General features: G+C 36.7%; 7 protein-coding genes and 10 non-coding genes across 17 annotated transcripts; 15 read left to right on the plus strand and 2 right to left on the minus strand.

Annotated features, from left to right (window-relative positions):
• The first annotated feature begins 3,342 nt into the window (after positions 1-3,342).
• On the plus strand, positions 3,343-5,597 carry LOC111810065 (F-box protein PP2-A12-like). Its single transcript, XM_023696611.1, has 3 exons — positions 3,343-3,990; positions 4,063-4,181; positions 4,944-5,597. Exons 1-3 carry the CDS (start codon positions 3,664-3,666, stop codon positions 5,362-5,364), a joined length of 867 nt encoding a protein of 288 aa, XP_023552379.1. The 5' UTR covers positions 3,343-3,663; the 3' UTR covers positions 5,365-5,597.
• Positions 5,598-8,901: 3,304 nt separating this feature from the next.
• Positions 8,902-14,022, plus strand: LOC111810064 (lysophospholipid acyltransferase 1-like). The gene is made up of 8 exons (XM_023696610.1): positions 8,902-9,338; positions 11,618-11,673; positions 11,768-11,985; positions 12,080-12,488; positions 13,097-13,182; positions 13,294-13,357; positions 13,452-13,570; positions 13,645-14,022. Exons 1-8 carry the CDS (start codon positions 9,037-9,039, stop codon positions 13,780-13,782), a joined length of 1,392 nt encoding a protein of 463 aa, XP_023552378.1. The 5' UTR covers positions 8,902-9,036; the 3' UTR covers positions 13,783-14,022.
• Positions 14,023-19,523: 5,501 nt separating this feature from the next.
• LOC111810713 (ethylene-responsive transcription factor ERF027-like) lies at positions 19,524-20,235 on the plus strand. The gene has a single exon (XM_023697469.1). It carries the CDS (start codon positions 19,713-19,715, stop codon positions 20,217-20,219), a length of 507 nt encoding a protein of 168 aa, XP_023553237.1. The 5' UTR covers positions 19,524-19,712; the 3' UTR covers positions 20,220-20,235.
• Positions 20,236-27,771: 7,536 nt separating this feature from the next.
• Positions 27,772-27,843, plus strand: TRNAG-UCC. Its single transcript has one exon. It is a non-coding gene; the product is annotated as a tRNA-Gly (tRNA).
• A 1,262-nt stretch (positions 27,844-29,105) lies between these two features.
• Positions 29,106-29,177, plus strand: TRNAG-UCC. Its single transcript has one exon. It is a non-coding gene; the product is annotated as a tRNA-Gly (tRNA).
• Positions 29,178-29,243: 66 nt separating this feature from the next.
• Positions 29,244-29,315, plus strand: TRNAG-UCC. Its single transcript has one exon. It is a non-coding gene; the product is annotated as a tRNA-Gly (tRNA).
• Positions 29,316-29,381: 66 nt separating this feature from the next.
• TRNAG-UCC lies at positions 29,382-29,453 on the plus strand. Its single transcript has one exon. It is a non-coding gene; the product is annotated as a tRNA-Gly (tRNA).
• A 66-nt stretch (positions 29,454-29,519) lies between these two features.
• On the plus strand, positions 29,520-29,591 carry TRNAG-UCC. Its single transcript has one exon. It is a non-coding gene; the product is annotated as a tRNA-Gly (tRNA).
• Positions 29,592-29,647: 56 nt separating this feature from the next.
• Positions 29,648-29,719, plus strand: TRNAG-UCC. The gene has a single exon. It is a non-coding gene; the product is annotated as a tRNA-Gly (tRNA).
• Positions 29,720-29,775: 56 nt separating this feature from the next.
• TRNAG-UCC lies at positions 29,776-29,847 on the plus strand. Its single transcript has one exon. It is a non-coding gene; the product is annotated as a tRNA-Gly (tRNA).
• A 66-nt stretch (positions 29,848-29,913) lies between these two features.
• Positions 29,914-29,985, plus strand: TRNAG-UCC. The gene has a single exon. It is a non-coding gene; the product is annotated as a tRNA-Gly (tRNA).
• Positions 29,986-30,051: 66 nt separating this feature from the next.
• TRNAG-UCC lies at positions 30,052-30,123 on the plus strand. Its single transcript has one exon. It is a non-coding gene; the product is annotated as a tRNA-Gly (tRNA).
• A 66-nt stretch (positions 30,124-30,189) lies between these two features.
• TRNAG-UCC lies at positions 30,190-30,261 on the plus strand. The gene has a single exon. It is a non-coding gene; the product is annotated as a tRNA-Gly (tRNA).
• Positions 30,262-31,780: 1,519 nt separating this feature from the next.
• Positions 31,781-34,964, minus strand: LOC111810716. The gene is made up of 4 exons (XM_023697472.1): positions 34,692-34,964; positions 33,792-34,608; positions 33,312-33,478; positions 31,781-32,209 (listed from the first exon to the last, which is right to left on the minus strand). Exons 1-4 carry the CDS (start codon positions 34,871-34,873, stop codon positions 32,002-32,004), a joined length of 1,374 nt encoding a protein of 457 aa, XP_023553240.1. The 5' UTR covers positions 34,874-34,964; the 3' UTR covers positions 31,781-32,001.
• Positions 34,965-37,720: 2,756 nt separating this feature from the next.
• On the plus strand, positions 37,721-44,401 carry LOC111810174 (probable protein phosphatase 2C 6). The gene is made up of 5 exons (XM_023696776.1): positions 37,721-38,155; positions 40,042-40,428; positions 42,550-42,667; positions 42,794-43,017; positions 43,714-44,401. The coding sequence occupies exons 1-5, from the start codon at positions 37,838-37,840 to the stop codon at positions 44,209-44,211; spliced, it is 1,545 nt and encodes a 514-aa protein (XP_023552544.1). The 5' UTR covers positions 37,721-37,837; the 3' UTR covers positions 44,212-44,401.
• Positions 44,402-49,893: 5,492 nt separating this feature from the next.
• Positions 49,894-52,121, plus strand: LOC111810480 (scarecrow-like protein 18). Its single transcript, XM_023697186.1, has 2 exons — positions 49,894-50,519; positions 51,158-52,121. The coding sequence occupies exons 1-2, from the start codon at positions 49,894-49,896 to the stop codon at positions 51,630-51,632; spliced, it is 1,101 nt and encodes a 366-aa protein (XP_023552954.1). The 3' UTR covers positions 51,633-52,121.
• A 7,597-nt stretch (positions 52,122-59,718) lies between these two features.
• LOC111810240 (peroxisome biogenesis protein 5-like) lies at positions 59,719-69,687 on the minus strand. Its single transcript, XM_023696888.1, has 15 exons — positions 69,257-69,687; positions 69,006-69,128; positions 68,734-68,914; positions 68,144-68,337; positions 67,344-67,595; positions 66,831-66,953; positions 65,929-66,084; positions 65,108-65,292; positions 64,763-65,009; positions 63,852-63,936; positions 62,913-63,022; positions 61,791-62,015; positions 60,483-60,548; positions 60,204-60,298; positions 59,719-60,119 (listed from the first exon to the last, which is right to left on the minus strand). The coding sequence occupies exons 1-15, from the start codon at positions 69,374-69,376 to the stop codon at positions 60,041-60,043; spliced, it is 2,241 nt and encodes a 746-aa protein (XP_023552656.1). The 5' UTR covers positions 69,377-69,687; the 3' UTR covers positions 59,719-60,040.
• Positions 69,688-69,888: the final 201 nt, after the last annotated feature.

A 69,888-nucleotide genomic window follows, 5' to 3' on the forward strand; every position in this document is an offset into this window, starting at 1 on the left:
ACTCCAGCACGATGTTTGAAACACGTAAGTCCGACAGTGTTTTCCAATGTTTTAATGTATTCTGAAATTTTAAATTTTTCCGCTAATAAAGATGAGCATGCTTAGATTTTTATTCTGCATTAGAGATGAGCATGAGACGTTAGTGGTGACTCTAGATATGTGGAAATTTAGGGTCGTTATAGTTACGATTTAAATTAATAAAAATAGCATATTATTAAATCGGGGACCAATTATAAATTGACATGTGTCCTAAATTAAATTTCAAGACGTTTTTATAGTACACCCATTGAGTAAGCCTAGTTTGAGCCAGTTGGGTCATATGATAATTGGGTTCACAATCAAATAAGCCCAACAAAAAATTATTAAATTATTAAATGGCTAACGAAAGAAATGACTAAAAGACGTTTGATTTAAGGTTTTGTTTATTAGGTCGATAAAAAAGGTATATAAATAAAACACCGAATATCAAATAACTGTATTTAGTATTGCATCAAAAATATTATCAGAATTTCGTATAAATCAATTATTATAATTGTGTTTGGAATGAGATATATTTCTAAATTTTATATTATTATAATAATTTATGATATAATAATATGCATTAAATTTTAGGCTTTTAAGTTTTTAGGCATTAAATCTCCAGACCCTTAGAAAAGGTGTTTCCTTCTCCACCCCAAATGTGGGATCTCACAATCCATCCCTTTTAGAGCCCAGCATCCTTTGTGACACTCGTTCCTTTCTCCAATCGATGTGAGACCCCCACCAAATCTACCCCCTCTGGGGCCCAGCGTCCTTACTGGCACACCGCCTTGTGTCTACCTCCTTTGGGGAACAACTTCCTCGCTGGAACATTGCCCGGTGTCTGGCTCTGATACCATTTGTAACGGCCCAAGTCCACCACTAGCAGATATTTTTCTCTTTGGGTTTTCCCTTTCGAGCTTCCTCTCAAGGTTATTAAAACGCGTCCGCTAGGGAGAGGTTTTCACGCCGTTATAAACGGTGTTTCGTTTTCACCTCAACCGATGTAAGATCTCACACTCTAAAAGGTATATTTATTGATCAATGCAAACTTAAAAACAAAAGGCAAGGGACCCCTCAAGGGAGATGCCTAGTGATTCGGCACCCCTCAAAGGACTAGAACTCAAGATTGACTTCATCCTTTAAACATCCATTTTAAACCGTCCAATACATAGGACTAATTCAATCGAGACTAAAGAGAAATAGAGACAAGTGAGTAAACTCATTCCTTAAGAACATATACGTGAAAGTTCGAGTCCATATTTTGTCCAAGTTATTCTTGTGCCTCTTATCGATGTAGATGGTAGTCGGGATTCGAGGACAAATCCTCCTTCAGATGGGCTAAGAAATTATCATACTTCCCCGTCCAATTATAAATATAAAAACTAAAAAGCTACAATAAGCTTTAGTCACTCATATTCAAGTCATGATAAGCTCGTCAAAATTCTAGTAAAATATATATATATATATATATACGTGTCCATTAGGCTGGTATGAACAAGCACACACGTGTAGACTTTTCACACGGTCCATAATCCAGCAAATTCCATATATTTTAATAAATTAATAAAATGGTAATTTTTTATTTATATTGAACCTATTTAAATGGTCCATTATAGTCCAAAAGGGTTTTCTTTTTTATTAATTATAATGGACTAAAATAAAACATAAATTAAAAAAATAAAATAAAAAGTATATATGACGTGTCAAAACATGCATATGTGGCTGTAGTAGGTGGGTATAAACAAGCACACACGTGTACATTTTTCAAACATTCCATAATCGACTGGCCTTGTTGTCAATTCCAGAATTTAATTAATTAATTTATTTATTTATTTATTTTTGACGGTGCAAACCAAGAATGTTATAATAAATGGGCCTTATTGAAAAGTGCTGTTGATGACGACATGTCGTAAGTGGCCTCCTTTTGTCGTTGGCGCATGTCTGTCAAATTTATTATGTTCGACTAATTCCATCTCCCATCAATTAAAATATTCAATTTATTATTAATTTTGGATTTTATTTTTATTTTAATTTATATATCTTTTATAGTTTAAATATCGAGATTAAATTTTAATTAATAAAAACTAATATATTCGTCGGTCGTGGATCTTTAACATGATGACATCACAATCATTGTCACGATCGAAAATGTTTTATCATTGAGAGCATTGCTTTCGGCGTATTTTTTAAATCTATATTAATTAATTCTAAATTAAATTTTTTAAATTAATTTAGAATGTAAATAATATTTTAATTTCTAATAATATTATTTAGTTAGAGTTATTAAAAAAATAATAATAATTGATTCTCGTTATTAAAAAAATATTTTATATTAACGGAATATTGAAATGGAAAAATATTTTTGATAATATAAAATAAAATAAAATAAAATAAAATAACCAAAAGAATCAATCTAGTGCTCCATTAATGAATGGCTTTATCTTTTGGAATATTTATAAATAGTATTTTTTTAAATACTAATTATAAATATAATATTCTCTTTTTATATATATATATTTCTCGATAAATTTAGAATCATGCATTAAAATAATTTCTTTAAAAAAATAAAAAACTGAAAAAATGACGGAGAAAAAAGAACGAAGAGTTCTCGTAGGATTCCCGAGAAATTATTCAATAATAGCCAGGACATTGAGGAATGGATCTTGTAGTATTCGTGAGTGTTGGATGATAAAAGTCCCACGTCGATTAATTTAGGGAATGATCATGAGTTTATAATCAAAGAATACTCTCTCCATTGGTACGAGACATTATGGGAAAGTCTAAAGCAAAGCCATGAGAGCTTATACTCAAAGTGAACAATATCATAGTATTATGGAGAGTCGTGTTCGTAAAACATGGTATCAGAGCCATGCTCTAAACTTAGTCGTGCCAAAGAAAGACTCCAAGAGTAAAGGAGTCGAGCCTCGATTAAGGGGAGACATACTTTGTTCAATCAAAAAATACTATTTTAATTGGTATGAGGTCTTCTGGGGAGACCCAAAGCAAAGGTATGTTCGTATAAGACCAAGAAATTCTACCATTTTTTTCCGAAGCAAATGAAGCCCCAGACATTAAGAAATATCCAGAAAAGTATAACGATCTTGTTCTATCTCTGTTCGTTTAGTTTTAAAAAAGGAAGGAGTCCAAAGAATCTATGTTTCGTTTAGTTATCAAATCTCGAACAATGAAATAAGAGACGGAGATCGAAAGAGGATTGGGGTGAGATGGATCGACCTCATAGATTTTGGAGCAAATTGTTTGTAATTAGAGATTATAGAAATGGAAAATAAAATGAGAGTCTTATCCTAATTAAAGCGGAACCAATGGACGCAAATAGCGGCAAGGAGAAGCAGCCATGGATTTTAGATATATAAATATTTGAGGTTTTGGAGCAAAAAAGATTCGATTCCGCCTTCAAATTCCTCCGCCCACTTCGATTTTTAATCCCCCAAACCCCAAATATCTACAATAATCATCATTCCTCGCTGTTTTCCTCCACTTTCTCACTAAACAAACACCCGCTTGATTCTTGTTTTCTCAAAAAACCGACGAATCCAAGCAACCCATCTCCTTAATCCTCTCTTTTTTTCGTATTCAATCAACCCCTTTTGATTTTTCTCTCATGATCTTCTTCCTTCTCTAATGGGTCTGAATTTCTCTTCGTTTTTTTGCCTCCGTAATGGCTCTCAACCACCGTCGCCGCCGCCGTATCCCGGCCTCGGGGACTTGCCTGAGAATTGCGTGGCGGATGTTTTGGGGCATTTGAGTCCGGTGGAGATTTGTAGACTTGCGAGGCTGAATCGGGCCTTTCGTGGGGCTTCCTGGGCTGATTTCGTTTGGGATTCCAAATTGCCGTCTAATTATAGCGTTCTTGTTCAACGATTGTTTGGGGATTTTGTTCGGATTATGAGTAAAAGAGAGATTTATACGAAGCTTTGTCAACAGAATCCATTGGATGATGGAAATAAGGTAAACTTAATTTCGAAATTAGGGCTTTGATTTCTTTGATCGTTGTTGATTTTGTTTTTGTTCTCGTTTCAGAAAGTTTGGCTGGATAAACATTCAGGCGGTGTTTGTTTATCGATTTCTTCCATGGATTTGAGGATTACTGGGATTGATGATCGGAGGTATTGGAATCGCATCTCCACTGAAGAATCGAGGTCAGTCAGATTCATTGGAATGAATATTTTGAATCAATCTATGCTTGTTCTTATCATTATTGTTTGAGTTTGTTCTTGCTGAATTCATGGAACATGGTTGGATGGATCTTGTTGTTCTATATTAACAGAATTATTCCAAGTTTGGTAAGAACAATGATTTGTTTTGGATATTAGTTCTTACCTTGATTCATGTGGGAAATATCTGTTATTGTGTGATGAGATCCCACCTATAGTTGGGGAGGAGAACCAAACATTCTTTATAAGGGGGTAGAAACCTCCCCGTAGTAGACTTGTTTTAAAAACCTTGAAGGGAAAGCTCAAGAGGGAAAGCCCAAAGAGGACAATATCTGCTAGCGGTGGGCTTGGGCAAGCTGAGCCCTGAAGGAGGGTGGACACGAGGTAGTGTGTCAGCGATGACGTTGGGCCCTGAAGGAGGGTGGATTGTGAGATACCATATTGGTTGGGGAGGAGAATGAAACATTGTTTATAAAAGCGGGGAAACCTCTCCATAGTAGATGCGTTTTAAAAACGTTGAGGGGAAGCTTATCAAAGCGTTTTGCATATAAATTGTGTCGAAAAACAATCTTTTTATGCGTATTGGTATCGTTTTCTGTTGTGTTCTTGATCAATTCATTGATATTTGAAGATCTTTTGAGGCTGATGGAACTGAAAGGATGTATATAAGCAGTGAACTCTGTGATTTTGTCGTATGCGTCGTTGAGAGGGAACGAACTGATATCGATTTTTCATTTTCTTGCTTAGATTCCACACTGTTGCATATCTTCAGCAAGTATGGTGGTTTGAAGTTGGTGGAGAGATCGACTTCCCGTTTCCACCGGGAAGTTACAGTCTATACTTCAGGTTACAATTGGGTCGGACATCGAAAAGGTTTGGGCGTCGAATCTGTAACCTCGAGCACGTTCATGGTTGGAACATAAAGCCTGTGCAATTCCAGCTTTGGACTTCAGATGGTCAGCATGCTAAAACTCGATGCTATTTAGTGGAATCTGGGAAATGGACTCTGTATCGTGCAGGTAACTTCAATGTCGATGCTCGAAACGAATCGACAAGGATCAAATTCTCTATGACTCAGATCGACTGCACGCACACGAAAGGCGGGCTGTGTTTAGATGCAGTGATGATCTGCCCGGTCGAGTACGAACAGATATCCCAGTGTCGTTGACTCGTTCGGTCTGGATTTTGTTGTAGTTAGAAAATGTGTAAAAAAAACATAGGTGAGTGAGAGAGAAGAAGATTATATTTTTGATGATAGCTTCTCAAACGATGATTGGCTTTGTTTTTTGGTAAGCCTATAGTAGTTTGTGTGGGAAATGAGGCAATGTTTATCGTTCTCGTTCGGTAACTGTTTGATATTTTATTTTTTAGATTCGATGATGATTTCACGTCAGTTTCGTTCTTTCGATTTGTCACTATCAGTTTGCTTAGGTAGGCTTAGACATGAGGTTTGTGTTCATTACGAGATTTAACCCAACACCTTGTAGTACGAGCAGTCGATAGCCATGTACCACTTTTGTCACTTTGCGTTGTCACTGATAGTTTGCTTAGGGTTCTAATTTCAACGGTTGGCAATTAAACATGAGGTTTGTGTTCGTCACGAGATTTAACCTAACATCTTATAGTACGAGTTGACGGCAGCCATGTACCACTTTTGTCACTTTGCCTTATCACTAATGGTTTGCTTAGGTTCTAACTTCGACAGTTGGCAACTAAACAAGAAGTTTGTGTTCGTCACGAGATTTAACCTAACATCTTATGGTGCGAGCTGACGGTAGACATGTACCACTTTTGTCACTTTGCCTTGTCACTAATAGTTTGATTAGGGTTCTAACTTCGACGGTTAGCAACTAAACATGAGGTTTGTGTTCGTCACGAGATTTAATCTAACATCTTATGGTACGAGCTTACGGCAGCCATGTACCACTTTTGTCACTTTGTCTAAAATCAAAGTGGAATGTCATTTCCGACATCTTGTAGATGTGAATTGGATGGTCCTCATGGGATCAATAGTGATGTGCATAACTAGTGGCTATGTTGCATCGAACAAAAGTTTTTCATTTTTACCTTTTTCTTTAATTATTCTATTAAAAGAAATATCGTGAAAGAATTTTTTCTTATCCCAATAATCTCGGATCATAACCACATCCAAATGAGAGCAATCCTCAAAATAGTAAAATAGTATGACTAAAAAAAAGTTAAAAAAGAATTAAAAAGTATTATCTATACCGGATGATCTCATGAGAACTTCCTAAAAAAACATTGAGCGAAGACAAAACATGTTACCCTGTCATACGAGGATGTCAGAACCATAACGTATTACGACCCATATAAATATCTAGTTCACATTAAGATAATACGAGGATGTCAGAACCATAACGTATTACGACCCATATAAATATCTAGTTCACATTAAGATATTTAAGATATTTAAGAACTTGTGGTTGATGATGTGTTACCTTTTTTTATTTGTTTATTTATTTATTTATGTTCATAAAAATTGATTCTTTTTTAAAATAATTTTTTTAGTTGAAAATGTAATTGTTGGGTAAGGTTAGGTTGCTTCTTTTAAATTGTTTAGTTTCAAAAAGTAACAAAATCTAAAGAAATTTAAAAAATAAATCACGACTTATATATAGTTTTCGATTTTAAAAGTTTCAATTTTAACGAAGTGTTTGATTCACATGAGATCATATAATAGGGATGTTCATACGGTTCGAGAATTCGCCCAACTCGAGCTTCCTAACCCAAACCAGAAATGTTTGGTTCAGTTATATTTTTACGATTGAGATTGGGTTCAATTTTTGGAATACAAAAAATTTGGGTCGATTTGACATTTTCTTGGTTTAGTTAACTCAACCAACCCGAGAATAGGGTTACAACTCAACCCTATATTACCCTACTTTTAACCGTTATTATGAAGATTAAAAATATTTGACCTACGGCTAAAAAAGAAACACGAGTGGGATTGAAAGTTGATCTTCATTAATATTAAAGTCTTAATAGATTACCGCTCTATAAAATATATTCTATAACTAACTTTATATCTTAATTCAAATTTTATATACTCTATCGAGACGTTGGAGAGTGTATGTAATTTCTGTTAGTAATACACGGTGACCGGTTAATATTTCATATTTGAGATAGGTAATTTGGATTTTTTAAATAATTAAAAAAATAACCTGAAAACCCAACCTAACCCAACCCTATCTTCAAGTTAGTAAAAAATGACAACTCCTGACTTAATCCAAAATTTTCAATTTAAAAAAAGTCAACCCTATCTAAATCGAGAAAAAAAAAAATCTTAAATTTATGTTTATGGTTTGGATCAGATTATTAGGCTATATAAATACCCCTAATTTGGAGAGCTAACTCCAAAAACCCGTCCTCAGTTTGAATTGTAGGCTACAACTCGCCTGCATGAAGAAGGAATCGCTAGTAATCGTCGGTCAGCCATACGACGGTGAATTCGTTTCCGGGCCTTGTACACACCGCCCATCACACTATGGGAGCTGGCCATGCCCGAAGTCGTTACCTTAACCACAAGGAGGGAGATGTCGAAGGCAGGGCTAATGACTGGAATGAAGTCGTAATAAGGTAGTCGTACTAGAAGGTGCGGCTGGATCACCTCGTTTTCAGGAAAAACTAAAACAGTTCGGAACATATTATTTAATATCAAATGGGCTACAAACATTAATATATATATATATATATATATATATATATATATATATATATATATATGTATATATATTTTTTGAGTAAATAATAGACTAATATTATTAATAATGGTCTTTGATCGTTATCCCCTGACCAAAATTTTCGTTATTAAATAATGTATTCTATTCGTATTAAAATATCGTTATCGATAAATTAATGTAGTTCTTCCTTCCAAGTTTTCATTATATTATAATTCACGAATAAATTTAATATTCTATTATATGTTTGACTTAAGTTAATTTATCGTTTATTAATTTAAATAAGCTCTATGGAAGGTTAGATATACTAAATATCGGGAAATCATGAAACCTATAGATCGTGCTAAACCAACAAGTTCGATGCACATAAATGATTGGTTATCACAAGTCAAATCTCAACATAGTGCTACAATCTTCATGCACGCATAGAAATGGTTGCTACAAGCTCGTATCACGAACATGTGGTAAAATCCGCACACTCTTAGGACATATTGGACCAAGTCGACAACTGAGTCGCAGCTTGAGAATCGGCTTTCACACACTCCACACGTGCGCGAAGTGCAGCTAATCGACTCGGGTTGGCACGTGGGTTTTGGGTCGTGGGCCATGCACGATGACGCATTTTGGGCCATTCGTTTTTGGGCTGCTGGATCCAACACTGGTGTGGGGCCATCTTAGATTCGTCTTCTCAACTCGACTCTCTAAACTACGAATCTAGTGTTACAGTGAGGCTCCATTGTTTAAGTCCCTAAATCAACACTTAATGAACTACTCACTCGAGAGAGTAAGGAATCAAAATTATTAAGATCAAGAATGAAGCAATTTGTTTTTAAACTTGATTCGACTAGCCTCGATCAAGTTGACAACTTGATTCGACTAGCCTCGATCAAGTTGACAACTTGAATGACTATAGCATGCAAATCTATATACATATTTGTTGTAATTTCGCAAAAAGAAAAAGAAAAAAAAAAACGAGTTAATTTTTGAAAAGTGGAAACAAAATGGGCACAAAATTCACGGTGATGGAGCCATATGATCGGAAGGCACGTACAAGAAGGCGGCGTAGTTGAGATTCTGCTCTGTAAATCAAACAAAACACTTCGTTAACGCCGAAACAAACCAAATCCAGAGAAACGCCTTCGATGGGCCTGGAGATGGAATCCTTAGCCGCCTCAATCGGCGTCTCGGTCCCAGTTCTCCGGTTCCTTCTCTGTTTCGTCGCCACAATTCCGGTCAGCTTTCTATGGCGGCTTATTCCAGGTCCTTCCACCAAGCACCTCTATTCCGCCCTCTCCGGTGTGCTTCTCTCTTGTCTCTCATTTGGCTTCTCTTCCAACCTCCATTTCTTGGTCCCCATGTTCCTGGGTTATGCTTCGATGCTCCTCTTCCGTCGCCATTGCGGCTTGATTACCTTCTTGCTCGGCTTTGGTTATCTCATTGGATGGTAAGCGATTTATTGGGCGTTTCTTTTGTTATTCGATTCAATTGGGTTTGTTATTCGACTGAGATTGATAGGGTTCTTGAATTCAACAATCTGATTGTAGTTTCTATTGTTTTCCATTCTTCGAATTATTGTTGTGTCACTTTGATTTGTGTTGAATCTGGTGGAAATTGAACTTGGGATAATGTTCTGTTCTTGTAATTCTGTCATGCAGCTCAGTTGTGTTTGTCTTCTGGGCTTTGGTTGACTATGATTTTGACTTGTAGGAAGATGTAACATAAGTTTGAGCTCGGTACTCGGTTTCTTATCGAATGGGCTGTTCGGTGTAAGCAGGAAAATTATAGTCCTTGTAGAATTAATTGTTTGGAAATTAAGAACGTTTGTGCTGGAGATGGCTTGTAACAGCCCAAGCTTACCACTAGTAGATATTGTCCTCTTTAGGCTTTCCCTTTCGGGTTTTCCCTTGAAACCTAGGGAAAGGTTTCCACACTCTTATAAAGGATGTTTCGTTCTCCTTCCCAACCAATGTGAGATCTCACGTGGCTATATCCATGCTAAGTTCCTTTAGTCTTTTAGTTTTCCTGAGCTTAAATTTTAGGTAGGAATTCGTTTGGTCTTTTTGTGTTGGTATAGTTATGGCACTGATAAAGCTAAATTCTTGTCCCTGAATTTGCTTTTGATGTTTGCTGGAGATAATTTGATAGCGAGAATGGTAAGTCGATGCTTATTAAGATAGAGTCGTTACGACGGATTAGGATTGTTGACACTTCGAAGAGATTTGTAAGCATGGAAAGGATTATAAGCAGAAATAGAGTTTATGACTTTGTTGAAAGTCATAGTTAAAACACCATTTTGAAACAATTATGATGTTTCCTTAGCTGAAAAGCTCCTCCTCTTTTCGAAAGTCCGGCTACATTATATGTTTTCGGGATCGATAGAGACATCGCTACTCAATTTCCTTTGAGGGGATGAAATGGACTTCCACCGTTGTTTCTTTGGACGAGGCCTTTGAGGAGGAACCGTGCTTAGAAATGTCGAGTTTTCAATGCTTGAAGTGTTTATACCCAAAGCATCATCCTTTTTGAGTACTCAGAAAAAGATATTGCTTCTAGGGAGGAAAACGACATATTTTTTATAAGGGTGTGGAAACTTCTTCCTAGCAGACATATTTTAAAAATCTTAAGGGGAAGCTTGAAAGGGAAGGCCCAAAGAGAACAATATCTGCTAGCGGTGGGCTTGGGCCGTTACTAATGGTATTAGAGGCCAGACACCGAGCGATGTGTCAGTAAGAACGTTGGGCTCGATAGGGGGGTGGATTGGGGGATCCCACATCAATTGGAGAAGGGAACGAGTGCCAGCGAGGACACTGGTCCCCGAAATGGGGTGGATTGTGAGATCACACATTGGTTGGGGAGGAGAATGGAACATTCTTTATAAGGGTGTGGAAACCTCTTCCTAGCAGACACGTTTTAAAAACTTGAGAGGGAAACCCGAAAGGGAAGGCCCAAAGAGGACAATATCTACTAGCGGTGGGTTTGGGCCGTTACTAATGGTATCAGAGCCAGACACCAAACGATGTGCCAGCAAGGATGTTGGCCCCAAAGGGGGTGGATTGGGGGGTCGCACATCAATTGAAGAAGGCAACGAGTGCCAGCAAGGACACTGGGGTCCGAAGTGGGGTGGATTGTGAGATCATACATCGGTTGGGGAGGAGAACAAAACATTCTTTATAAGGATGTGGAGACCTCTCCCTAGTAGACGCGTTTTAAAAACCTTGAGGAGAAGCCCGAAAAAGAAAACTCAAAGAGGACAATATCTGTTAGTGGTGGGCTTGGACCGTTACGATCAGATTCTTACGAATGTTGCTAATCCATTTAGCATAGCCCTGATCTCCAAATGAAGCTTGAACACCACTGAAAATGAGTAGGAGTTAAACTTAAAAGCTAGTTAGAGGGGAAGAAGGCCATAGGAGGTTAGAGAAAGCAGCGAGAGCCGAATGATTGGCAACGACAGTTGCCGGGCGAGCAGCAGAACATGCACAAAATGCAGGATTGTTGGGTTTTGTATTTGATAAACTTACAATCTAATTTTACAATCACCATTCTGCAAATTTTTTTTGAAGATTTGTCTCGGAATCTGTTAGCACATTTCGTAAAGAAAATGATCTTAGATATCATATCTGATGTTGTGTTATCAAATCCATTTGCATCATAAAGATCTTTCAGATTCTTGAGATTGTGCATTTGATTCCAGAATTCTTGACTATTTGTAAACATGTGTAGCCATGTATATTACATGAGTGGGGATGCTTGGAAGGAAGGAGGTATCGATGCAACTGGTAAGATCACTCGATCGACTCCCACGTCTTCTTTTTCTTTCATTACAATCCAAGCGTGTCGTTACTGTGACATTCTTTCCTCTATATTGTTCAGGGGCCTTGATGGTGTTGACACTGAAAGTCATTTCATGTTCGATAAACTATAACGATGGGTTGTTAAAAGAAGGTTTAAGTGAGGCTCAAAAGAAAAATCGATTGATTAAGTTACCGTCGTTAATCGAGTACGTTGGTTACTGCCTCTGTTGTGGCAGCCATTTTGCTGGTCCTGTTTTTGAAATGAAGGATTATCTTGAGTGGACTGATGGAAATGGGGTGTGTCCATTCTTCTTCTGCTTTGATCGTTTAACCCCCGAACTTTCGGAACGATGTTCTTATGTCGAATTTTGTCATCTTGGTTCTTTTTCAGATTTGGAAGCATGATGAACAAAACCCATCTCCATCACCATATTGTGCAACAATTAGAGCTCTTTTCCAAGCTGCTTTTTGTATGGGCTTGTATTTATACCTCGTACCGCAGTTTCCATTGTCCCGTTTTATCGATCCTGTCTACCATGATTGGCCATTCTGGAAGCGTCTCGGGTACCAATATATGGCAGGATTCACGGCACGCTGGAAATATTACTTCATCTGGTCAATTTCAGAGGCCTCCATCATTATTTCTGGCTTAGGTTTCAGTGGTTGGACGAAATCTTCTCCGCCTAAACCGCGCTGGGACCGTGCAAAGAACGTTGACGTTCTTGGTCTCGAGTTTGTGAAGAGTGCAGTTGAGATTCCTCTTAAATGGAATATTCAAGTCAGCACGTGGCTTCGTCATTGTGAGTTTCTTTCCAGCTCGAGGTTTACAAGTCTGCATTGTTTTCGTTAGCTTTAATGTGAGGTCCCACATCGTTGGGGAGGAGAACGAAACACCCCTTATAAGGGTGTGGAAACCTCTCCCTAGCAGATGCGTTTTAAAAACCTTGAGGGGAATCTCGAAAGAGAAAATCCAAAGAAACAATATCTGCTAGCGGTGGGCTTGAGGCGTTATAAGTAGTATCAGAGTCAAACACCGGGCGATGTGCCAGCGAGGAGGCGGAACCCCGAAGAGGGGCAGACACGAGACAGTGTGCTAGCAAGGACGTTGGGCCCCGAAGGGGGTGGACTGGGTGGTCCCACATCGATTGGAGAAAGGAACGAGTGTCAGTGAGGACGCTGGACCCCGAAGGGGGTAGATTGTGAGATCCCACATCGGTTGAGGAGGAGAACGAAACATTCTTTATAAGGATGTGGAAACCTCTCCCTAACAGACACGTTTTAAAATTTTAAAGGGGAGTCCGAAAGGAAAAGTCCAAAAAGGACAATATCTACTAGCGGTGAGCTTGAGCCGTTACATTTAAACATTTCACTAGTAAAATGATCTCATTGCTGTTTCGTGCTGGTGTAGATGTTTATGAAAGGCTTATTCAAAAGGGGAGGAAACCTGGGTTCTTTCAGCTGCTGGCTACACAGACAGTCAGTGCTGTTTGGCATGTGAGTATCATGAAAGACATTACTGCTTTTACTCTTTTACACATTCAAAATCTCTGGTTATTTTCGCGTTCCGACATCGACTTGCTTTTCTGATCACCCGAAAAAATATAGGGTCTGTATCCTGGATACATCATCTTCTTTGTTCAGTCCGCTCTGATGATTGCTGGTTCGAGAGGTATGCAATGGCCAAACTGTTATTATACTGTCTAGTCTTCAGTTATGTAACTCTTTTCGTTGTTTCCTCGACCTCGGTACGACCGATCGAGCAGTTATCTACAGATGGCAACAAGCTATTCCTCCATCCATGGCTTTCCTCAAAAGTATACTCGGATTTTTGAACTTCGCTTACACAGTTTTGGTTCTGAACTACTCCTGTGTTGGGTTCATGGTACGTCTCTTTCGCTTGTTCGCTTGCTCTCGTCGTGTGCTTATAAGCTTCTGATGCTATAATGTTTTGGGCAGGTCTTGAGCTTGCACGAGACGCTTGCCTCGTATGGAAGCGTGTACTACATTGGAAGCGTCATTCCCATCACGCTGATCGTACTTGGTTCGATTATTAAACCAGCACCGGCTAGATCGAAAGCTAGAAAAGATGAGTAAGGTAAGAGAGCTTGATCCTTTTGATGGGTTTCTGAATAACTTTAGAATGAGTGTGGGAGAACATTTGTTGAATGATTGTGTGATGGATTCTTTTGAGTTGAAGCCATTGAGAAGGATAATGTTGAGTTATTGTGGAAAATTCTTGCCTTGATTCTTAATTCATTAGTAGGGTAAAAAATACATTTAGTTTCTTAGACGAACGACTTAGTCTCGATCTCAATCAAGTTCTTGTTCGTTAAAGGAATGATGTTATGTACGGAATGGGTATGTGTTTCAAGGGATTATAAATGAATCAACGAATTAAGATTCGGTGATTAGACGGATTTGAATTACAAAAATTATTAAAAAAATCTTCATCCCTACAAATTTGGTAATGCGCAATGTTTCGTTTATGATCAAAATTTTCATCGTATCATTATGTTTTATTTAAAAACAAGCATGATAAATAACCTTAATATCTCCAAATATAGTTTATTAACCACCACAATATTTGTTAAATAAGGTAAGGTCGTTGATTATGTTTTAGTTACTAATAGCGGTTTATATGAAATTTTCTTTCGTTCTTATGGACATTTTTGTATGACAAAGTAATAAAGAAACAACTAAAAGGATTACATTGGGAAATAATAAAAAGGTGCACCAGGTGCGCCACCACCATTAGAATACATTCCTGGAATCATTCGTTGCGTTTGATTGAGTTAGTTTTTTTTTTCTTTCTCCCATTTGAATTAGGTCAAATTTTTAGAAAACAGAATTTGTGCTAGTTTAAGGATTGACATTTTTTTGTCGGGTCAACTCGAATAGCTGGAAAATAGGGTTACAGTCTAACCCAACCCTATTTTAAAGATTATTATAAAAATAAAAAATATTTGACGTTTTTAATCACGTTAGTAATGCATTGTGACTCTTGAATATTTGATATTTGAGTTGTATGAAGTTTTAGTTATTAATGTAACATAGATAAATAAGATTTTTTTTAAAAATAATCTTAACTTAACAATCTAATCTAACCTAACCCAACGTGAAAATGGAAAGTTGGGTTGGGTTGTGAAATATATTCATATTTATCGGATTACCAACTCAATAAACTCAAAATTTCGGGTTGATCCAAAAGATATTCCAAATTCAACCGGTGTACATCACTTGTGCTCCCAGTGGTCTTAAACAAACACGTGCATGCATCGCAAGGTATTTTGGGTAATTTCAATGACAGTATCATAGCGTTACCTATAGTTTCTTGGCGTTCTAGCTATCTTTTTCATCCAAATGTGGGGACGCACATTAGAGAAAATATATATATATATATATTCCTTTTATTTCTTTAGCTTTTATTTTATTTTATTATTATTATTATTTTATTTATTTATTTATTTATTATTATTATTATTATTATTTATTTATTTTTTTTTTTTTGTAGGAGTTCAAATTTTTATTGGTACACGTATCTAAACTACATTTTCACGGATTGATATAGTTCTTTAATATTTATATATTTTTTAAAGGAAAGATATCCATGTCGGTTGATGACGATATCACCAGGACCATGACACATATATATAGTAGTTACATTTAATTTCATAAATCATACGTTAACATTGTTATCTTTAATATTTATTCTGGTTTTTTTTTTTTTTTTGTATTGTTTTAATTTTTTTTTTAAATACGCAAGTCCATGACATTATTTTATAATATTTTAAATGATTATTTTGTACAAAAAAAAAAAAAAAGTATTATAACAAATAATATTTGGATCGTATCCAAACCATATGAAATAATATTGACATGTATATTTTTTTAATTTATGTTTTACTACCAAACATAATTTAGAAATAATGTGTAACGGTATATATCTTTGAGAATAAACGTGAAGGACGAGAGTGGAATATTAAGCTTGTATGAAGCATCACATTTGAGAATAAACAGGAAGAATATAATGGATAAGGCTCTAACCTTGACAACTACTAAGCTTAAAGCAATGAGCATGAGTTCTACCTCTCGGTTTGGAGAAGAAGCTAAGTATGCTTTGAAGTGACCGATCTATAAAACTATGCCGAGGTTCATGAATAGGAACAATATCTCTCTCTATCAAAACAATCCATTGAAGAACAATATTTTGCTTAGTTGGATTACAACGCTCTCCAAAAACTTTACCAAAAAGAATTTGTTGATTTTCCAAGGTGAAACCTTTTCATTTTTTTTGAAAAACACATATATCTTTCGAAGGATTCAAAGTAAAGAAATGAAATATATATATATATATATATATAGGTGGTTGAAGGATTTGGCAATTGCGCCGATCAAAACAGCTACAAGAATGATCGAAAAAAATATGTTGATAAACGAATTCCAATTTCAGGTTGTTACCATTTACAGAACATCAAATGCAATATAACGTGGGATCTCCCACCTCTTTTGTCGTTCAAATTTAGTCTCTATACTAAAAAAGCTTAATGATGACCACGAGAAAGACGCGTTTGAAACTCGAGTAGGGCATAGTAAGAAAATAGAAGCTAATTAACCAAGAATACCTTTGCTTGTCTACTTATGAAGATGAAGCAAGTACATAGATGTGGAGGAACAATGGCCATTACTTAGTTTCTTTTCTTTTCACATCCAAAAGTACTTCGACTTCGACTATTCCTCGTGGCAGTGTGAAAACTATTCCAACCACATCAACTCTTTCTCCATTTCAATTTTTTCAGTCAAATCAATGGTCCATGTGTTCTTCTTCATTTACTTCTACTCTCACCTTTTTGTTCGAGAATCTATTTTATTCTTCAACCATAAGGTATTTGTTTAGATTGTTGTCAGTTAGTATCTAATTAAATCTCTAGGAGTTAGATTTAGTTTTTGATTTGATTTAGTTTTGATTTGAATAGATTTTATTTTAATTTGTTTACTGTTTGTTATCAGATTTTCTGAATATCTTTTGTATTCTGTGTATAAATACAGAGCATTCTTGCTCTTCATAATTCAATCTTCTCATCAATCATTCAATCAATCCCTATTTCACTAACACATACTCATATTCGGGAAGGTTTATAGGTTAGATTGGATTGGTTCACATTATTCAAGTCGTTTATGAAAAAAATACCTTTTAAATAATTAAAAATTATTTTTAACCATTTATAAATTTTTTATTTATTTGAACTCGGAGTGGGGAAGGGAGGGAAATAATAGTAGAAAAAGATGGCCCTATTTCATTTATTTATTTTAATTAAACTAAATTTGACTTTGACAAGTCAACTATGGAAACTTTTGATGAAATGTTAAGTTTTATGTTCGTGTGAAAAATCCTATAAGTATTGTAATGTCAAAATGTCAGACTGACAACTGACAATAGACAGGTAAGATTGTATGACTTGGTCTCAAAGAAGAGAGACAAATGTTGGAGCCATCAGATATAAAAAATAATATTGATTTTGAATTCTAGCTTGAATTCTTAGTTTGAAGCGTTACATGCTCTCGGTCTCACCTCCATTGATTTTACGCTCCGTCTCAATTTGTCCCTTGTCTCTTTGAATTATCGTACTTTGAAACTCATACCTCATTGATGTTAAGGATTGTTGGGATGGAGTCCCACGTTAACTAATTTAGAGAATGATCATGGGTTTATAAGTAAAGAAAACATCTCCCATTGGTATGAGACTTTTTGGGAAAACTCAAAACAAAGCCATGAGAGTTTATGCTCAAAGTGGAAAATATCAAATGATTGTGGAGAATCGTGATTCCTAACATGGTATCAGAGTCATGCTCTTACCTTAGCCATGTCAACAGAATTCTCAAATGTCGAACAAAGAAGTTGTAGTCTCGAAAGAGTAGTCAAACAAATGGTGTACTTTGTTCGAGAGTTCCACCATAGGCCTTAGAGGAGGCTCAAAGTGGACAATATCATAGCATCATTGTGGAGAGCCGTGATTCCTAACAATCAACTATTCCTTCTTCATAGATCAAAATTAGAGGATCTGATCGAAGATTCAGCTGTTTGAGGGTTGTCATAAATGTGAGTCGAAGCTCGCTAGGGGTGTTTGGGCATCAAAGAGAAAGATTGGCCCTGCTGTGAAGAGACTTATCGTGTCGGTAACCAGACCCTCACCATGCGCCAAACCAAACCCTTGGCATCAATCTACCGTACAAAACACTTATGTTGAGAAGCTCGTGGTCTTGGCGGAAGTCAAGAGTCGTGGTAGCCATGATTAAATAATAATAATAATAAAAATACTCGTATAAACTTTCAAAAGTTTTATCGATACTCTAAACATTTTAAAAAAGTTCGTAAATACTCTTATCATTAGTATATGAAGGGAATCCTTACATGGGCGTTTTGCCTTTACTTAAAAAAAATGACGTGACATACGACTTGAGTATTTCGAAGAATATTCAATGAGTGATCCCACTATAAGAGCCATACTAATGCAATCACATGCAAATATGCTCTAGAGATCTATCTCTATCTCATCTCATACTATACTATGGGTGGCCTATAGTCTAGACTACTATAGATGTGTAGTACTTCCCTACACACGACCCACTCGTGCAAGTGCGAATCTCTAGGTCGCTCGCACACCTCTTGGACCCTCTCTGGTTAAGCTAGCTGTCTGTAGCAACGTCCGGAGGTTAACGGACCACTAATGTCACGCTCACCATGAAAACCTTTATCATCATATTGTGCGCGTCTGCACTCATCATCTCTCTGTAGCGATATCTACATATTGTGCGAGTCGCCAGAATTTTCACCAGCAGATCTATGTAGACTTTTTTATTCCCGAATCCTTACAATATTAGCCCTGTAAACACATTGACAACTTGAAAACAAAATTTTATGGAAGATGTAAATGGATTGGTTTAAGGTTAATTATAAATAAGGTTTGGGTTGTGTTTAAAAGCTTGGATCCATTAAATATGGTACCATACGTCCTCTACCTCTCTTTATCCTACACAAATAGGACATGCCACCTTGTCTAATTGTTGTGTTTTTTTGTTTTTGGTACTAGATTTTGTGATTGGTTGGGCCCACGAGAATGGGAGGTAAAAGAAAATGAAGAGGTATTGTTTTTAAGAAATGGAAAGCATGTGTGTTTGGTTGGCATGCATGTTATTATAGAGGTGAGGTTTGTGTGATATTAGTAAGCTCACTTATCACTCTCATTGGAATTAATTGGGTGATTGCGTTGGGTGAAGCGTGTGATGTTATGCGGACAAACCCTAAATCCAACTCCTTCATTCCAATCTCCTTGTTTCTTTCCCCCACGAACTCCCCACGCTTTCACTTTTCCTCTTTCGATCATATTCATTTAAATTCTCTCTTTCTCTCTTTATTCTCAACTTCACCTCTCTCTCTCTCTCTCTCTCTCTCTCTTAGTCTCTCTCTCTCTCTCATAAATCTCTCTCTTAGTCTCTCTAGCTCTCTCTCTTAGTCTCTCTCTACCTCTCTCTCTAGCTCTCTCTCTTAGTCTCTCTCTAGCTCTCTCTCTCTAGCTCTCTCTCTCTAGCTCTCTCCCTTAGTCTCTCTCTACCTCTCTCTCTAGCTCTCTCTCTCTAGCTTTCTCTCTCTTAGTCTCTCTCTAGCTTTCTCTCTCTTAGTCTCTCTATCCCTCTCTCTTAGTCTCTCTCTAGCCCTCTCTCTTAGTCTCTCTCTAGCCCTCTCTCTCTTAGTCTCTCTATCCCCCCCTCTCTCTTAGTCTCTCTCTAGCTCTCTCTCTCTCTCTCTCTTAGTCTCTCTCTAGCTCTCTCTCTCTCTCTATCTATAAGTCTATAGGAGGCTGACCCAAATATGCCTATACAAAGTGTAGGCCAATAGACCCAACCCCTTTACTCATCAGTATCTACTACTGCCCACTTAACTCCTACAATCATATCCACCTATCTGGTGCCGGTGCTTTCCTTAATTTTGACCAAATATCATACCTTTTCTCTATTTGACATCTTTCATGGCCTCTACCTCCTCCAATAGACATGGCAACTACAAGGGAGTCCGCTGCCGGAGTGGCAAATGGGTGTCGGAGATTCGTGAGCCACGTAAGACTACTCGAATATGGCTCGGCACGTATCCAACGTCGGAGATGGCCGCTGCTGCCTACGACGTGGCTGCTCTGGCTCTCAAGGGTAGCAATGCTGTTCTCAACTTCCCGGACTCGATTCGCTCCTACCCAATTCCAGCTTCCAAATCCCCAGCTGATATTCGTCTCGCTGCCGCCGCTGCTGCCGCGACGAAAAAGGTTGATCAAGGAGAAAGTAATAACCCTATCTGCCACCAGTCTACTCCGTCCCATGAGTTCGTTGACGAAGAGGCACTGTTCGGAATGCCCAATTTGCTGCACGACATGGCGGAGGGAATGCTGTTGCCGCCGCCGCCACGAATGAGTGACTCGCCGTCATCACACGACTGCTACTCATGGAACTCCACCGGAGATGAAAATCTTTGGAGCTACCATTAGAGGAAAAAAGAAACAAAAATTAACCCTTAAAAAAAAAGTTCTCTATTAATTCGAACATATTTAATCCGATCGTGACAAAAGAAAAAACAAAATTTTGCTCATCAAACGAGAAAACCTTAAAAATTGGAATAATTTTGCTCATGTTTTTGCTTCATTCAGAAGCTGTTTGGAACAATAGAGAGTAAACCTTAAATGAGCTGAGTTGGAAAAGAGAGATTTTGAGTTAGATTCTCCATTTTTTTTCTCTCTCTTTATGATGAGATAAAGAGTAAGAGAGAGAGTGTGTGGCATTGGAGATTTTGATTGGTAGACAAGTTTTTGTGTTAAAATATGTTTTTGTTTGTACTATGGATCTATGAACTGTCAGTTGTCGGTAATAATTCAGTTAGTTGTTATGTCAGAGACCTTTTTATGTTCTTTATTATTAGAATTCAGTGTTGTGTTCCTCATTACCCTTTCTTATACATCAAAGTTTCTATTTTTTCCATTTCTTTTCTAATAAATGGGTTAATTAGTACTTAATTTATACTTACCGTCAATGTATGAACGAGAATTGTTTCAAAATTTACATTAATACCCTTATCTTTTAAAAAAGAAGTTACAAAATTTCATTATCATTAAGTTTATGGATGATGGAACAGTCATAAAACTACCACATTTAGTCAAATTATGTAGTCTATATCACGAAGAAAGGATAAATTCTAACGAACCCGGAACTTAAGGACTTCAATGTTTTAACAAGGTTGAGCATTAATACTTGAGTGCGAGTTAATATGTCGTTTAAATTTAATACACAAAAAGATAGATATGTCATTCATATTAATATAATCTTTTTAGGGTTTACCAATTGTAAAAATATTTAGAAAAAGAATTAGTTCAACGGAATGAGCGAAGTTTTTTAAAATTCATGAACATTTTTTTAAAAAAGTACTCATTATTTCGATAGAAAAATTCATGAGCATCGTAACATAGGACGTGACCCATTGAAAAACGTCCCATACACTTTATAAGAAGAAATGATGCAACCTTTTTGAAATTGAAGGCACGTGAGCTTAGAAAATCTGTTCTTTCTGTTTCTATAGAGTCTTGTATTAAGGGGACACCGAAGGCCCAAAAATACGTAAATGTAAGGTTATATTTTCAAATATATTCGAAATCATATAGTTTAAATAAAACATAAAAAATACAAACCAAATTAAATTTACACTCCATCATTGTCTCTAGATAAAACTCGACAATAGTATAAGTGGTACTTAATTGAACTAAAAACTCATCCCGTTAACAAATTTGCACTACGAGCTTAACAATCTAAGGATGATGAATCAAACTTCTAACCTTTGATCGAAGACAGAAAATTTGATCAGTTGATCTGTGTTCAAATTAGCTTATACCGATTATTATTCAACTTCGGAGTGAGACATTTCAATTGTGTCCGTTTTCGAGCTTTTAGCTGAAAAAAAGACGAAGATTAACATGTGATTTGAAAATTTTGATGACATAAGTGACTTCACTTACATTACCATTCACGTAAATTGACGTGGTAGCTGGTATATAAAAATTGATTATATAAATAATTTTAACCGAAATAAATGGTAAGAAGAAAATGTACATTTTACAAAGAATAAAAAATAAAAATAAATCTATAAATGTATCGACATTGATTAGCGGTGGTTCTTCGACTTATTGCCTGCAATATTTGACTTTTATCTCGAAAAAATATTTAATATTTGTATGACACGTTAGTAAATATATAATAACAACAATATCATAGAATTTAATCTACGTGTAAGTCTATAAATCATAGCTAACATGAATATAATTCATTAATGAGGATATTTAACTAATTCGATTAAATATAATGTTACGCTTAAAATATATTTTTGAAGACCTATATATAACAACATATCGAGTAAAATTATCCCTTTAATATATTCGTTTATTAAACCGATGAAAATTTAATGCGTGTTATTTAACTTTAGCTAAGATTATTGATTGATATCTGAATTTATTTGGTTTTAGTTATTAATGTAATATAGATGGTGGATAAATGATTTTTTTTTAATATTAAAAAAAATGAATAATTTAATAATTTGAGATTTGATTGAGTTGTTCCGATCACTGATCAACCAGAATTGTCAGATTGGTCCAAAAGATTTTTCAGTCTAACCCGACCTAATTAATTAATATTTAATGTATAAAAAAAACAAATTTAAAGAAGTTATGATTTATATAATACCTGATCCAATAACCTAAGACGAGCCAACCCACATACGAGATATAGGCTCAGCTTCTCAATTTCGGTTCATACAACAATCTAAACCGAACCGCTCACTGATATTTTTAACTTTTGAAAATAAGAAAAGTACGAGTCGTTAAAGAACAACGAGTTGAGTTGTCACCAACGAGTCGGGACCATAGTAGGTTGAAGATTTGAAAAAATATGGAATCGTGAAAGAGATTTGTGGTGAGACAAAGTCGGCCATGGAAATGAAAGTTAAGTAAAGAAATGAAATGGAAAGGGATGTTGGTGGTTTATTGTGGGTTAGGTGAGGCCGCCGCAATATCTTTTAGGACTTTTTGAAGCTCCAAAAGTTGAGCTTTGACCAAAACCATGAGGATAATAACTCAAACAATGGCCGACATTGTCTACCATTCATTTTCATCCTCACAATCTCTCCTTTTCTTCCCTTTATTTCCCTAAATGCAACGATGATATAAGGCTTCAAGCACGTGTATAATTTTGTAGCCGACTACATTTTTCGGTACGATAGAAACTGGAAGTAAAATTATGTCGGGTTAAGTTCGAATCGGATGGAGATTTTAGCATTTCGAGAATATAATGAGTTTTTTGCTCGAACAAAGAATATTTAGATTATGTTTCATATGCCAAACTTCTGTGGCGGTAAAATCTTTAGACGTTATAAACAATAGTGTTTATCTCCTGTAGATAGTCATTGTAGATGACGAGCGTTATTTAGAAGTAAGTTTATGAAAATATTGTGTATTAAATGGCTATCTTTCCTCAAGTGACGAAAGATTGTTAAAACTGTCACCAAACGATTAGTCTTTAATTCATTGACAATAAGAAATATTGGTCGAATTTTGTTTTGTAAGAAATGATGCGTAAAGCGAAGAAGAATTGGTCGATAGGTGAGAGGAAACTTTCAATGTTGATGGATGACTATTTGAGAGGATTGGACAACTTCGATTACCCATTAATACTTTATCTCAAATATACTCTTGAATTTTAAAAAATGTTTCAAAAACATCTTTGAACATTAAAAAGTTTCATAACGTCGTTCAACTTTGTAAGAAAATTCAAAACTATCCTTTTAACATTAGTACCATGTTTATCTGCCGAAGATATTCATGAACTTTTAAGAGTAACATTAACACCTTTATGGGTCAGCCTCATTGTTAACACATCGCCTAGTGTCTGGTTCTGATACCAATTGTAATGAGGAGAGTGGACACGAGACTGTGTGTCAGTAAGGATGCTGGCCCCGAGGGGGGTGAAATGAGGGGTCCCACATTGATTGGAGAAGGGAATAAGTGTCAGCGAGGATGCTGGACCCTGAAGGGAGGTGGATTGTAAAAGTGTCAGAATATGTCTTAAGAGTGTGCGGATTTTACCACATGTTCGTGATACATAGAATTGTAAAGAAACTTAACTATTTACTAGAAGAAAGCACAAATGCGTTTTTTTATTACATTTTCTAAGTCTCCTTACAAATACAACGTACATGGATTTATGTAGCCTCAAATGAAACTCTGGACCTTCCATTAGACATTCCAAGAGTTATTCATACTTTATAGACATAATTAACCACTATGTAAATGTAACCTAAAGTAAATAAAAAGTTCAAAATGCATTAATGAAATATCATAACTCTAAATTATGATCCACCCAAAATTTATAACAATGAAACTTGATTCTTCTTCAATGTGGCGTGAATTGAAATATCTTTTGATAATTTTGAAAATATTTTCTTCACATCTTTGTTGAAGTTTTTATTACATGATGGATGTCTTTGTTCGTATCATTTATAATAACCTATGATTAATTGAAAGTTTGTAACTTTCACGGCTATCAATACCATAATGGTCACTAGGTTTGTTTGATTGAGTCAATTCTATTTCACCAACATAGTATCACTTGGATTTTCAGGCACATCAGCACTTAAGCAAATGTGTACAATTTGCTCCCCCATTTTCGGTGGTAGAATTTCTTCAATGTTGTCCAAGTTTGATAATACACCCTTATCTGAGAATCAGCCAAGAAGTAGTTTTACTATCGACTTGATCGGAAGATTTGTTTTATGTATGACGACACGTTTCCAAAGGCCCTTGCACGTGTCATTAATGTTTTATATTATATGATTATGTGACTATATTATATGATGATAAGACTATGATATATGATGACGTGACTATGTTATATGATGATACTATATGATGTTATACAATGATATTATATGATGACGTTATATGATGATGGTATGATGATGATGATGCATGATAACATGACGATGTAAGATGTATAATGATGAGAGGACTTACTATGACGTCATTCTATATTAAGATGATGTGCATGCATTAAATGTCATGATGCATTATGACGAAGATTTTTCTAATACACAATCCTAGTTAATGTTAAAGATGATTAACGTATGAAAGCCAATGCATCTATGATACTTAGAGTAATATGTGAACGGTGTATAGGATTGTGTTTAAAGATGATTTAAACATGAAAACTATAGGAACCTCATGCATTGTGTGTGTACATATACATCGGGTTTCTTTTTCATTTATGATAATGAGTATAGACGTGTACATTATGATAATGATCATCATCATCATCATGTCTCGCATGACACTCATGGGTCTGCTGACCTCCAGACATCGCTACGGACAACTATCTCGACTATGATGGGTCTAGGGGGTGCAAACCGCCTAGAGATCCACGCTTGCACATGTGGGTCATGTGTAGGGAAGTACTACACATCTAATTTTGTTCGAACTGGAGGTCACCCATACGATGGTTTTAATGATAGGTTCCTAACCATGAGTTACATTTGTGTTGCATTCCCTAACCCCAACGGTAGAGTCACTTACTTGCTGAGTCTTTCTTAAAATACTCTAACTATGTGCTACTTCTATTTCAGGTAAAGGAAAAACACCACTATACAATTGCCGACGATATTGCAAGTAGAGACCATGACACATGCATAGGACAATGATATTTTATTTTCTTAGACTTAGGTTATTATATAGTGTTTTTACCTTTAATATTTTATTTGTGTTATTCAGTATTTCCTTCTATTGTTTTATGATAACTGTGTTTTATGATATAACCTCAAATGTTTAATTTAGCATAAGAACATAGGTTATGATGATGGAAACGACTTTAAGTTAGTAGAAATATAGGGTCGTTACAGATGATGTGAACAATGGATCCACATAAAGTTTTAGTTTCATTTTAAACAATTTTAGGTTCTAGTTGTGTTAGAGGCTTAACAATAGATGCATTATTGGATGTATGAAAAGTGATAAAGTAATCGTATAAAGTTGATAGTGATTCTGGGACCCTTATTTAGTAATCATATAAAGTTGATAGTGATTCCCGGACCCTTATTTGTTTTCGTCCTATCTTTTTCATCGTGGTAAGAGATTAAAACCTTGAAAATCACACGTTGTAAGCATCAAATAAGAACTAAATTTGGTTGTACATTCATTTCCTTAAAGAGAGTACTAAGTAGAACATCAAAGAGAGTGAACGAACATCATTATCTCAAATTAAGCGACAAAATTTATAATTCAACCAAACAAAAAAATTAAAACAACAGGAGTTTATAGAAATACATCCAACAAAGAGTAAAGAGTACATAGAAGCACTATGCTATGAACTACTTTCAAATGCATTACTACACTACCATTGCTATATGCATCACACGACAACAAATATATTTGAGATAAAAACATAAAAAAAAAACGATAGTTCGATCATATTGGCATAGGGTCCATAAGCATCATGATAATAAACTTTTTGGTTTCTCCATCAACAAATGTGTAACCATCTATTTCCTTATAAAATAGGTTCGAAATTCGAGCAAAATTCAACACGCAGTCGAGCAAATGGAACATCATTATCATTGCAAATTTGTTGTTGAATGTGTCCATAAAATTCAAGTATAGCTTTGTAAAGTCCTTTCATGTAATTTGGGAGATTCTCAATGCAATTGACATCCCACCTAAAACATAATGCAATTGATTTAAAAGGCATTATTAGAATAGTTTAAACAAAGAGTGGAAGGGCTAAACCTTTGGATTGCATTGGTGAATAGCTCAAGCTCATCCAAGGTAGCATACGCATCATACATATCATCAACAATGGATATCAAACCAATAATTTTGGCTACATATCTTCTAACGTTGGAGTAATTTGGTGCATAATGTACTCCCAATGCCCAAATAAATCACTCTACCACTCTATCTCGAGCAAAAGATAATTTCTCCAACTCCAAATCTTTTGCTAGTGAAAGGTTTCCACATTCTTATAAAAGGTATTTTGTTCTCCCCTCGACTGACGTGGGATCTTAAAATCCACCCGTTCAGGGCCCAGCGCTTCGGTGGCACTTGTTCATTTCTCCAATCGATGTGGGACCCTCACCAAATCCACCCCTTTCAGGACCTCGCATCCTCGTTGGCACTCATTCTTTTCTCCCATCGATGGGGAACCCTCACCATGTACGTGATATAATATTTTTATGCGGAAACATTCGTTTAAAAGTATGATAGAACGATGTCATGGACTTGTATGTTTAAATAAGAGTCTTAAAGTAAAACAAAAGAAAATATTAAAATAGCAGTAATCTATCCTAACCTAGTCTATGAAAATAAATGCAACTACCCTATGCAGTTTTCATGGTTTTTAATGCAATGTCGTCAACCATATAGAAGTGTCTTGTCTTTACCTGAAATATAAAAGTAGAGAGTGCATGAGTAGTTTAAGAGATAGTCAGTAAGTGACCTACTATCGAAGATAAGGAATTCAAACACATACAACATGAATGAGACCTATCATTTAAAATCGTATTCTCTTAAGCGGCTTTCTAGTCCGGGTCATCGGATGTGTATTTACTACTCTACACACAACCCATACGTGCGAATATGGACCCACTAGGCGGTTCGCAAACCTCTTACCGTATTGGTTGGGCTAGCGTACCTGATGTTGTTGTCAGACACTCGAAAGGAATAACGAACATTCGTAGCATCAATTTTAGAACTTAATGTTAAACAACTCTACATTTTTGTCGATGTATGAATTAATTTAATATTAAAGAGAAATGCTTGAATTACATAAACAATGACGATTTTTTATTAATATGTGTGCTTTTTATTTTCATTTTTGTCCATTTTTCTCTACTTATTTGAAAGAATATATATTATAATTTTTCTGAAAATTTTCTTAGAAGAATAATTTAAATTTTATTTGAAAAAATAGTTATAAAGAATAATAGTATAATAAAAGTGACAAATTTGTATACAACAAGCGTTTGTAGTCCAACGGTTAGGATAATTGCCTTCCAAGCAATAGACCCGGGTTCGACTCCCGGCAAACGCATATGCTTTTGCAATTCTACTGATTTCAGTTAAATTTTGTACTTTCTATCTCTAGCCTGTTTGAACTATTTTTTTATTTTTGATAAAAAANTTTTTTTTTTTTTTTTTTTTTTTTTTTTTTTTTTTTTTTTTTTTTTTTTTTTTTTTTTTTTTTTTTTTTTTGTCAATTTCCCTTTTCAATTTCCCTTTTGGTTCTCCCGGAAAAGACGGTTCATTTTTTGAATCCGATTTAATAACAAAAGTCGAAAACATCTCGAAAAATCAGCAATTTCTGCTGGGCTAATTAAATTAGTAGGAATTGGTCCGAGCATATCAAACTCAAATCGAACCAGCCAAAATATCGGTCTGAAGCTGTAGAGAGTGTATTCTCCGACTTGCTTCGAACCATTCGAGTGGGATGATATTTAAATAAATGTGCAAGTCCATGGTTTCATATGCAGGGAGTGATGTCACTAATTTAAGGCAAGAAAATAAAGGGCATTACATTCACGTTTAGTATTTTCCCATGAGCGCATTAGCAAATCATTAACCGAAAAGAATTGGTCCATGTGACGATATATTGAATATCAAAACCTAATCAAGGAAGTGACGAAGAACATATATTTTTTAAGAAATAGAGGTTCCCTTAGTCGAAGGGGAATGTTTCAAAGATTTTATTTTAATTTAACCGGGATGTTATGAGTTACTATGATGTCTCTTAATTCAATAATGTCTCGTAACTTGTGTAATAATAGAGTTTTGATAAGAATGGATGAAATAATACAAATATGCATGTACGTCTTATACCAAATTTATTTCATGATAAATAAGGGAGTATTATTTATATCATCTCATTGCACCATGATTCTTAATGTGAGATCTCATGCATACGGTATGTCAGCGGCACATGGATTAATCAACCATTCTGAATTTCATGTTAAACAACTCTGCGCCCCACTTAAAAAATTTATAAACTCATATTAAATAACTTTGCACAATAAGCACAGATCACACGGACTAAACAACTTAGCACCTTAGACATAAATTATTTAACTCTACAAATGAAATGACTTTAGACTTAATAATAACTCGACTTTGTTCTCTAAATGTATACTTTTCATACGTTTATTAGATTTTTTTTCAATGTATAGNTTTCTCTATTTATTTTTGAAAAAAATTATCTGAAATTTTTTATTATTATTTTAGAAGATTTATTTAAATTCTTTTAGATCATTTTCAATAATTTTAAGTGTATAATAAATATGATAAGATTCTGCACAAAGAGCGTTTGTAGTCCAACGGTTAGGATAATTGCCTTCCAAGCAATAGACCCGGGTTCGACTCCCGGCAAACGCAACTTTTTAATTTTTTTTACGGCTATTATTTTGTTTTTTAGGTAAACCTTTTTTCTTCAAACATCTTGCGTTTGTAGTCCAACGGTTAGGATAATTGCCTTCCAAGCAATAGACCCGGGTTCGACTCCCGGCAAACGCAACTTTTTAATTTTTTTTACGGCTATTATTTTGTTTTTTTGGTAAACCTTTTTTCTTCAAACATCTTGCGTTTGTAGTCCAACGGTTAGGATAATTGCCTTCCAAGCAATAGACCCGGGTTCGACTCCCGGCAAACGCAACTTTTTAATTTTTTTTACGGCTATTATTTTGTTTTTTTGGTAAACCTTTTTTCTTCAAACATCTTGCGTTTGTAGTCCAACGGTTAGGATAATTGCCTTCCAAGCAATAGACCCGGGTTCGACTCCCGGCAAACGCAACTTTTTACAGCTATTATTTTGTTTTTTTGGTAAACCTTTTTTCTTCAAACATCTTGCGTTTGTAGTCCAACGGTTAGGATAATTGCCTTCCAAGCAATAGACCCGGGTTCGACTCCCGGCAAACGCAACTTTTTACAGCTATTATTTTGTTTTTTTGGTAAACCTTTTTTCTTCAAACATCTTGCGTTTGTAGTCCAACGGTTAGGATAATTGTCTTCCAAGCAATAGACCCAGGTTCGACTCCCGGCAAACCCAACTTTTTAATTTTTTTTACGGCTATTATTTTGTTTTTTTGGTAAACCTTTTTTCTTCAAACATCTAGCGTTTGTAGTCCAACGGTTAGGATAATTGCCTTCCAAGCAATAGACCCGGGTTCGACTCCCGGCAAACGCAACTTTTTAATTTTTTTTACGGCTATTATTTTGTTTTTTTGGTAAACCTTTTTTCTTCAAACATCTTGCGTTTGTAGTCCAACCGTTAGGATAATTGCCTTCCAAGCAATAGACCCGGGTTCGACTCCCGGCAAACGCAACTTTTTAATTTTTTTTACGGCTATTATTTTGTTTTTTTGGTAAACCTTTTTTCTTCAAACATCTTGCGTTTGTAGTCCAACGGTTAGGATAATTGCCTTCCAAGCAATAGACCCGGGTTCGACTCCCGGCAAACGCAACTTTTTAATTTTTTTTACGGCTATTATTTTGTTTTTTTGGTAAACCTTTTTTCTTCAAACATCTTGCGTTTGTAGTCCAATGGTTAGGATAATTGCCATCCAAGCAATAGACTCGGGTTTGACTCCCGACAAATATATGTTTTTTCTCCGATTATTGATTTCAGTGAAATTTTGTACTTCCTATCTAGCCTGTCTGGACAACTTTTTGTATCATATTTTAATTTATAATCTGTAAAAAAGAAAATTAATTTATGATTTTTTTTTTTAATTTCCAAAATTTCCCATTTCCACGAACCTTTTTAAATTAATTTTAAAATTTCCATGGTATTTATTTATTAATTTGGTACTCATTATATTCATGATTGTTCCTTTATTTTCCTAAGATAAAAAAGTTGAAATCCTTGTTTTTATAGTTTTTTTTTTCCCTCCATTTTCTTTTTAAAATATCAAATCAAATTTTAGAAACTAAAAAAAGAGTTTTTTAAAGTTTATGTTTTATAATTTGATTAGAATTCAAACATTAAAAAAAAAAAATCATATAAATGAATTTGAGAGGAAACCAGCCTAAATTTCAAAAAGAACAAATTAATAGTCATTCCCCTGTATCTCTACTTTCTTCTCACTCATGAACATAGTTGGATGAACTAATGTGAATGAGTGTAAGTTTCGGGACCCAAACACGATTGGTGCTGGACCATACTAAGGGCTATCGTAATAGTAAGAGAGGCCAGGTAGTGACAATTGAGAGATTGTCATTAAGTGTTCCTAGTCACATGGGAAGAGAGGTCAAATGGCAAGGTTATACGCTCGTTTGAATCCTTGTGAAGTATAATTCACATCCAAGCATCTGATTGTGGAACGGGGCAACACCCATGAAGCTCCAGCGGAAAGGAAAGGTCTGATAAGCTGTATGTCTATGGGTGCAGGATTCTTCAAAAAAGCTCGGGCTAACTCAGAAACCTAGAACCTTAACTTAGCAATGAAGGACGGAGATATTTTATAGGAAAATTTCTATTTTAGGCGAACCCCACAATAATAAGAATAACCTCCAATATTGAAATGACAAACAACCCCAAGAAAGTTTAAAAAGATTTCCTTGGAAAGATGGTCAATTATGAAGAAGAAAGAAGAACGTATTCCCATCTTCAACCAACAACCTTTCAAGCCCATACATGAATCCTTCATACATGCAAGTACATAAATAAAGAGATACATAATGTATTGAAGATGCAAATGAATCTCGATTTTTAGGTTCATTTTGTCTCTTAGATGAATAGGTGCCTTTCAACTCTTCACCTTTGCTAGTAACCTTAGCGTTCTTCTACCAGAACGAGATTTGAAAAAGGATCTTAGAATGCCTGGGATCGAGCACGAGCAAGGAGGGTTTCTTTAATGCCTTTTGTTGCCCAACAAACACTATTATAATGCCACTGGGGATATATATATTATCCTCTTAATCGAAACAAAAAACAGAAACAAACAAACAAATAAATAAATCCTACCGACTACGCTATAAAATAAGACAAACATTGAACAATTTCAATTGAAGATGTGTAAAAGCTAGAAGTTCCAGAAAGAGTTCAAAATAAGTGTCCAACAACTTAGTGACAGAATTTTGGTAGCGATAAAGATATTATATTCCCGACCAAAAGGATAAAGATCTAAATCTCCGTTCTCATATATTGTTGAACTCACCTACTGTCATCAGAGATCGCGTTTTAAACACACGTGTTTATCAACTAATCGCCAGTTAAAGCTCGCGGCCTATGCTCCAAGGTAAGAAGGGACATCCCAGTCTGCGATACTGCTCGAACGAATGACATGTTAGCAGTCAATGTTGAGGCATTCCAGTAGTCGCCAGTACCAAACACGATCTTGTTCTTTAAAGCTAGCTTTCTCGTGGTCGGGAGACACGTCATACGTTTTGATGCCATGTCTGGCACAACCCTGTTTCATTTTTCAGACCAATCAGTGCACTAAAGTGTAATCAAGGACGGAAATATCTATAAATTGGAAGGTTAAACATCAATATTAATCGATATCCTTGACATCACTTATAAATACACATAAAACATAGAAAAATCTCAATAATATATGGATAGGAATACTATCAACAAAATTTATAACCAAGTTTTGGGAGTGTCCAAGCTATAGCTTGTCCACACACCTCAATTATTCTCACACAACAATTACCTGATCCCACTACATTCGACTGTCGAGGTACTTGTATGATGTTAAATTCTAGTAGAAAGCCACCATAACTTGAATTCATTTCTTCTCAGTAACGGTCCAAGCCCACCGCTAGCAAATATTGTCCTCTTTGGGCTTTCCCTTTCGGACTTCCCCTCAAGGTTTTTAAAACGCGTCTACTAGGGAGAGGTTTCTACACCCTTACAAACGGTGTTTCGTTCTCCTCCCCAACTGATGTGGGATCTCACATTCTCGGTCTTTTATTGTTTACAAGACCCTTATAGATATGGTGTTTAGCCACCTAAGTCATTTCTACCTACTTTATGTTTCACTCTCAAATGCACATCAGGATGGCCAAGATTCATGAGAAAGAAATGCAAAAATTCTATTGGGTGTTGAAGGTATTAAGCACTTGGTGGGACGAGATCATGGTGGCATGCTATGTGATGTCCCACATTGGTTGGGGAGGAGAACAAAACACCCTTTATAAGGGGGTGGAAACCTTCCCTTAGCAGACGCGTTTTAAAGCCTTAAGGAAAGCCCGAAAGGGAAAGCCCAAAAAGGACAATATCTGCTAGCGGTGGATCTGGGTTGGGTTGTTACATGCTAGGAGTGGGCAATTGGCATCTAGAGTATTAAAGGAAAACCTATGCTCTTTGCAAACATTGGGAGATTTCCAATTAACTTCATCTATCAGAATACATATTCACTTTCAGCATATAGCAATCCTGGACAGACCCATAATATTGTCTCCATTTTTAGATTTATGAAACTAAAAGTGATAAATCCAAATTATCTACGTATTTCAAATGAATGAGGAAGATTAAGGAACGACAAAACATCGTTTGAATGGACTCACATGATGTGCTTTAGTAAGTAGTTTGCTCTGGACTTCTCGTACGGCCCTCCACACATTGTAACTAGTTCCTTGAACTCAGAGTGAACACTTTGGCATATTATACCTCTTTTTCCAGATAAAAAAGAACTCAGCTCCACAAGAATCGGCTTCTGAATTTCGGACATAACCTAGCAGGGGATCGAGAGAACAAATTACATTGGCTACAACCAAAAATAATAATAATACTAGTAAGAACAAGTTCAGATCATTTAACACGAGCAAGGAAATCAACAAACTAATTGATTGGTAAATCAACCTTAATTTTCAGCTCTAACAATTCAAAAACATGGGGAAGATTATACTGAAAATAAGATCTACTGATGCTTTAAATCAATACTCGATGGTTACGAATTTAGGCCACGCTAAGTTGCGAGTAAAATAGTGGCTAAACAGGAACAGAAAAATAGTACAGGGTAATGCTCATCTGGAAACAAAACTCACCTGATCAATAACAAAATCATAGTTACTCTTGTACTTCTGTTTCAATTCATCCTCTGGAGTAGCCAATAATTTAGCAACACAACCATTACTAATGCCTGATACTAATGCAATCAATGCCGTGGTATCGAAATTTATTAGATCAGTATCACCATCCAACAAATGTTCCAAACTCGTGGATTCGAGATCTTCGATCCCGATCATAGGATTAGGTTTCATTGCCTTAACAACAGAGCAGAAAGGAACCCCAAGATCTCTCTCAACATACTTGTCCAAAATCTCTGGTTCATCCACACCAGTAGAACATAATTTACTGATGCAATTTGAACTCGTAATCCCGCAATTCCTATCATTAACTTTTATTTCAAGAACACAGGCTTCTTTATATCTTCTTGGAAGCACATTAACCCAATCATCATCAATCTCAGAGAAATCAAAATCGATGTCTGAGAAACTGAAATTAAACTCCGTAGCCCTAAATTCATCTCGGAGTCTTTCGAGAATGAACTGATCAAGTCCATGCGAAAAAAACAAGATGATCGAGCAAGGTTCCAAGGCCTGCAAAGAGCGAGCCGCATCGACCACTTCCTCAAGCCGAGATTTCAATCCCTTACTCCTATGGCCCCTGTGCCAAGAAATATACCTAGGTTTTCTATCGGATACAATAATCCACACAGGATTCCTATTCAAAGTGCAGATTATATCAACATAAACAGCTTTTGAACAGGGAGATGGAATCGGCTTACAGACACGTGAAATTCCAGCGACGGAAGGATGTTGAAGAATGTGAACAATGGCCTCGAGGTGCCCAATGTTCAAGCTGTATGGAAATCACGATCAATATCAGGAAAGATACGTAAGATTCGAAACTGTAAACGGTTCGATTTGAGAAAATGGCGGAACCTGAGCGGGGTGGATGACGAAGAGGAGCAGCGAGAGAGGAAATTGAGCTCGCGAAGAGCCAATTTGTGGAGAGTTCGGCTACTTGAAACGGAGATGTTGGTGGAAGAAGGTAGCGCTTCGATCATGTCCATAACCGCTCTGCATCTTTGCTTGGGCAATTCTACTGCATCTGGTTCTGCCATTGTTGGGGTTCATTGGCGATCACGCATCTTCATTGCAAGAAATATCAATGTCCCAAATTTCATCAAAAATGCCCTAATGCCTTGGAAAGAATTAAATATTTAGCATCAATTTTGAAATTTTAAAACCTAGGGAATAAAAATGTTGAATGAGATTTTGTTAATGGAAGTCCTCGTTGCCACAAACCTCGAGTCGTTGTCATTAATGGAAATCATGGTCAAGTACTATTGCCTGTATGAGCCTACGTCTCACTCTCTCAAGTTCTGATTCAAGCATAATGCTATCTAATTGTACGTGCATCCTATCATTAATTTAACATTTCACAGGTACGTCACGAGAGCTAGGATGAGTAGGGCAGTCGTAAGTCAAAATCAGAATAATTTTCGGGGTTGAAGCAGACTTCTTAAGTGGGAAGAGTCTTACCCATCAATGAAGCAAGAAGATGAGAAATGGTTCTGAGAGGAGTGATCATGAGAGAGGCAAGCGATCCCATAGAACTACTCCAAGAAGTGAGTACATATGTATTTCTTGAGTCATCGCTCACGGGAAATGTGAAGAATGAAGTTGCAGCAAGAACAGAAGGGTGTTAGTGCAACAGTTGTCACATGAAGGTGCCCAAGTAAAGACGTTGAAGGGACTATGTTAAAAGCTTCTATACTTTGCTCTAGAAAGGGATGTGGCCACGACGACTCCTCAGAGAATATGCATGTTGAGCCCAAGATGACCACGTTTGAGGTGTGCTCCTCCTAGCTAAGACGATGATATATTAATGCTTGTTTTGCAATAGTTTGTCTAGTGAGTCGCAGATAAAGTCCGAGAGAAGTGCGAGGTAGGTCCCTGATGAGATAGCCCACAACCATAGGATGCTTGTTGTGCTTATGTTGCGAGTCTCAAAGACCGAGAGAAGTGTGAGATAGGTCCCTGATTTTTAGACATTTATTTCATGCAACTCAGTTAGTAGTTAGTCCGCCGTTTGGATCCTCATTGGGATGATGCCGAGATTAAGTGGGAGAGAATGTCATAATCCATGATACGACTGTGTTCTTAAGAAAGTCATTGAGAACGATGACTAGTTTAAGTGGAAGAGAGTATCGCAGACATACTATAAAGGTAGTAGGTTGTGATCCCTATATATAGACAGACAAGATGACAACATAGAAGTGGCAGCCAAGCAAGTAGTCTTAGCAAGACAAGATAAGTGTCATATAGTTGGTGAACAAATCGATTTATTATTCGATGACAAGAACACATCAAAAGATGATACGATTTCACTTGCAAGTAAGTGGAAAAGGTGATGTATTTTAAGATGATAGAGGTTGCATTCAGCAAAATAGTTGGATTGACCGTGAAAGCCAAAACTTAGAGGAAGTGAGTTCAATATAAGGGTGAACACCCTCGTCTCAATAACAAATGGGTAAGGAGACAAAAGATCCATTTGTCTCGAGCCTCGCTTGGGAAATAACCTTTCAAGGAGCTATACGTAGAGATCGAGATTATCGAGGATGTAATACAAGCCTAAACCCTATCAACAAATTAACAAGGTATGCCAATTGTTAGGAGAATCTCAAAGATAAAGAAGCCAATCTTTAATACACGTTGAGATTTCCCCTTATACTGATGATACCTCTTATCGTTCCTACCAAAATATGATATTGTTCACACTGCTTCTTTCCCATATAAAATTCGATTGACTAATACCGATAAAGCACGAGAGCCACTCCCTTAGCCTATTAGCAAGAAGTTCATAATGCAATTATACATGATATTAACACAAAACTAGTCGAAAGTCACCTAGGCCAAACATTCGACTTCTTCCGAACTAATGTGAAGGCTTGTGTAACGGTTCAAGCCCACCACTAACAAATATTGTCTTCTTTGAGTTTTTCCTCTCGACCTTCCCCTCAAGGTTTTTAAAATGCATCTGCTAATGAGAGATTTTCACACCCTTAAAAGAATGCTCGATGTGGGATCTCATAATCCACTCCGGGAGAGCTTTCCACACCCTTATAACGAATGTTTCGTTCTTCTTCTCAACCGATGTGGATCTCACAATCCACTCTGGGAGAGGTTTCCACACCCTTATAAATAATACTCCGTTCTCTTCTTCAACCGATGTGGGATCTCACAGCTTTGGTGCCTCCCACTCTTCGATTTGTGGGGATTTCTAGATTCAGTGAATTTATTACGCAAGATTCTAAATACCTTCCTAATTAAAATATTAGAAGTTATTATTTTAAAACGAATAAATATAAAAATGTAGTATAAATTGTTTAAAAGTTGAAGATTGACTCTTACCTCACATTTGACCTAAAAAAAAAAAAAACATGTCTTTGACTATCTAGAGCTGAACTTTCCAAGTCAAAGTCATGGATATATGAACAGCTCAAGTCATGATGTTTCACTATAAAGGTAACAAACAATCATTCCTATAGAAGATCATACCCATCTCCTAAAAAAGCCCAACTTTTTTTAGATTCTAATTCTTATAATAAAGATTCCAATCCACTCATGTCTTACACGACAAAATGCACCACCATTGTCACTCAGTCCATGTGTCGCATCCTGTCCTGTCCTGTCGTGTCGCTCCGACAGCTCTTTGACTGTCCATTCCCGAGGTTTCAACTCTAACGAGTGGTAAATCCCGGCGGCCCACAAGGCTTGCCGGCCGGAGATAAACAAATGAACAATGGGTACAAAAATTCCACTGAAATGAAAAGAATTAATTGTTTTTTTTTTTTTTGTTTTTTTTTTCCCAATAAAATTTAAGATCCACACACCCGGATAACGATGTTTCATCAACTTCGATTTATTTACCATCTTGTCCTCCATTCCCTTACGGATTCCAACACAATAATTTAATTCCAACCCCAACCACAATCGGAAGAGAAATTCCGCCCAAACCCCCCAAAAAGGGGCAGAGGAAGCTCTTTTGGTGTTGATTTTGATCGATTTAGCCGATTTTGTTGATGGGTTCTTGCCATTCGTCTCTAAAAGGGCGGCAGAGCAGAGGCGGCGCTGATTCTGCCGCGGCGGCGGAATCCCCAATACCTTCTACAATCAACTCATTTTCTTCTGCTTCTTCGTTTTTGTACTCTAAGACCAGTAAGCCGCGTTGGTGGAAGAGCAATTCCACTAAAACTTTTGGCGTTGGGGTTTGTTCAGAGAAGGTTCATGAATTTGAGGTTCCAGGGCGGATTTGTTCAAATGGGTCATCGAGAATCGCTTGTTTGTATACACAACAGGGGAAGAAAGGGGTTAATCAAGATGCCATGGTTGTGCATGAGGTTAGTACCCATTGTTCATACTGTTATATCACTTTTTTCTTCGTTTTGAGCTGATTGATAATGTCCTTTCAGCACTTGATGTCACTTTATGTATGAGCTTTGGAGATCCAACTCATTTTTGGGATGTGCAAGAACTTTTGATTCCATATGATATTCATTTAACATAAAATCTAGGGGGTTTTGTGAATTTGATTACAAATTAGGTACTGTTTCTAGTGGCTACTAAGCTCATTGATTCTTGTCTTTATGACATAGCTTAATCAACCCAACTAGCAGTCTCCGAGGTAATCTAGGATTACTTAGAATGATCCATAAAAGGTTGTATGTCAGTGATATTAATCGTGCCGTTTATCGTGTTAGATCGTTCATGTTCTTGGCAGGACATTAAACAAGTTGTTAGATTTCCATGTTACCCATCTATGCTCCTTCCAGGAGCTTATGAAAATTGATACTATATTGAAGTTGAGATGTACAAATCAGTTCATCAGGTGTTAAGTTTCATCTTTGGCATGTCAGGAACCTTAAGGGGCTGTTGGTTGATGATTGTTGGGAGAAGAGTCCCACGTCGGCTAATTAAGGGGTTGATCATGGGTTTATAATCCATTGGTATGAGGTCTTTTGGAGAAACCAAAAGCAAAGCCATGAGAGCTTATGCTCAAAGTGGACAATAGCATACCGTTGTGGAGGATCTTGGTTCTCAACATGTTATTAGAGCCATGCCCTTATTTAGTCATGTCAATGGAATCCTCAAATGTCGAATAAAAAAGTTGTGAGCCTCGAAGGTGTAGTTAGAAGTGACTCAAGTGTCAAACAAAGGGTGTACTTTGTTCGAGGGCTCTAGAGAAGGAGTCGAGCCTCGATTAAGGGGAGGCTGTTCGAGGGCTCCATAGACCTCAAGGGAGGCTCTATAGTGTACTTTGTTCTAGGGCTCTAGAGAAGGAGTCGAGCCTCGATTAAGGGAAGACTGTTCGAGGGCATCATAGGCCTCAGGGGAGGCTTTATAGTGTACTTTGTTCTAGGCTCTAGAGAAGGAGTCGAGCCTCGACTAAGGGGAGGCTGTTCGAGGGCTTCATAGACCTCAAGAGAGGCTCTATAGTGTACTTTGTTCTAGGGCTCTAGAGAAGGAGTCGAGCCTCGATTAAGGGGAGGCTGTTCGAGGGCTCCATAGGCTTTAGGGGAGGCTCTATAGTGTACCTTGTTCGAGGGGAGAACTGTTGAGGATTTTTAGGAGAGGAGTCCCACATCGACTAATTAAGGGGTTGATCATGGGTTTATAAGTAAGGAATACATCTCCATTGACATGAGGCATTTTGGGGAAACCAAAAGCAAAGCCACGAGAGCTTATGCTCAAAGTAGACAATATCATACCATTGTGGAGGGTCGTGGTTACTAACACTGTTGGGCAACTTGTTTTACAAAATACTCCTAAAAATCTATTGTAAGAAACCGTGATTGGTCGAGTTTTTTCAACGAACTAACTACATTGTTTCATGCTTTACTAGATAAGGTACTCTAAGAGAAAAACCTGTTTGACAACGTTTCGTAAAAAACTTTAGCTTGTCCACAGATCACATACATTAAGTAATAAACAAGAATGTGATGAATTAGATCATTTCTTTTTTAAAATAGTTAACCAAACATATCCTCTCATTATTATCCGAACATACCCAAACCGTTCCTACGAGCTGCCAATGTAGTTATTACTTCTTAGATAATATGGGTTTTTCCTTCTCTGCTTGGAGCAAACGAGCACTGAGGAACCCGTAAATCAGTTCCTTATGTATCGGTACCAGAATGTTGTTTGCTTTTGACAGTCACTAGTGGCACGGATCTTTTACTTTTCACTGCCCTTTGGATTAACTTGGTTCGAACATTTTTTCTTATAGGCTTTCGGTTCGAAAAGAGATACAATATTTTGTGGGGTATTTGATGGACACGGTCCTTTTGGACATATGGTTGCGAAAAAAGTTCAGGATACCCTTCCTCTAATCCTATGTACACAATGGACATCTAAATCAAACGAAGATCAAAGCAGTGTCGTTAAGACGAACCATTCCAGAAGTTCAAATTCTGAAAATTCTGTTGCTCTGGACGGCGATGAAGATTCGTACAAGTCACTGGAGGCCGAGGAAAACGAAAAATTCCCCAAGATGTTTCTGCCACTCAAAGTATCTTTACTGAAGTCCTTCAAATTAATGGATAAGGAGTTGAAACTGCATCCGAAAATTGATTGTTTTTGCAGTGGATCGACGGCTGTGACTCTAATAAAGCAGGTAAAATTGCATCATACTATGGTTTGTTTTTCAGTGTGTTTGTTTGCATAAATGTAGATCTGTTGGAGGCGTTTTATTAGAACGATAAGATATCGTTCAGTTATGTTTTCGAAATTGACTAAATGTGTGTTCTTTAGGAATAGGAAATAAGGATGAATAGATCGGTGGAAGTTGCTTTGTAAATGATGGACATAATCTTAAACGAGTACGCTTCCAAAATAGGTAAGAGAGTCAGTCACATCGGTTGCACGTGTAGATATGTACTTAGGAGCTAAATGAGGTGAAGGCGCGTTGCCTCGGTTGAGTCTAGGTGCCCTCGATAAGGCATGCATTGTGGCATACCTCAATTATTTTTTTGTTAGAAGATGAAACAATACTTTCATTAAAGGAGGGTACGAGGGATGGAGATGAGATATTGCCTTCCAAACCTTGGGGATTACAAAAAAATGTCCCGGTGGCATAGATGAAAGAAAGTTGTAACAGCCCAAGTCCACCGCTAGCAGATATGGTCTTCTTTAGGCTTTTCCTTTCGGGCTTCTCCTCAAGGTTTTTAAAACGCGTCTGTTAGGGAAAGGTTTCCACACCCTTAATGCTTTGTTCTCCTCCCCAATGGAAAGGTTTCCACACCCTTATAAAGAATACCCTTATAAAGAATGCTTTGTTCTCCTCCCCAATCGATGTGGGATCTCACAATCCAGCCCCTTCAGGGCCAGCGTCATCGCTGGCACTTGTTCACTTTTCCAATCGATGTGGGACCCTCCAATACATCCCCCTTCGGGGCCTAGGGTCCTTGGTGGCACACCATCTCGTGTCCACCCCCTCCGGGGCTCAGCCTCCTTGCTGGCACATTGCCCAGTGTCTAGCTCTATACCATTTGTAACAGCCCAAGCCCACCGCGAGCAGATATTGTCCTTTTTGGGCTTTCCGTTTCGGGCTTCCCCTCAAGGTTTTCAAAACGCGTTTACTATGGAAAGATTTCCACTCCCTTATAAAGAATGCTTCGTTCTCCTCCCCAACCGATCGAGATTTGTGCAAAAAAGATATTTTCTTTTCTGAATATGAAGGAATATGTAGCGGGTTTTAGGAACTTCGTGCAAAAAAGATCGAGATTTGTGGTGGTGTATGTTTTTTAGCTTCAATTTTGGTAGGATCATTGGTGGAGCCCCCGGCATTTTGAGTTTTCCTTTCCTAGTTCATCTAAATTGTGCCTTTACAAGGATGCTCATGTTGCTGATTGCTAGAATTGCCAGTCCCTTTCCTCGGTGCTCGTCGAGAAAACGAATTAAACAATCACACACTTCTAAATGGATCTCTCTAAACGATAGTTCGTACCCACCGAAATAAGTTACTCTAAATTATGAACTATTGGTGCTGTAGCTCACCCGTTAAATATCTGTAAAAGGCCTCGTCAGTTTTAGCGTTCGGAGGTTTAAGTACTCTTGACATGGTGCAGCTCTAACCCAGTTCGTAGGGCTTCAAGCCCACGATAACTGAAGTTATTTATGAAATTCTAATGAAAAACACGAATGATCATTTGTTTCTCGAGTCCTTTCTCTTGTATCAGGCATTAGCTCTTGGATGTTTTTAACTAGAACGTGGTCTTCCATTACTTCTTCTCCAATTTTCTTGTCACTATGAGTCTCTTTATATGAGATCCCACGTTTGTTGGGGAGGAGAACGAAACATTCTTTATAAGGGTGTGGAAAGCTCTCCCTAGCATACGCGTTTTAAAACCTTAAGCTACTAACGGTGGGCTTAGGCGGTTACAAATGGTATAAGAGCCAGACACCGGGCGATGTGCCAATAAGGAGGCGGTCCCATGAAGTGGGGTGGATTGGGGAGTCCCACATCGATTGGAGAAGGGAACGAGTGCTAGCGAGGACGCTGGTCCCCGAAAAGGGGTGGATTGTGAGATCCCACATTGGTTGGGGAGGAGAACTAAGCATTCTTTATAAGGGTGTGGAAACCTCTCCCTAGTAGACGTGTTTTGGTTTAGCTCCTTCCGGTCTTGCATAAACTTTTGCCTGTCATGTATGGTTTGAACTGTTATCAATCTCTCTCCGGATGAAATTTTATCTCATTATATGTGGCTAAACAAAAGTGGAAAGTGATGTTTTATAGGGTCAGAACCTTATACTTGGAAATGTCGGTGACTCGAGAGCGGTGCTGGCTACAATCGACGAAGATAACTCTTTGATTCCCGTTCAACTAACGGTGGACTTGAAACCCGACCTTCCTGGTAAATTTATCTACAAATAGGAAATATACACGAGTTTAAGAGTTCCGTTTTCGTTCTTGGGTTCTTCCTAAGTTTTAAATTTAGTCTTTACCTGGACATTACTCCACTTTTCTTTTTGTTATCTAGCTGAAGCTGCTAGGATCCAGCAATGCAAAGGAAGAGTCTTCGCTTTGCAGGATGAGCCCGAAGTGGCACGAGTATGGTTGCCTAATAACGATTCACCTGGTTTGGCAATGGCGAGAGCTTTCGGAGACTTTTGTCTGAAGGATTTCGGTCTAATTTCTGTTCCCGACGTTTATTATCGTCACCTTACGGCGAGAGATCAGTTCGTAATTCTTGCCACTGATGGGGTATCTTTTTCTCCTTTCATCATATATCTGATCAAGCTTTAAAGTGTATTTGTAGTGCTCTAAAGGGTGTGTTTCTTCTTGCTCGGTAAAGTTCGGTGAGATCCCATATCGGTTGGAGAGGAGAACGAAACATCTTTTATAAGGGTGTGGAAACCTCTCCCTAACAGACACATTTTAAAAACCTTGAGGGAAAGTCCGAAAGGGAAAGCCCAAAGAGGATAATATTTGTTAGCGGTGGGCTTGAGCCGTTACAAATGGTATCAAAGTCAGACACTAAGCGATGCGGAGAGTGTTCCCCAAAGGGGGTAGATACGAGGCGGTGTGCCAGTAAGGACGCTGGGCCCTGAAAGGGGGTGGATTTTGGTGGGGTCCCCCATCGATTGGAGAAAGGAACGAGTGCCAGCAAGGACGGTAGGCCCTGAAGGGGGGGTGGATTGTGAGATCTCACATTGGTTGGAGAGGAGAACGAAACACCCTTTATAAGAGTATGGAAACCTCTCCCTAGCAGACGTGTCTTAAAAACCTCGAGGGGAAGCCCGAAAGGGAAAGTCCAAAGAGCACAATATCTGCTAGCTGTGAGCTTGGGCTGTTACAATTCCCTTGAATATTGATTTCCTCGGCGTCGAGCTAATAGATGTTTCGTCATGGTTCCTTCTGATGAACATGTGTTTGATCAAATTAACGTACATGACACAGGTTTGGGACGTTCTTTCGAATAAAGAAGCTATTGAAATTGTTGCTTCAGCCCCATCTCGCGAAACATCAGCCAGGGCTCTTGTCGACTGCGCGGTTCGTGCATGGAGGTTGAAATATCCTACATCCAAGAACGACGATTGTGCTGTTGTATGTCTCTTTCTCGAGTACGAGCCTGAAATAGAAGAAAACACAGCCACTAAACCAGTGGAAGAAGATCTAGCCCCGCCGAGCGAGGACACGAAAGATATTGAAGTCGATTCTAACGATCATGGCACAATTGGAAGCTCTAATGAGATTGTACCTGTCGACGACACAACGGACGAGAAGGTTGGAGGTGGTGGTCGAAACCCGTCGAAGAGAAGCTTAGCGGAGTGCATTTCGAATGAAGAGGAGGAATGGTCAGCATTGGAGGGTGTTACGAGAGTGAATAGTCTCCTAAGCCTTCCGAGGTTCCTGTCGGGTGACAAAAGGTCAGGCAGCTGGAGGAAGTGGCTATGAGGTTTGTCTTTTTCATGTCATTTTTATTGGTCATATTTCTTGTGGATATAAAATTTTCATTTTCAGTGCTCTCTTGCAAATAAAAGAAAATTTGTATTTGGAACAAAAGATCTGTTGTATTGTTTATAATCTCAATTTGGAGGCAGAAAGGTTTGTTTTTCAAATCCAATTTATAATCGATTGTACGTTTTAGCCAAATAACCACTCGTTTTATACGTTTTTTTACATTCCTTCCGAGCTAAAATTTAAAGGATATCGACTTTCAATGCCCCAAAAAGTATAAACACCATTTCTTTTCATTCTTCAGTGCTTTGAGTTAGGTCGTAGTCGATTTACGAGGAGAAAATAAAAAATATTGTAGATCAAAGTTGAGAAGAAAAATGTTCATATGAGAGAGGAAAAAAAGAAGGTAGATACCAGAGAGGAGATAAATTTTGCCTCTACCCATGTGTTAGAGGTTGGTATATGTACCTGCTATCTAATACAAAGTCCGTAAATGACATGACATAGGGATGGGAGGATCCAATACCTTGATAGAACTCAGATGGATGGATATTCGAAATGTCTCGATGATATGAACGACACATGGATCCGTTCTCGATGAGCATGTTTGAGTGAGTTATGATGACATCAAGACGTGGGTTGTATTAATTTGGAACAAAGATCAGAATACGAGATGCAATTTGAGATATCTTGGCCTCGAGTAGAAGTAAGATGGAGCTCGATGACTTGGATGAAATTTCTATGATGTATGTTATTAATGCTTTATGCTCTAATTAAAAGAGGATGAGATATTGTGATTTGTGCTACAGTTGAATGATGAAGGTTATCTCCCCAATGAGTTTGTCTTAATATTTAGACAGTGTATTCCGTGTTTTAGGTGATTGATAGGATTATCTTCCTAGTCAAGCATGTATGCGAACGTAGGATAGCTCTAGGTGGTTGATTGAGTATTCCTCTGTAGAACATAATTACGTACATGGAGTAAAGATTAAGGCTCTTGACCTCGGTCATCATGTAACTGGTCTATGGATTCTGAACGGCAATCAAGCATGTAGACCATAGTGCTTCCACACCAAGAAAATTGAGGAGTTTGCACACAAAAACCTGGAGCAGAGAGTTCGCGTTTTAGGAATTTAGTAGACCTTCATGACACCTATGAACGAATAAGGTAGCTCTCCAAACCGCTAGGTGTGAAAATAAGGAAAATCAGAGGCAATCAGCACTGACGACGAGTTATCGATGAAAAAGCGGGACGAATGGCGATCGAAATCAACAGTCACAAACGAAGATCGATTGTGTGAGTAGATAAGTCAACACAATGAAGAGTCGATGCGATGAAGCTGCTTTCCTAAAACACCCTCGGATGCAAATTGGAAGCCTAAGATGGAGTCGATGATACAACTTTCGGGTCGATGACACAAGGAACACAAACTTCAATTTCTCCTCATCGGATTGTATGTGGCTATAGGTTGTGAGAGGAGGTGAGTGAGCTCGACTCTTATAGTTAACAACTCGAGGATTTCTTAAACGGGTGTTGCAAAAATTTAAATTTCAAACTCAAAGATAAAAGTGTAACATTTTAAAATTTAGTGACCAAAGTCGATTAATGTTTTTTCGGAGCTTCATAACTTCCATCCTTTCACAGCAAAGAAAAAGCACACACCAACTCGCTTGCTGCATGTATGGCCATGCAAAAGCAAAACATAGGCTGTCTGTTTCTCAGACAAGAACCTATGAAGATTCCGACAAAAATGAGCACACTTTCAGCTACTTTCAGCTTTAAAGATGAGATTAAGAGGGTTAAATTTATGGTTGCCGAGTTCTCTAGTCATCTATCTGTCTGGACTATCGAGACAATTCTTCTTCGACTCTGAAGCACGTTACTAATCTAATAGAGTTCTATCGCAGATCTTCATTATAACCATACTTTCGAGGCTCACAATTTCTTTGTTCGACACTTGACGATATTAGAAATGGCCCATGATCCAAACATGTCGAAACAAATAAAAGAAACAGGAAGAACAACTTGAGGGGAGAGATCTTTTGGAACAAAGAACCTTAAACACTTATTTTCAATTCTCTTTATTATTGTATAAATAACATACATCATGAGTATCTATACGGGAGAAAGCACAACCAATCTCTTAAACTTTCTCTTCAAATTAAGCAACTACGGACAAATCTTCCTGACTAACCATTTCCCTCAACCTATTCAAATCAATAATTACTCAACAATTATCCTAAAATTATTCTAGGTTAATAACTTTTTTTTACTAAGTCAAGCTTATTAATTCCGACATGATAAAATTAAGATAAATGAGACAAGGGGACGAACATATACAATAGTATGATATTGATAGACCGAGATTATTCCCTTCCAACAAAAAAAAAAAAAAAAAAAGATGAGAAGCAAAAGAAGAGAGGAAAGGCATTGGGAGGTGTCAGTGTTGAGCAAAGAATCGGGGTTAAGTTTGCTGCAAAATGTACAAAAGTAACAACTTCACATTTCCACTTTGCGTGTGCCTTTTGTACTTTGTACCTAATGAATATTTAGATACATGCATCATACATTTTTTAACCTTCCCTTTGGCTCTCGCTCCATTTGCCTCCTCGAGATCTTAAAATGGTGTATTCACTGTAAGAAATAATAGATACGATAGCTAATACAAAACACTTGTCGGTTTTAGCACCTCTATGTTTTAAAAATGCATCACCTCAGACAATTCAAGCATACACGCCTTTTGCTAGCCTTCCTTTTGTTGCGACGAGCAACTTTGAACGGTTGTCATGATACTCTTTAAATACCTTGCATTTGTATGCCATTTGAGGGGGAGACACTTTTGAGATTTTTAACCTAAACACAAAATGTACATTTGAAGAGGCTTATGGGATGATTTGAAGCTTAGGATTGTTGGGAGAGGAGTCGCACGTTGACTAATTTAGGGGAAGATCATGGGTTTATAAGTAAGGAATACTATCTCCATTGGTATGAGGCCTTTTGGAGAACTAAAAGCAAAGGTACGAGAGCTTATGCTTTTGAACAATATCATACCATGGTGGAGGGTCGTGGTTTCTAACATGGTATCAGAGTCATGCCCTTAACTTAGTAAAAAATGACTGAAGTGTTGAATAAATGGTGTACTTTGTTCGAGGGCTCTAGAGAAGGAGTTGAGCTTCAATTAAGGGGAGGTTGTTTTAGAGCTCCATAGGTCTCAGGGGAGATTCTGCGATATATTTTGTTCGAAGAGAGGATTGTTCGGAGAGGAGTCCCACATTGGCTAATTAAGGGAAAGATCATGGGTTTATAAATAAGGAATGTTATTATTTCGTGGAGCTAAATCTATCATTTATTAGGGAAAACTAAGATTTTGCATCTAGCTCTAGACTCTCAACTATAGGCTAAAAGGAATTCTCGAGATGCCGAACAACGAACAAATTTCAGCTCTCGAAGTTCTTTTAAGGTTTTCCCCCTCCTCACGGTTGTCCTCATCAAATAAAGGGTGCAACTCTTTTTATAGGCATGTATATTTATGACCCGTAAACGTTGAGGATTGTTGGAGTCCTATATGGGCTAATTAAGGAGAAGATCATGAGTATATAAGTGAGCGATACTATCTCCAATAGTATGAGACATCTAGAGAAGGAGACACTCATGTACGAACAAAGGGTGTAGTTTGTTCAAGGGCTCTGTTTTTCATCCCAAGCAAAGTGCAGTAGTTTTAGTCCCTACATCTCATCTCTACACCAAGAACGAGTGTGAGTGTTTCCCACAAAATAGTTGTATTCAACAATCTGGTGTTAGAGCGAGCTTGGTACAGGTTGTTAGGTCTCTAAAATTCTTAGTATGCTCTATGGTTGCAACTCTGTCCGATTTCCTAGTATCAGAACTATGTTGGTATAACTTAATATGTTTTGTGTTTACAACTTTGTCTTATTTTTCATATGGAAACAATTCTTGAGATTATTAGTGAGTGATTTTTTTTTTTTTCATGAATAGTCCACGAGTATGCAAGTTTTGCATTAAAAAAATTTATTTGGTATTACTGATGTATTGCCAACGTGATAGGTGATAACCCAAGTTTTTGAAGGAATAAAAAAACTCAACAACAACTGTAATATGTGGGCAACATGTATGATGTTCTATCTACATGGACAAGATCTCTGGGAGGTCGTTGGTGGAAGTAAAATTACACCGCTAGAAGAGGATTCTAATGGTGTCTTGCACAAATGGAGAATCAAAACAAACAAGACAATGTTTGACTTGAAGACCACACTTGAGAAAAGATGTTGGAACATATTCGGGATGACGAAACATCAAAAGAAGCATGAGACATGTTCCTGATGCTTTTCTCGAAGAAGAACGATACACGATTAAACTTCTGGAGAACGAACTATTATCAATCTCACAACGCGACATGACGATTGCTCAATATTTCCATAGGGTCAATCTATCCGGAGATTAGTGAACTACATATGAAGTTCAACCTTAGAGGAGCTCAAATGAAAAAGATCATTAACCAGAGATTATAACCAGAATATAGAAGTTTCATTATTGTTATTCAAAGACGGTCCGCCCATCATTTGTAGAGTTCAAAAATTTGTTAGTCAGCCAAGAAACCATGGCTAGGTAAATAGGAGTCATCGTGATGAAGAGTGAAAAGGAAATGCTCTACGCAAGTAAAAGTCGGAGTAACAACAAGCAGTGTGGATAAGAAATTGGCAACAAAGTAAAAAGTTACCAAGGAACCACACAACTTGACTCAGAAGAACGACAACAAAAGTTCTCAGCAGAGAAATTTGAAGTAATTTATTACACGGGCAGAAAGAAGGACCACATGTCCAAAAATTTTTAGTCCAAGAAAAAGTTAACCAAAAGTGATGCGACAACCTCCAAAATGGAGATGGAGTATGAATGAGATGCAAATGTACTATATGTCTTAGAAAAAGACGAGCTAGTACTCATATGCAACACCCACTTTATTTACAAAGGATTTACCGAACGAAAAAGGGTTAAATGTAAAAATCCAAGTAAAATTCTAAGGAGCAATTAGTATGACAGGTGTCACTAGAGTCTCCATCCCCTATCTTCTTCGGTACTCTGACAACAATACCAGTGACCTAGGTCAAACTCAATAGCGCCCCTGCCAAGTAGTAGACTCACAAAATCAATTCTATTTTATTTTTTAAATTTAGCTAAAAATTCTCTTAAAAAGATTAAAACTATTTGATATTTGAAAATTATGCTTATTTCCTCACAAATTTATTACGACGGTCGATTTTGTAGCTAACTTTTAAAAAATAAAATAGTTATTAGACGAACATGAAAGAATTGTTCATTTTCTTATGAGCGGAATGCAAAAAAGGGAAGTAATTGACCTCTCATCTTTCCTCCGCTCTAGCTCGAACCAGCTAAACCGACCAAAAGGAGCTAGCTGGTTTTTCTCGGAAGAGTTTGACTTTGAGGATCACAAATCAATGGCGTATGCCTCCATTTTCACCTCCTTATATATAAACAATGAGTTGAAAAGTTATTGAAGAAGAAGAAGAGATGAAAAGAAAGAATAGAAGGGTAAGGAAAGGTAACACCGGTTCTCACTATTAATAACTACAAGTTTCCTATCAAAGAATCCGATGTGGGACTAATCCAACCCTTCAAAACACCATTTTTTTCAGAAGATAATGGCAATGGACCCTTTCCAAATGCGTCAATTACTAATCCGTTGTGCCCATTTCATCTCTCAATCGGACTTCCTCTCAGCTCATCGCTTTCTTTCCATTATCTCTTCAAACTCTTCCCCTTATGGCGATGCCACTCAAAGATTGCTTCATTATTTCTCTTCTTCACTCTCCCATCGCCTCCCTTGTTCTTCTTCTTCTTCTTCTTCGTCGTTACAACAAGATGGGCTTCAATCTTGCTATTTATCATTGAATCAAATCACACCCTTTATTAGATTTTGTCATTTGACTGCAAATCAAGCCATTTTGGAAGCTATTGAGGATTGTGGGATGGTTCATGTTGTGGATTTTGATATCATTCATGGTGTTCAATGGCCTCCTCTTATGCAAGCTTTGGCTGAGCGGTTTGCTTCTCCTATGCTTCGTATTACTGCCATTGGTCTTGATCTTACCTCTCTTCTTAAGACGGGTGATAGGCTTTCCAAATTTGCTCATTCACTTGGCTTGAGGTTTCATTTTCATCCTCTTCTTCTTCTCAATGATCATGACGTTGACCGTCTTGTCCCCGCCGCTCTCACGCTCTTCCCCGATGAAGCGCTCGCCGTCAATTGCGTTCTCTACTTGCACAGGTACTTAACTTACCATTCAACTCATAAGAAAGTATTTAGCTTGTATGTAACCGTTAAGCTCACCGCTAGTAGATATTGTCCTCTTTGAGCTTTCTCTGTTAGGCTTCTTCTCAAGGTTTTTAACACTTGTCTTCTAGCAAGAGGTTTCCATACCCTTGTAAAAATACTTCGTTCTCCCCCTAATCGATGTGGGATGTCACAATCCACCCCCTTCAGAGACCAGCGTTAAAACGTGTCTTCTACTTAGAAATTTTCACACCTTTATAATGAATGTTTTGTTTTCCTCCCCAACCGATTCGAGATGTCACAATCCACCCCTCTTTAGAGACCAGGGTCCTCACTGGCACTTGTTCCCTTCTCCAATCGATGTGAACCTCCCAATCCACCCTCTTTGGAGCCCAGCGTCCTTGTTAGCACACTGTCTCGTGTCCACCTCCTTTAAGGGTCAACCTTCTCGCTGGCACATAGCCTAGTGTCTAGTCTGATATCATTTGTAACAGCACAACTCCACAACTAGCAGATATCAAGGTTTTTAAAACGCGTCTTATCGGAGGAAATTTCCACACCCTTATAAAAAAAAAAAAAATGCTTAATTCTCCCACCTAACTGATGTAGGATCTCATATGGTAAATTTACAGACTTTTGAAGGACGATGTTCGGAGATTGCTTCATAAAATAAAGGCTTTGAATCCCAAAGTGGTGACCATAGCTGAAAAGGAAGCAAATTTCAACCACCCTTTATTCATGCAAAGATTTCTAGAGGCATTGAATCATTACTCCCTAATATTTGACTCATTGGAAGCAACTATGCCTCAAAATAGCAAAGAGAGACTAGAAGTGGAGCAAATTTGGTTTGGTAGGGAAATAGACGACGTCGTTTCTGAGGAAGGGAACAAGAGAAGGCAACGCCATGAAAGGTATGAATCATGGGAAATAATGCTTAAAAGTTTAGGGTTTTCTAATATTCCTTTGAGCCCTTTTGCCCTCTCACAAGCCAAACTCCTTCTAAGGCTTCATTACCCCTCCGGAGGCTACCATCTTCAAACCCTTCATGATTCCCTTTCTCTTGGTTGGCAAAATAGACCCCTTTTTTCAGTCTCTTCATGGCATTGAGAAACAAAACCCAATGAAATGGCTCTCATTTTCAAAACCCACCAAGAAAAATGAAGAAATTTGCAAGAACAATGAAGAAATTGGCAACAACAATGGGAATTTGAGTGATTTCAAGAAACCCCACCAAGAAAAATGAAGGAATTTGCAAGAACAATGAAGAAATTTGCAAGAACAATGGTAATTTGAGTGATTTCAAGAAACCCCACCAACAAAAATGAAGGAATTTGCAAGAACAATGAAGAAATTTGCAAGAACAATGGTAATTTGAGTGATTTCAAGAAACCCCACCAACAAAAATGAAGAAATTTGCAAGAACAATGAAGAAATTTGCAAGAACAATGGTAATTTGAGTGATTTCAAGAAACCCCACCAACAAAATTTGAGTTTTTTTACGGTTTGCATGAAAATTATTAGCCTAAGAAATTTTCCCTATCAATTAATTGTGTAAAGCTAGAATCTTTCAGCTGTTCTTCCAAAGGGAAAGCTGAAACCGACAAATATTGAATATGTAATATTATTATTTTTTTGGGTACTAAATAAAATCTTTGTTTCTTTTTTTAATTTGATTATAATTTGCATACCCATATGATAAATCAAACAAAAAACATCATTTTCATTAACATGGTCGCTTGTCTCCTTATCTTTTCCTTCTTTTAAGGTAATAACAATGACTAATTAAGCTTCTCTTTCTTGTTTTATCCATAATAAATATATAAAATTAGCTTAATTAATGGTTAATTAAGCTAATTGGGTTGATTTGTTCCCTTACATTCCATTGATTCCATCAAGATTAAGGTGAGGCTTCGAGAAGGGAATCCTTTTTTTATAGCCATTATTATATTTGTAAGTATTGATTGCTTTTTTTGGTAGTGCACCAAGTTTGAATTTTTATTTAATTTTTGAACCAGAAATTCTGCCTTATGTCCCCTCAACAAAACCATCAAAGTTCTCAAAATGGAGCTTTTCGTGCTCCCTTTGCCACCCTCTAGGTATCCCTTAACTCTCATGTCCTATGGATGTCGGAGGACCATTTTAGGACACTTGATCCCTTCTTCTTGCCCTTTAAGAGGGTATATCACCTTTGTCTCTTTTGTTTAACCATATATTGAAGTATATTCCTACATGTTCTTTATAAGCTTTTAATATCAACCTAACCCGATCTTTCGAATTTAGTAACGGGTACTCGAGTAAAACATAAAGGGTTCAATCCCGTATCTGGTTCACTTTATAGATCTTTTGAGCTAATTGAATCTAACCCTTTACAAATCTAAACGATTTATGTGCTCCATAGTTTCTTGATTGTTAGTTGTGGTCTCGACACTAATTTTCGAATCCAAGTTATAACGGCCCAGACCCATTGCTAGCAGATATTGTCTTCTTTGGATTTTCCCTTTCGAGCTTCCCCTCAAGGTTTTTAAAACGCGTATGCTAGAGAGAGGTTTTCAAACCCTTATAGAGGGTGTTTCGTTCTCCTCCCCAATCAATGTGGGATCTCACAATCCACCCCCCTTCAGGGTTCAGTGTTCTTGCTGGCACACCGCCTCGTGTCTACCCCCTTCAGGGAATAGCCTCCTCGATGACACATCGTTTGGTGTCTGGTTCTGATACCATTTGTAATAGCCCAGGCCAAGCGCTAGCACATATTGTCCTCTTTAGGTTTTTTTCCTTTGCGGGCTTCTTCTCAAAGTTTTTAGAACGCGTTTGCTAGAGAGAGATTTTACACTCTTATAAAGGGTGTTCGTTCTACTCCTTAACCACCTTAACCAATGTGGGATCTCACATGAGTCGAGCTTCGATTCGCCTCGATTGTGTTTAAAAGGTGGATTACATGAATGGGGTTTGGATAATAATGTTGTGGAAATAGGGAGAAAGTAAGAGAGAGTGATAAGATGGTGAGAAGAAGGGGCATGGCATGACGAAAGAGGCAAAATGGCAAAGGAAAAGAAGGACTAAGGTTGCGTGTGGGAAGACATTATGTGGTGAGGGAAGCTAAGAGTTGGTGCACGCATGGTACTTCTCACACATCCATCCATCTTTCCATATGATTTTGACCTTACCTTTTGCACTCTTTTTCCTTTTTCCTTTTTGCCTTAGTCTTTAACAATAAATATTATAATCAATCTTAGTTTAATTATAGGCGTTTTAAAAAGTAATCTTGAAACCCATTTAGGTTAAGCCTAATCGAGGAGACCTGATGATCTATAGGAGACTCCACGGAAAGAGTCGAGAGCACTGTAATAAGATATTGGTTTTCAGATACCCTTTTAAGCACGGCAAAAGAAAAAGTCCACTCATAGTAGATATTATCCTATTTTGATTTTTTCTTTCGAGTTTTCCCTCAAGGTTTTAAACGTCTGCTAGGGAGAGGTTTTCACACCTTTATAAAGAATGTTTTATTCCCCTCTCTAATCGATGTGGGATCTCACATAGGTAGGGAGGAAGACATTTACGCAAACAATAGAGATCTGCTTTGTAAATAAGTCTTTAATGTTGTTTGAAAAATCAACCTGACTTAACCCTAGAGTATTGATTATCCCTATTTCTCTCCGACTATACTAATAGTCATCGCTCGTTGAATCTCGTGACAACCTTTCGATCTAACCTAACCCTATTAGCTTAAGATTGAGCTGAAAGGGAAGTAGGATTAGAGAAGGAATCTTTTTGCTTCCCAATTTGTTGGTGTCTTTTTCTCTTGGCCCTCAAATGGCAATATCATTACAGAATTATATGGTCATGTTTGACTGTTTGCTATGCATGCACGTGTAGACTTAGTGGTTGAAGAAGAGACCGACCAAAAAAGTGAAATTCCACATCGGCTGGAGAGGAGAACGAAACATCGTTTATATGGGTCTGGAAACCTCTCCTTAGCAAACACGTTTTAAAAACCTTGAGAGAAAGCCCGAAAGAAAAAACCTAGAAAGGTGAATATCTGCTAGCGGTGGACTTGAGTTGTTACATTTCATGTTGCGTGATTATCAAGTCTAGAAACGAGTAATTTTATGTATGTTAGGTCTCTCACGTAATTGAAACGATTAAGAAACTAATTGATATATGTTAGATATGAAATTGAATGTTACGTTTAGACGGTAAACTTTCGATTCAAGGTTTAGTAATCGCATGTTTTGACTACTAAATGCTTAGAGTTTTTAAAATATTTTAGTATAAATATTATTTTGAACTTAAACGTTCACAAAATTAAATTAAAATTAAAAACGTAACATCAATGAGATAAGAAAATTGAAAAACAGGGAAACAACCCGTGTTAACGAGAATTTAAAAGAAACGCATACGCCGTGATCTAACCTAAGGGCTACAACTTAAATGCAAAATATCATTACCATGCCTTTATTTTTATAGCCTCCATAGAGACGTCGTCATCTGTACATGAGTGTTTTACCTTACCTGAAAAAAAAATAGAAAACATGCCTTGAGTATAAAAAAAGACTCGGTAGGTAGCTTTATTGTTGGGGTTGGAAAATGCATTCACAGACAATCATGGTTTAAGTGGGACCTATCTTTTCGTAAACTATCTTTTGGGCACTACTCTTGAATCCAAGCAAGATTAAATGTACAGTACTTCTCTACGCACGGTCCAAGTAGGTGTATATGAAACCACCAAGTGAGCTCGTATACATACTCATGGGCCTGACTACGAGCTAACATATGTTCATGCTGTTGAAAGCTATAGAAGAAAAGAAGCAAGTATCATATCATCGTGTACAAGTTCGTATTAATCATACTGGAGAAGTATCACAATGTTTGTGACATATAACTTCCATTCTTTTCATGACATAATACTCCTACGAGATATGTTACGTATCAGCCCTCCAGCTCAACTAGACCCCAAGACCAAAATAGGCTCATTAACAAGGACGAGTCTTTGTCATGACGTGTCAAGAGGCAAAGAACATGAATGTCATAGTGACAAGTACGTTACCTATTATTGGATACCATACATGGGTATTGTTTGATCGTGGCTCTACGCATTCATTCATATTTGCATCTTATGTTAAATATGCTAAGTAAAAATTAGAGATCTTAAGATGTTTATTATCTCATAGCTACCTAAGATTGCCTATAGTCAAACTATCATCAACCGAGGGTAAGGAAAAACGACATTCCTAAAACAACATTGTGTATCAGGTACATACATTACGAGTTTAGAATACGGTCGTTTAAATTGATCAATGCTTTAAAAAGCTTTATGGATTTGATGAACAGAGTGTTCAATAAGTTTATAGACACTTTCGTGATTGTGTTCATCGATATAATTTGATTTATTCCAAGTTTGAGGAGAAAGACGACGAACACCTCGGAAATGTTATCATAAAGTTGTGATTTTGAATTGGGTGATTACGTGATCTAATCAAATCATCAATCATGCATAACTCCAAGAAAATGGGAAGAAAATGTTTTTCAAATTATCACGCAATTCATGTCACTTAAAGAAGAATCAAACTTCATTTATTCTTAGATGGTTACGAATTTTCGGTCTGATAATTTAAAGTTATAGTATTTATTAATTTATGACTTTTCCGTGACTAATTATGATCCTAAGATATGAAAGTTATAATTTTTAGAACGGCTCATGAAAGGTAAAGGGTTTTCATTTCGAGCCGGTATAAAGTTATAATTTTTTCAATTATTTACTATTATTTACTATTCATTTTTTTAGTACAATTATTTCTTATATTTTATTTTTACACACATTAAAAAGTATACATTTTCATCGTATGTCTGATCGTGATGGACAATGAAAAGAGTACCGCGTCGAGAAAATTGTCGTGTGACGAGTAAAATCACAAGAAAAGGTTAACCTCAAACTCGCTTTTACTCGATACAAACTTTCGATACTAAATTTGTATATAGAAATGAACCCGTTTAGAGTTTGTGTCGAAAAGATCTCTTAACTATAAAAAAATATCTTATAGGTTTTGAATTTTTAATTTTACGTCTAATAGCTTCCTAAACTTAAAAAATGTCCTGTAAGTATCTAAACTTTAATTTAAAATTTTAACTTATAATTCAAAGTTAAACTCTAAATTTTGTGTTTTCGTGTATTTTAAAAAATATAGAATCAATCGAGCTCATATTGAGATACAAAATTCATAATCGAAGGATTTATTAGAAACAAAATTAAAAATCTTGAAGATCGGATAGATATTTTTTAAAGTTTAGGAACTTATTAAACACAAAATTGAAAGTTAATCTATTTAATAAATTTTGAATACGAAAAACCAAATAAGTGCATAAAACTTAAATTATATATAGTTTATTAAATCATTATAAGTCATTAAAAAAAATTTTAAAAAAAATTAAAAAAAAAATATACTAACTAGGAGTATACACGGGTTGAGTTGAAAAAATCTTTTGAACTATCTTAATTTCGGATTGATTGGGTTGGTGACTCGATCAACTTGAATAGAGCTCACAACTTAACCAAACTCAAGCCTCTGTTTTTTTAAGTTTGGTTGGATTGGGTTGTCGAGAATACTACATGTTACATTAATAACTAAAATTTCATAAAATTCAAATATAAAACATTCACACGTCACAATGCGTTACAAATATTGGTTACAAATGTAAGATATTTTTCTTTTCGGGTAATCTTAAAAGTAAAATAATGTTGGACTGTAACTCTATTTTCAGGTTGGTCGGGTTGACCCAATCAAATAAAATGTAGACCTACAAATCAACTCGAGTTTTTTCGGTTTTCAAAAACTCAACCTAACTCCAATAAATAAATAAATAAATAAATCTAACTCAACCAAACTTTTATGATTTCGTTTTCTTCACCGCTTGCACGGGCCCCTATCAATTTCTTTGAGTTTCATTTTTGCGAACGTACTCTCGAGGCGAGTTACCTAACGCGTTAGCTACAGCACTGCACGAATCGATTAAATTTATTTCGTATGATATAAAAACTATTAAATTTACAACTCTCCACATGAAAATGGAATCAAAATTAATTGAGTTTTCAAATTTATTTTGTCCAAAAGATCACGCCAACAATTTTCAAATAATAGTTTCTCAATAATTGGGTACGGAGTTTAAGTCTTCCGTATTAATCATCAATATTCTATAATTCAATTCAATTAACAATTCAAATGTTTATGATGCAATCAATAATATATACTTCGACTCGATTCAACCCGTCTCAAATTATTAATTTCGTAGAAATATTTAAAATATGTTATTAGTTCGAATTTTTTTCATGAATGAGTCATATTTTAGTATGATTCTTAATACAACGAAACAAATTTTCGATCGGAAGAAAGACATCAACATATTTACCAACAAATTACATGTAAATTGATATTAAAAAAAATCGAGTTTGAGAGAAAAAATTCAAACCTATAACTTTTAAGAGATTATCAATAACTTAACCAAAACGTTCTTTGTGTAATGAAGATCCGATAGAAGAAGCAAGAATCTCTCCTTTAAATGCTTTTGACACAAATGAAATAAAAAGCGTTCTTAAACATTATGAATGCCCTCTTTTGAATGAACATGAGAAAATGAGAATGAAAATTATCCTTCCTTTGACGTCATTTACTATAATTATGAAACGATATCAATGAGTAAAAATTTAATAGTAAAAACTGACACAATCGACAAATTTATAGATAAAAATTGATATTATTTCTCGATGTTATTCTACTGACAAATAAGTTCTCCAAGTCAAGATTCTTCAATATTTTATGAGTTTCTCTCGTACTCCCGTACCTTTTGAACGGACCTTGTAAGAGGCAATTTTATATTTTAGTTTGAAAATAAGAAGAGCATGACAACCAAACTTTTGAAAGGCAAATGAATAGAATACAAACACACACATTGAATGGCTTTACACTACAAGATGCATCAAGGATTCACCAATGTAACGAGATTTAGTGCAGCATGTGTCTTAGGGAAAGGAAATCATAGAGGCATTCCATGTAGCCGTCCAAGTCCATTGCTAACAGTTATTGTCCTCTTTGGACTTTCCCTTTTGTGCTTACCCTCAAAGTTTTTAAAACGCGTTCGTTCAAAAAGAGGTTTCTACAACCTTATAAAAAGTGTTTTGTTCTCCTCCCCAACCGATATAGGATCTCACAATCCACTCTCTTAGGGACCCAGCATCTTCACCGGCTCTCGTTCCTTTCTCCAATCGATGGGGAACCCCCGCCAAATCCACCCCTTGAGGGCCAGTGTTTTTGCTGGCACATCGCCTTATGTTCACCCTTTTTGGGGCTTAGCCTCCTCCCTGGTACATCGTCCAATTTCTGGCTTTGATACCATTTGTAATAGCTCAAGCCCAATGCTAGCAAATATTGTCTTCTTTGGGCTTTTCCTTTCAGGCTTATTCTCAAAATTTTTAAAATGCGTATGCTAGAGAGAAGTTTCCACACCTTTATAAATGATGTTTCGTTCTCTTCTCCAACCAATTGGGATCTCGCATTCTAGGAGTAAACGGATAACAACACAAGAACCATCAAGCCATTCTCATTAGCCTAAAACTGAATAGCATGGATATCATGAAATTATTTTAGATTCACAAGAGGGGCAGGAAATGCAAATAAATGTTAAAAGAGTAGAGTAGGGTGCAACTGGGTATTGTAGGGACGTGTGAAAGCTGTAAGGGGGAAGAAACGGGGGCGTGTGCAACAAGTAAAATGGCAGAGACAGAGAGAGCAGAAGCAGATGGGTGTGTGGTTGGTTTATTTAATAAGGTGGGGATCGTACCAATCCTTCTATCAGAGCCACAGCATTATCCTACCTAAATCATTGTGTATGAAGTGTACGAGTGTGTTTCTATTGTGCTACAAAGACAGAAAAAAACAGACACAGAATCAGTGTGGACGGACTACAAATCTTTCCCCTATATTGGACTTACTTACACAAATGACGCCAGAAATCATCAACGTGTAGCTCAGAAAGAGAAGGCCAAAGTTTTTGTATTTACCAGTGTAGAGAAGTAGTCATGGAGGATCACTTCACCATTTCTGCAAGTTTCCAGCTTCTTCCTCAATCCCATAACCAAAGCTCCATCACTTTCACTGCATTTTTAATCAATGCCCAACTAATAAGATAATGAAATAAAAAGAAAGGAAAATTAAACAGCATTATATGATATATTCTGTGTGTTTATTGAAAACTAAGGAACGAGGTTCGTACATGGGCTACATATATTGTTATATACAGTCATTATTGGGTGTGTAGTAATAAACACAATTATTCCTCAAAGAATACATTGATGTGTACAGTAACGGTAATTTCATTTTAACTTCCTCCCCCCCAACCCCCAACAAATTTTTTAAGAAGACTAACAGTCCACGCTGCAGTAAAATTTGACTGTAACCTCTTCGATATAACCGACATGTAACCCTTTCAGTCGAAGTTTATTCATCCAATACTTGCGAAGAATAATATCATAATGGGAACTCCTTCTGAAGAACATCGAGATTGCGGGAATCACAGGCTTCCAGCATGTCATTCCTTGATGCACAGCTGCAATAGAGAAATCTATGATTTCATATTTGCATTAAAGGGTGGGTGGGCGATGCAAGAATAAAATCGCTCTAAATCACATACCTTAGTGAAATTCTTAAGTATTGCCATGCATTGTCTGCCTTTGGATTCATACTAAGTGACCTTACATAGTACTTAATCGATTCCTCATAGAGCCCCTAAAAGTGTAGAGGGAAAGAAAGTCAATTAATGTTTCAGTACAACTTCATTACTTAAACTGAAACTAGAAATGATTGGTGAATAACAACCGGAAAAAAGATTGTTGAAGAAAGAGGGCTTCCCAACTTTTTGATAATTCACTGAAACTGGAAAAGGAGAAATAATTAAGCATAGGACATATACCTGATTAGCATAACTGATTCCCATATTGGCCCAGGCACGAACGTAATTAGGCTTCAAATCAAGTGCCTAAGAGACAATTAAGTCAGTAAACACACTCAGAAGAGTCATTATAAGGCTAAAATAAGTAAAAGTAGACACTGTTGTAAATACATAATTTGCGATAAGACGAGTTGTTCATGGACTTAAGCAGTTTAGTTTTTGGCCAGCACGAACATTTCCAATGAGACCATGACCATACACAAGAAAAATCCTATAAAATGTTTCCACCCATAGACTGAAGCGCATGCATAAATTGAAAAATCAATTCAAATTTGAGGTCAAAGCTTCACCACAGGTTTCTACAAGATCAGATCAGTGTAGAAACATTGCTCTTTCTTTAATTTAATCTCAATGGAAGCTCAGCTTGTTATCGAAAAAGCATTACTCTTTCTTCAAATCTTAACGTTCGGAGATTACTGCACCCTCCATTCTGTGACTACTTGTTTTGTATCCTCCTCAAGTTCAGAAGCAAACTAATTCTTCTCGTGATTATCGTCTATTAAAATACATGTATGTATACACCCCCACCGTAACGAAGAAATTCTCACTCGAAGATGGACAGTGTCCTCCCTTTCCTCTACAGACACGGACAATCTTTCCTCCTCTAACTTGTCTAGATGTTCACTTTTTTCTCAATTTCTTCCTGGTTAATTACCACTCCAACCCAAGAGATTGTGCTTGTTTCAACTTCGTCCCTAGCTACAATTTTAAAAGCTTCCAATGTAATCATGGTGGTTTGGCAAAATCTCCAAAACTTCCCTACCATTACTGAATGCAAATTGCTAACCATAACAGTCATAACCTCTTGTTTGCCTAATGAATCTGCTGTCTTTGGCAGTAACTAGTTGGATACAAATCAATCCCACAATTTTCCCTCTCTTCGCTGCTTTTGCTCTACCTCCTCCAAACACACACCTTAGGAGTATCTAAAGACTTCACACTCCATTTTCATTACCCTAAATGGATACTGCCAGCCTTTTCGTCGTCTCTCTCACCCTCTCTTATGAAATTAAGACCATATCTTTTTAAAATAATAATTGAATGCCNTTTCGTCGTCTCTCTCACCCTCTCTTATGAAATTAAGACCATATCTTTTTAAAATAATAATTGAATGTCTCTTATCAAAAATAATAATAATAATAATAATTAAATGTCAACTATGCCTGATGGAACTTCGTTCTTATCTCACCAATAAAAAAAAAAAAAAAAAAAAAAAAATGGTAAGAGCAAAGATACGTTCTAAAGATGGAGAGAATACAGGGCTGATACCTGTTGATAAGCTAATATGGCATCAGCACTTTGAATGCTGTTAGCTTGCGTAGCACCTAGCTTGTTCCAAAGAGAGTAATCTTGCGGCTTTAGTTTCAAGGCTGTCTCAAAGGATGCAATTGCTTTGTCAAATTCTCTGGACAAATTATAAAGGACACCAAGTACTATGTGCACATCAGCATCATCAGGGAACATTTTTGCAGCTTCGTTAAATAAGCCAGCTACCTGCACATACAAAAAAGAAAATGGTGCATAGTTTTAGACCAAAGAGAGCAATGGATGCATGATGAGAAAGCATCTTAAGTTCCATACTAAAAACTCCTAGATACTAATGATATTCGTTCATCATTATTGTTGCTATTATAAAAAACCGAACATTTGCTCATGAAAGACTACAAGGGCAATAAAAAATACACCCAACATTAAGAAAAAAGGGAGTCAGACTACGAAAAGAAAAGCTCCAATCAAGAGACTTAAAGGATAATTACAAAATAGTCAAGCTAATGAAATCCAAAATCCAAACCAAGGAAAAATTCAGTGAAAATTTCACGTCAAGCAAATTGCTTCTTTGAATCTTTTTTTTTTTTTCCAACCCCTTTAGATTTCCAAAGAGTGACAATCTTGCACCCCAAGGGAAAATAAAAAAAACCACTTAACCCGACCGAAACCAGGGTCGGTTCAATTCAGCGGTTTCAGTTTGCATACAAGAAAAATTGATTAAATCTGGACAGGTTACCCAAGCCAACCAATAATATATATCAATTTAATAATGGCAATGCATTCAAAAATATCAGCAGTTAAAACGTTTCTGGATACTTCGCTATTTGCTACAATATCCAAACCCAGATTCTATTATTGATAGCACTTACTTAGCTCACTGCAGAAACCATGAAAGTGCCAAAAAGTAATGCCCATGGACTTGAAAGTAATTTTAGCACATTAATGTAATCAGATGACTGGATTTAATCGCAAATGTTATACTCCACCTAATTTTTTAAGCCTCCGCTACATGATAAAGCAATGAACTACAGATAGGCACATTTTCCAATAATAAATTTCCCGAGATTTTTGAGTTCGTAACAAAAGCTGAAGAAGAATGAGCAGAAATAACATGGTGCTTACATCTGCATAGTACAACGAATCAGAAAGCTCCGGTTTTGCAAGCATTCCATACTTCGGGTGATGCTGTAACCACCCATACAAGTATCTTAAAGCAGCAGCTTGCTCTAATTCTGCAGTAATCATTTTAGTAATAGATCAATTTATTTTTTTAAGAAACACACCTATTAATTGTGAAACACTTACAAAGGGGGGGTGACTAGGTGGCGAACTAACATGAAGATTACAAAGGTTTCTTATACCCTACAGATAAAGGCCAACTAAAGACGGTCGATTAAATCCAATCTCACACATCACCCCACCGTCTTCATTTCCCTTGGAAAAAATCATCCTAATCCTTTTCAGACCTAACAACAGTTGAGATGTGGAGCCAGGCTGAAGCATTTGGATTAAAATTCCTCTCTTCTTTTTAACACTGCATGCTTTAATTAATTTCATAGGGCAGCAATTTGAACCTATATATTTGATACTACTAGAGAAAAATAATATTCAATATCCTAGGTAGGAAGACACCTTAGTTCGAACCCATAACCCAGGTTATAGTTTGCCAACTGAATCACCTAGCCAAACCATGGGGTTATCGTTTAATAATTGACACCAGAGAACGACATCAAGAAACCTAAAAGGACAATAGTTGATGGTCAACCTGACCCACATCCCCAAAAGGCTATTTTCTGTGGTGTTTACCCTTTTCTGTAATCTCATACATCAATAAAATTGTTCCTTAGAAAAAGGGAAAAAAAAAATCTCATCTTCTGACCACTAGCAAACCCATAATTAAATTAAAATCTTTAACAGAGCTATATATAATTTATATACAAACTCACTACAAAGATTCAACTCTAATAACTACTGTCATTCAGTCAAGATAATTAAAAATTTGCTGAACTAACGATATAAATTATGTGCAGCATGTAATTAGATAAGGAAGCAACCACTGACCATTTGTGTGACTCACACCAAGCGCAAGAAGCACCTCTAAGTTTGTAGGGTCAGCATCCAGTGCCCGCTTCATGGCAGCAATAGCCTGCATATACCAATTTATAGCATATTTATTGTACAAATAATAATCAGAAATCCGAAGTTAATAATGACATGGCACACCACGATATCGAATGTACAAATGCCATGAAAAGGCATCACCTAAATTTATAGATTCCGAAGTATTACCATCAGGTCAGAAAAGTATTGGTAGTAATAACAGCAGGCCTCTAGAAAATGGTTTGAGCATGTAATACAACTTGAGCAAGTCCCATCAAATCTTTTCAGTTTTCACATACAAACATATTGTATATAACTACCCAGTTTTCACATATAAAAATTTATAGATTGGGAAGCATTACCATTACGCAGGTCATAAAAGTATTGGTAGTAGTAACAGTAAGCCTCTAGAAAATGGTTGAGAATGTAATACAATTTGAGAGAGCCCCTTAAAATCTTTTCAGTTTTCATCTACAAACATATTCTAATAACTAATTCCCAAGGTTTTGGAAACTCGGGAATAAGTTCAACTCATCACAGGAACTTAGTAGATCAATAGTTGCTTTTTGACTACAAAATACGTGATTCCACGAGGAGATTTGACAATTTTACCAAAAACGGTAATACCACAACAACTGAAGGGATGGTGCTTTCAATTCAATAATTTAGTTGAAAATCCGGAAGAAACATAGAAGTTCTAGAGAAATATGACTTGACAATATAAGCAAAAATCTATCAAACTAATCATTCTGTATAAAAAAAAAATATTAATCGCCTATTTGATCTTCTATTTCTAATCATTTCCATTGAAGAATGTTAAATACCTAGTTGGTCTTAAAAGCCAAAAATTCTGCAACAGTAACATAAAATACCTGTTGATCATCATCATTTTCAGCATGTGCAATTCCAAGAAGCCTCCAACCTTCAGAATTTTCAGGGTTTTTCATAACTTCAGCCTCTAAAGCGAGCACTGCCTCACTCAGAAGGCCTTTATGGAACAGATCCTGGCCTTCCTTCAAGGGATTAGGATGACCAACATATGGGTTCATATCAGAAAAAACGTATATTCCCTTTGAAGCATCTGTCTTTCCCTTGGCAGCTACTTGTTCATTTAGATACCTGTCAGGAAGGTAAAGCAGAAGGCACAAAAGAATTTATTATAGACAGGTGTTTACAGCATTACAGTATAGTCACTTGAAGTAAAATATCAGACATACTCATCATATGCATTTGCCCAATTATCGGCTTCTCCAGAAGCCCCTTCTCCAACCTGCTGACCAAATTCTTCCACCCAGTCGTCTTGCATGTGCAACTTGGAAAATTCATTTACCCATGGATCATCTGACATATGTTGCTTCTCTTCAGCAAACTCATCAGCCCACCGATTAGTTTGATTAGAAACCTGGAACCATTTTTTTTTTTTTTTAGAAAAATAAGTTTTGTACAAGCATTTAAATACTATGTTAACCAAATAACTTGGAAACAATGGTCTGTTTAGTACCAATTCATAAGAAACATAGATAACTTACTAATTTGATTTCACATATTCTGAATAACATGGAAAGAGGTAAGAGAATTTTGTAGATAGAGTTTTGGTGGGTGCGTGGGAACAAGTCTACTTTTCTAAATTCAGGAGGGTTTCCACCTACAACTTTAAAGTTTCTGGATTTTCACAATTTTGGACGATTGGAAACCTATGTTATAACCTCATTGCCCCAAGCAGGTAAGGACCGGAAAGCAAAAGGAGGGGGCTCCCCCGAGTTTATTTTTAATTCAAACAATTAGAGTTCCTCTGTTTCCATCTAATTTTTCTTCATAATGTAAAGTTTGGACAATAAATATTTTGGCTCCACCCCTGATTATGGGAAGGATTTCTAGCACTCTCGGTATTCCATTCCTTCATTTTCATCCATAAATAATGAAAACAAAACAAAAATCAAACATGAGAATTATTCATAAAAACACCCACCCACCCATCCGACAGATTGTCAAACTGCAAGGTGGGGAAGAAAGGGGAACAACTTGTTTCATGACTTACAAATTCATCAGACCAGGGAAGACCTCCATTATACTGTTGCTGGTACTCGGAAGCCCAGTTATCTGATGGAGATAAAGAGTTTGGCTTGACTTGATTATCTTCAATAATAAGTTCACCCCTACTCATCTTTGAAACAAACTGAAGAAACTTCGAGTTCTGCATGCCAGATGGATAAAATATCAAATTTGGCCTTTTCGATGAATTGATTGTGTAGTTTGAAGGGAAAAAAACAGAATCCAGAAGAAGCATAGAAAATGCAAAAGCACCTATCTAGAGGAATATCAATAAGTGACAGTATGACAGACCATAACAGATGACAGTTTGACAAAACAACGTTGATGGCCTAAAAACTTTGTGGGGTGGGCATGTCGAATACATTACCTGACTTTATCCAACTAGCCTAGTCCTTGTGCCACGTTATGCCAACACGTGCTAATCTAACCAACGAGTTATTCACCACTTAAGTAATAATGTTAACAAAAATGACTTATTAAGATCACAATTGAAAGCCAATAGCATCATTGGAACCTAAAAATTTAGGAACTAAATATACACAACATTGGGACTAAATTATAATTTAACCTAAAACAATTACATACGATGCCCATGAAGAAATAAAGTCAGAAAAATAAATGTTAATACATGGTTGTATTTTCCATCAATAAAGCCATCAATCTGACCTTTGCTTTTATTTGTAAAAAGAAATTACTATAATGTATACCATTATAGTTCTTGTTTCTATTAAAACTAATTTTACAACATCGCCAAGCCTAATTAATCAAACCAACTGTTCATCAGCATTTGCTTATGTGATGTGATCTTATCAAATACGAAGGTAAAATGAAAACATTAGTTATGCTTTAGATGAATGAAATACTAAAATCATAATACAAAATATCAACCTGAAATTTAGGGTCGTTATTATCAGCTAACGTCTTTGCAAGCTTGTGAGTCTGCTCCATTGCAGCTAAGTTCATCATATTACCACCTGCCATTTTTTCTGCCGATGCTAACTGAAACTTCTCCTGTGGCAATATATCAAGAGAATTACAATCCACAACCACAGAGGCAAATATAAGTTATTATAATTGAATTAGAGTCAAATTAGGCATTGTGCATACAGAATCAAAAATATAATTACACATATTTCCCCAAGGTTGTTGGAAGTAAAAAGTTAAAATATCATTTCGGTCGCTGTACTTTGGGTTTCATTTCATTTTATTCATGTACTTTTAATTGTCCAATTTTAGTCCATGCTTTTTTTTTTTTTTTTTTTTTAATATATATAAGTAGCAATTTTATTGATGCTTAAAATTTACAAAATGATCCTCGGCAAAAGATCTACGCAATCATTAGAAAGCTAGTTAACACACCAGCCACAGATCCTTTAATATGGACAAGTTGTAACTCTTTACCTTCTCAAACTCAGAGGCCCATCCATTGGCACCATGTTGTTGTTCGAAAGACTGAGCCCAAGCCTCATGATCAGCATACTTTTCCCGGTTTAGGCTATATTCAGAGGCCCATCCATCTGCAATGTGACCACCAGGTCTCTGGAGAGCTTGAGATTCATTCCAATAATCCTCCAACTCATGAAACCTACCAGGCTGAGGCCCCCTAACCTGTCTACTGTTGTCAATGTCTAAGGAAGATAGAAGTGCATTCACCTGGAGGGATTGAATACAAAGAAACTCCGATAAGTTTTCATTTACAATTTACCTATTGAATTAACAGAAAGTTAATATGTTCAACCCTTCTCTTCGCAAACTCGTTTGGAATCATAAAAAGGTTTACAATCTCTTTTCTTGCGACTAAAGTTCTTTTTACTAATACTATTAGAGGATCACTTTCTTAATATATTTGGTGCCTAGGGCCAATGACTCCCCTTTTCATGTACTTTTTCCATCAAGGCGTTGCCTCTTATCTAAAAGATCGTAAATATTTTAAGAAACAAATACTTTTTCAAGATTTGATTTTGTTCTTTCAAGATAAGCAGAAACAGTCTTTCTTAACATAAAAATAAATAAATAAATAAATCAAAACATGAAGTTAAACAAAAAGGGAAAAGATGAGAGCCAAACATGAGACGTGACCTGAAGACGATGAAATCCTATTGCACTTAAACTAGTGCTTGGATAATGTCTGAAAATTTGGTATAAAAAAGCTAACTACATTCTTTCTTATGAAATGGTACTAAACAGAGAAATCGCCAAACCTGTGCATTTATGAAGTCTTCATTCTTATCTGCAAAAAAATGTCGAGCCATTATGCTACTACGATCTCGTATACATTGTTTATCACCTTCAGATAGTCCCAATAAAGGCAGAGAGGTAGGATGAAAAGGTATTCCACCACGGCTACTCTCTACAAATGAGTGCAAAAAGTTCGACAGAATTCTTTGCGGTGGCCCTGCTTTACAGTAAAGACGAAGTCAAAAAATAAATAATTAGTAAGACTGGAAAGAGTACCAAATTCAAGCTCTAACAATTATCAGATGTTACATAGTCAATATTAAATGTTTTATAACTTTGGGATGAACTAAAAATAATAGTTTCAAGACTATGATCTGGAAGTTCTTGAATTAAATATACTATGGAGTTTTTTACTTATGGATTTAAGAATTTGAATTCAAGTCATGAATTGGGAACCCAGACTAGATAAACGACGAATGTTGTTGAACTAAATTTTCGTTATCAAGATCAAAGTCCTTCGAAAAGGGTTCGATTCCAACACAAAACGCAATCGAACTGCCAACAATATCAACCATCCAGAATTTTAATGAACAAAGAGGAAACTTATAAGTACCATCCAATACGGGTTGATCCTGAGAAGCAGGCATTTGGTCATAAATTCGATCAAATTCAGCAAGATTTGGTTGCATATCTCTCAAATGAACAGGAGGAGGACCGCCCTGAACCTGATTCCATGCAGAGGCCAGACCACTCTGATCGGCAGCCGAGTGGAAGCCGCTAAAAAAATTAGACGCCTAACATCAAACAAAACAGAAACAACAGATAAGTTCAAAATTCCATGTGAATTCTGAAAGAAAAATTTCAAAACAAAAAACAAAGAAGAACCTGCTCATTGGGATGAAGCGGTGGGTGATCAAATTCAGAGCCAGGGAGCTGCCCATGGCTCGCAGGGGCAAACGGCCTTTCTGGACCTGTGAGCTGCGATGTAGGAATTTCCCGTAGCCTTTCCTGCTCAGATTATAGTTCAAACATAACATGAATTACCAATCTGATTTGACAAAAACGAGTAAACAACAAATTCATGAAAAAAAAAAACAAAAAATCAAATTAAAATCCAGAAGGTAGAGTGAAAGAACCTGGGTCTTGGATGAGGAGCCAATTATTGCGTTGGCAAGGGCACCGAGAGGGTTAGAAGAAGAAGAAGCACCAGGAACAGCACAAGCAGCTCCTCCAGTAACAAGCTCTCGCATCGCCATGTCTGGTTTCTTTTCGAGCTTGGTGGACACTCAATTTTCCTCCTCACAATTAGCGTCTCCCGTCGCTACTTGAAATTGCTCTATTTTCCCAAGAACCGCAATTGATTTCGTAAATAGGATTGAATTTGAGGTGAAATTGGTGGGAAAGATGATAACGGGATGGGCTCTGGGCGTTGTGTTCGAACACTTTGAGCCACAATTGCGATCAGCCTCCCAACCGAGCCGATTCCACAATATTAAATAAAAACACGATCATCTTCACCGCCATACACAAAGAACAACATCAATCCCGAAACCAAAAACGATAATTTTGTGTTNTTTTTTTTTTTTTTTTTTTTTTTTTTTTTTTTTTTTTTTTTTTTTTTTTTTTTCTATTTTTTGTTTTTAGTTCATCCATTCACCATCCATGGGTATAAACATTTAAAATTATAAATTTCATTTTAAATTTTTTAAAATTTATAGATTTATATGCAAATTTCGTATCTTTTTTGGCCGCTCTCCAAAAAAAAATA

The sequence above is a fragment of the Cucurbita pepo genome, chromosome LG14, assembly GCF_002806865.2.
Source record: "Cucurbita pepo subsp. pepo cultivar mu-cu-16 chromosome LG14, ASM280686v2, whole genome shotgun sequence".
Classification (NCBI taxonomy): domain Eukaryota; kingdom Viridiplantae; phylum Streptophyta; class Magnoliopsida; order Cucurbitales; family Cucurbitaceae; genus Cucurbita; species Cucurbita pepo.

Bases quoted from the DNA above. Each gene is read 5' to 3' on its own strand.
- LOC111810480 (XM_023697186.1), top strand. From the start codon at position 49,894: ATGGCAATGGACCCTTTCCAAATGCGTCAATTACTAATCCGTTGTGCC. The intron at 50,520-51,157 runs GTACTTAACTTA...GTAAATTTACAG, and splicing joins TGCGTTCTCTACTTGCACAG to ACTTTTGAAGGACGATGTTC.
- LOC111810716 (XM_023697472.1), bottom strand. From the start codon at position 34,873: ATGGCAGAACCAGATGCAGTAGAATTGCCCAAGCAAAGATGCAGAGCG. The intron at 34,609-34,691 runs GTTCCGCCATTT...ATTTCCATACAG, and splicing joins TCGTCATCCACCCCGCTCAG to CTTGAACATTGGGCACCTCG. The intron at 33,479-33,791 runs GTGAGTTTTGTT...ATCCCCTGCTAG, and splicing joins ATGATTTTGTTATTGATCAG to GTTATGTCCGAAATTCAGAA.
- LOC111810174 (XM_023696776.1), top strand. From the start codon at position 37,838: ATGGGTTCTTGCCATTCGTCTCTAAAAGGGCGGCAGAGCAGAGGCGGC. The intron at 38,156-40,041 runs GTTAGTACCCAT...TTTTTCTTATAG, and splicing joins ATGCCATGGTTGTGCATGAG to GCTTTCGGTTCGAAAAGAGA. The intron at 40,429-42,549 runs GTAAAATTGCAT...GATGTTTTATAG, and splicing joins CTGTGACTCTAATAAAGCAG to GGTCAGAACCTTATACTTGG.
- LOC111810065 (XM_023696611.1), top strand. From the start codon at position 3,664: ATGGGTCTGAATTTCTCTTCGTTTTTTTGCCTCCGTAATGGCTCTCAA. The intron at 3,991-4,062 runs GTAAACTTAATT...TTCTCGTTTCAG, and splicing joins CATTGGATGATGGAAATAAG to AAAGTTTGGCTGGATAAACA. The intron at 4,182-4,943 runs GTCAGTCAGATT...TTTCTTGCTTAG, and splicing joins ATCTCCACTGAAGAATCGAG to ATTCCACACTGTTGCATATC.
- LOC111810240 (XM_023696888.1), bottom strand. From the start codon at position 69,376: ATGGCGATGCGAGAGCTTGTTACTGGAGGAGCTGCTTGTGCTGTTCCT. The intron at 69,129-69,256 runs GTTCTTTCACTC...TAATCTGAGCAG, and splicing joins GCTCCTCATCCAAGACCCAG to GAAAGGCTACGGGAAATTCC. The intron at 60,120-60,203 runs GTATGTGATTTA...TCTCTATTGCAG, and splicing joins TACTTAAGAATTTCACTAAG to CTGTGCATCAAGGAATGACA.
- LOC111810064 (XM_023696610.1), top strand. From the start codon at position 9,037: ATGGGCCTGGAGATGGAATCCTTAGCCGCCTCAATCGGCGTCTCGGTC. The intron at 9,339-11,617 runs GTAAGCGATTTA...AAACATGTGTAG, and splicing joins TTTGGTTATCTCATTGGATG to CCATGTATATTACATGAGTG. The intron at 13,571-13,644 runs GTACGTCTCTTT...TGTTTTGGGCAG, and splicing joins ACTCCTGTGTTGGGTTCATG to GTCTTGAGCTTGCACGAGAC.
- LOC111810713 (XM_023697469.1), top strand. From the start codon at position 19,713: ATGGCCTCTACCTCCTCCAATAGACATGGCAACTACAAGGGAGTCCGC.